Source organism: Capra hircus, chromosome 16 (genome assembly GCF_001704415.2).
Source record: "Capra hircus breed San Clemente chromosome 16, ASM170441v1, whole genome shotgun sequence".
Lineage (NCBI taxonomy): Eukaryota > Metazoa > Chordata > Mammalia > Artiodactyla > Bovidae > Capra > Capra hircus.
The window spans coordinates 52,461,801-52,533,889 of NC_030823.1; the positions used below are offsets into that span (position 1 = coordinate 52,461,801).

Below are 72,089 nucleotides of genomic sequence, written 5' to 3' on the forward strand. Positions count from 1 at the left end.
AACCCACTACAGGTGAGGTTGGAGCGTTACCTTCTTTTTTTTTAAGATTTTTTTAAAATGTGGACCATTTGAAAAGTTTTTATTGAATTTGTTACAATATTGCTTCTGTTCATGTTTTGATTTTCTGGCCCTGAGGCATATGGGACCTTATGTCCCCAGTCAGTTACTAAACCTGCATTGGAAGGCAAAGTCTTAACCACTGGACAGCCAAGAAAGCCTCAACTTTCTGAAAATGGTACTGATAAAATGATATGTGGAGAAATTCTCAATCAACATCAAGAACTCCTTCAGTTCAGTTCAGTTCAGTTCAGTCTCTCAGTCGTGTCCGACTCTTTGTGACCCCATGAATCACAGCACGTCAGGCCTCCCTGTCAATCACCAACTCCCAGAGTTCACTCAGACTCATGTCCATTGAGTCAGTGATGCCATCCAGCCATCTCATCCTTGGTCGTCCCCTTCTCCTCCTGCCCCCAATCCCTCCCAGCATCAGAGTCTTTTCCAATGAGTCAACTCTTCGCATGAGGTGGCCAAAGTATTGGAGTTTCAGCTTCAGCACCATTCCTTCCAAAGAAATCCCAGGGCTGATCTCCTTCAGAATGGACTGGTTGGATCTCCTTGCAGTCCAAGGGACTCTCAAGAGTCTTCTCCAACACCACAGTTCAAAAGCATCAATTCTTCGGCACTCTGCCTTCTTCACAGTCCAACTCTCACATCCATACATGACCACAGGAAAAACCATAGCCTTGACTAAATGGACCTTAGTCGGCAAAGTAATGTCTCTGCTTTTGAATATGCTATCTAGGTTGGTCATAACTTTTCTTCCAAGGAGTAAGCGTCTTTTAATTTCATGGCTGCAGTCACCATCTGCAGTGATTTTGGAGCCCCCAAAAATAAAATCTGACACTGTTTCCACTGTTTCCCCATCTATTTCCCATGAAGTGATGGGACTGGATGCCATGATCTTTGTTTTGTGAAAACTAAGCTTTAAGCCAACTTTTTCACTCTCCTCTTTCACTTTCATCAAGAGGCTTTTTAGTTCCTCTTCACTTTCTGCCATAAGGGTGGTGTCATCTGCATATCTCCTTGTTGTTTAAAAGAGAGAAATGTTGAATTTAATTTTTGTGTGCATAGCAGTTCTTTTTCATTTCAGAGAAAATGTCTATTATGGAATCTTTTCATTTTTAACATTTGCTTCATAAATATTTTGGACTGTGGATCACCAAAAGGATTTTTCTCAGGAGCCAACTTCATATTTTTAAATTCTTTTTCTTCTGCAAGTTAGAAAATCTCTTCCAACATCTGGTATATCACTTTGTACTTAGAAAAAATGCTGACTCTGAATCTCACGGTTGTATTTTTATTAGAAGTAATTAACTAGCTCCAAAAATGCTTTCATGAAATGTAGGTGAATATTTCTATCATTTTGAAAATAATAAATGTATTTCCTTCCAATATTTTCATATAGGAAAAAAATCAGACAGTCATTTGCAGGAAAATGGATGGGTAGAGACAAAGAATTATTGTAAATTTATTGGCCACTAAATCCAATTAATTTAGACCTTCTTTCTATGAGTATCACATTCATAAGAAAGATGCCAAGTAATTCTTAGTCAAGTCTGGATATTTAAATATCCCCCAAATTAATTCATTGAGAAAATGCTAGGGTTTGCTAAAAATACAGAGAGTAATAACAAAGTCCCATATACCTACCACTCAGCTTCAGCAAACCCTAGCATTTTCTCATATTATTATATAATTTTTTTTGAGAAATAAAAATTTGTCAAGTATCCTTATGACATCAGTTTCTTCCTTCTTCTCATCCCAGAAGGACCATTCTCCTGAATAGGGTGTATTTCAATGGGAAATGTGTATATCTCTGCATTTTTCTGTATGTTTAAAATATTTCCAAATTAAAACGAAATAAGTTCCGTATTTTCCACTGGCTGAAGAAACTATGTTTTCTAAATATACTACTGTTGAGCTGATAGAGACGCACTGATCTTAAAATGTGGTCCTTGATAGCTCAGTTGGTAAAGAATATGCCTGCAATGCAGGAGACCCTGGTTCAATTCCTGGATTGGGAAGATCCCCTGGAGAAGAGAAAGGCTACCCACTCCAGTATTTTGGCCTGGAGAATTCTATGGACTGTATAGTCCGTGGGGTTGCAAAGAATTAGACACGATGGATCGACTTTCACTTTTACTTTAAACAATGGAGGGCCAAAGACACCTGCTCACTGCTGATGATTCAGGCATTTTGTAACTCTATAATTTTAGGCAACTGTTTGAGCCTCAGTTTTGTTATCTGTAAAATGGGGATAATCTCTGTCATGCCTACTTCACAGGGATGTTGTGAGAGTAAATGAGGCTATGGTAATAGAAGTAAGAAGTGATCTTTGGAATAATTGCTGCTCATGATTGAGCAGTATCTGTGTTTTCGGACAGGCACTAAACATTTATTATTTCCTTTAAGGCTGATAACAACTGTAGGATATAAGTATTATTTTTACATAAAAAAAAGTAAAGCTCTGAAACATACAGTTTTCCCATGCTCTTTCTTCCAGAACCAACTTCTGCCAACAAGGAAGAGGCAATGACTAGGAGATGGAGGACCTACAGTGGTCTGTGACCCACCTGTGACCTGGCACAGGAAGTTCTGGCCAACCAAGATAATGGTGAATAACCAGGCTGTGCAGATTTCTTTGGACTTTATAGATCTTGGAAATAGAGAGTGAATCAGACCATTAGTGGCAGGAATCAAAACTGAGAGAACACACAGAGACAGGATGCCAAAGTGGGGGGAGGCAGGTGTGTTTAAGGGGACACCACCGGACCATATGTCACGTGAGTTCTGAGTCAGTGCAAGTTGTAAATAAGCAGAAGCCAGGAAGCATAGAATAGATGCCCAGAAGACAGAATTGGTTTGTTGGTTGGTAGTGACAGGGGAAATGAGGGGTTAAATCACCCTCATATTTGTACATTGACGAACACTCATGTGGTTGTACCAGTCAAGGTCCCAGCTGGAAGCATATGGTACCCTCAAAAGAAGGATGGAGAAGAGTTGGATAAAGGGACAATTTACCAATGGTGACACAGAGTTAAGGAAACCAACAAGGAATGATGAGGCTCCTAGGATGAGCAACCATGGGAGTCCCACAGTCCTAATTAGGCAAGAGGAGGAATTTGTTACTGGAACCTGGCCAGACATATAGCTTTATTCAATAGGAGCTGTAACTTTAAATTTTATTTATTTATTTATTTAATTTTTGGCCATGCCATGTGACATACGGGATCTTGATTCTCCAACCAGGGATTGAACCTGTGTCCCTTGCATTGAAGAGCATGGAGTCTTAACCAGTGGACCATCAGGCAAGTCCCAGGAGCTGTGGCTTTTGGTAAAGAAACACAACTACCAGTAACATGTTGACCTGACAAGGAAGGGGCTGGAGAAACAAATACCCCAACCTGTGTCCTTATTTTGGGTGATTTGCTTCCCAAATCACCTGTCAGTGCCTCCCACTAGCCAAATCCAACCAGAACCTGAAAAGCAAGAGAACTGGTCCATTCAGGTCTGCCTGCCTGGTCACAGAGCCAGGTGAGAAAAGAAGAAAAAGAGACTCAGAGTGACAAATGAAAACTGTCCAGTGCAGTGACGGAAGTGTCCTGATAATCCAGAACCCAGCACTGTTGAGAACACTTCCTTGTGGTTGTGCTTTGCTACTGCTTGGGGATTCCCATAGGGTCTTTCACCCTTGTTTTCACAGGTAGCCATAGAATATGAAGCAATGCATGAAGACACCTGGGTGAGTCTCTGGTCCTTGCAATCAAAAGAGCCTAGAAACGTAAAAGTGTTAATGCATTTCCTCCATGGTGGAAATGGGAGAGCCTGGAACCAAAGCCACTAGAATCTGGGTCTAAATTCAAACTCTTTCCTCTCCACAAAAATGGCTGTACAAATATGATAGCGGCCCCCTGAAAAAGTGTAGAAGCTCTGAATATCAGGTTATTTTGTGGGAAGCCACTGGGACAGATCTTAGAATGTGGTGGTTAAATGTGCAAAAAGATGGCTTGAGAAGGTCGCACTCATGGAATACAGATCAGGTAAGAGCAGGGAGAGATGGAAAGCAGATGTTTAACTTTGCGATAATGATAAGTAAGGTTCTGCTCAAGGATCTTGAGAAGAGTGGCGGTGTGTACATAAAGGGTGACAGAATTGTTCACTTGCTATGTGCGAGGCACTGCTTCAGGGGCCAAAGACGAAGCAGAGAACCTAACAGACTCCTGCCCTCCTGGAGCTTCTGGTCACTGAAGCTGTGAGTGTAGATAAGCTTTCCAAGGGAGACGTGAATAGTGAGGCTTAGATATGCCTGTGAGGAAGAGGATGAAAGAAAGACAAGGAAAGAACAAATGGAGCAGCAAGCAGAGGGCCAGAGGGGCAACTGGCTTGGGAACACGGTGGGAAACCAAAAGCAAGAGGGAGGTCCACAGGGCTGACTGCTGGGGCTTGTTCCCTAGGATAAGACCAAGTAGAGGCGGCTGGCATTGACAAATGGGGGAAGCTGGGTCAGAGCAAGTCAAGGGGGTGGGTTGTGGGAGGTCATGGAGGCACCATTACAGTTAAGACTTACTACAGAAGTGCCGTGCAAGGAGGAGAATTGGATGCCTGGGTGGAATGAATTGGGAGACTGGGATTGGGATGTATACGAGAATCTGCCTGCCCATGCAGGAGACATGAGTTTGATCCCTGGGTTGGGAATATCCCCTGGAGTAGGAAATGGCAACCCACTCCAGGATTCTTGCCTGGGAAATCCCACGGGCAGAGGAGGCTGGTGGGCTACAGTCCATGGAGTTGCAAAGAGTCCGACACGACTAAGCGCACACGCATGTTTAAAACAGATAACAGTGAGAACTTACTGAATTAGCTCAGGGAACTCTACCAATGCTCTGTGTGACCTAAATGGAAAGGAAATCCAAAATAGAGGAGATAGATGCATAGGTATAGCTGATTCACTTCTCTGTACAGCAGACACTGTCACAGCAGTGTAAAGCAACTCTACACCAATAAAAATTAATTAAAAAAAGAATTAGATGCCTTCATAGCACTGGTAACTTGATATGGATATCATTCTCAAAGGATCTGGTCCTCAGATTTACGATCCTGAAATCTTAATTGCATAAGAATGGAGCTGATCCTAGGGCTTAAGTCATGCCAATCAGATTCATTAAAACTGATTTATAACCCCACATAACAGATTGGTAATTTTCAATGAGTGAGATTCTTTTTCAGTGTTGGGTGTATTTGTGCCCATTATCAAGAGCACCCCATCCCAGCATTAAGCTGCTTGGAAAACTGAATTACTCATCAGAGGTTGTTCAATGGTACAAATGAGAACAAAGGGAAATAGCTAATCCTGAGGTGTATGTCGGGGCTTCCCAGGTGGCACTAGTGGTAAAGAACCCGCTTGCCAATGCAAGGAGACGTAAGAGATATGGGTTCAATCCCTGGGTCGGGAAGATCCCTTTGGAGGAGGGCATGACAACCCACTCCAGTATTCTTGCCTGGAGAATCCCACGGACAGAGGAGCCTGGCAGGCTACAGTCCACAGTGTCATAAAGAGTCAGACACAACTGAAGTGACTTAGCACACACATAGGCACTGTGTGAGGTGTATGTCATCCAGGCAATGATGGAATACTCCTCTGGTAACCCATCTGCCTACCCCGGACCTCTAAATCTTGGAGTCCACTAATGCTCTGATCTTCAACTTGTCTTTTTCCATTGATGCTCTTGGTGATCTCATCAGTATCAATGACATCATATATTTACAACTCCCAAATTATGTCCCCAGCCAGATCTCTGGCTTAAGCTCCAGACTCATACAGCTAGGTGGCTGCTTGAGATACCCTTACTTGGATCTCTAACAGACATCTCAAATTCTGCATGTTCAGCACAGAACTGCTCATCTCTCCCAAACCTTCTACATTCACAGCCTTCCCTGGTGAGTGACGGCAGCTCCATTTTCCAATTGCTCAGGTCAAAATCACTGGCGTTGTTTTGAGTTCTCTGTTTTTCTCATATCCCATGTCTGGTGCATCAGATAATCCTGCGGACTTTCTTCAAAATACAACCAGACCAGACCATCTCAAGACGCCTCCACTGCCATCATCTGGGTCTGAGCCACCATCATTAAAAAAAATTTTTTTTATTTGGTTTAATCGAGTCTTAGATGTGACATGAGGGAACTTCATTGGGTCACGTGGGATCTTTCCTGTGGTGGAGGGGCTCTCTAGTTAAGGCATGTGGGCTTAGTTTCTCTGCAGCATGTAGGATCTTAGTTCCCTGACCAAGGATAGAACCCACATCCCCCACACAGCAAGGCAGATTCTTAACCAGTGGACTACCAGGGAAACTGGTAAGACAGTATCAGCTCTTGCTTAGATGATCACACTGGCTTTTTCTCTGGCCAGTTCCCAACCAGAAATAAAGAGTGTCTTGAAATATAATTCAGATTATGCCACTTCTCTGCTCGGGACCTTCCAATGGCTTCTGTTTAGATGGGCCTCACCACCTCTCTGGGCTCATCACCTACCATTCTCCTCCCTGCTCATTCTGCTCTATCATTCTGAGTTTCTCTGCTCTCCCCTTTGATGTTTCCTTTTTGCCTGGAATGTTTTCCTTTGGATGCCCACTTGGCATCCCTCTCTTGCCTCTTCTAGGGCTTTGCTCAAACCCCAGTGGGGTCTTCCTTGCCTAACCAAAGCAACGCTGCGGTCCCTCTGCCCTGTTCTTCCTCTTCCCTTCCCCTGCTGCTTTTCTCCATTGCCTCGTCCACCCCCTAATTTCCTACACACACTGGTTTATCTGTTTATTTTGAGCACTGTCTGTCCCCCATGGTAGCTGGGAAGGGAAGGAAAAGGAAGGCTCAAGCTTTCCCTTCACTCAGAACATCTTTTGCCTTCCTGAGTTTACCCACAGGGCGCTGTTGTGGTTTAGGTTGTATTCAAGTACTTATTTGAGACAACCTCTCAGGTAGCATCCAGAGGGTCACCATCCCTTCAGGAACATTCCCCTTGTGACTGGCAGGAGATTGTTTTCTCAATCCCCTGCCATCTGTGGAAAATTAAAGGCGGTAGGAGGGAAAGGGGTAGGAAAGAACATGGGAGGAACAAGGTTTCAGGAAGATGCATGGGACTCTGTGTGGTGGCCTACGGCACTTGGGTGCAGAAAAAACATTGGGTGCTTTGCGCCTGTGTCTGTTAATATGACCCCCAGGGTGAAAAGTGCTGAGGATTAATGGTTGGTGAATCCAGGCTGGCATTTTGCCTGAATCATGTGTGCTGGGCCAGTGGGCCAAAATCTCACATTCTTTACACCAGCCTTATTCTTCTCCCCCAAGAGACTTTACATTTATCCTGCATGTTGCCCATGAACTGTGGTTACATCCTGTGCGTTTATTAAATTAAAAGCCCATGGATCTGCTATACATCCTAACCTGGCTTTTCCCCTCAATGTTATTGAAGTATAATTGAGAAGTAAAAATTGTATAAATTTAAGGTATACAACATGTTTTGATATAAGATGCTGGTCAAAGGATACAAAGTTTCAGTTATGCAAGATGAATAAATTCTTAAGATCAAATGTGCACTATGGTGACTATAGTTAACGGCATGGACGGTAGCTTGCCAGGCTCCTGTCTATGACATTCTCCAGGCAATCCTGGAGTGGGTTGCCATTTCCTACTTCAGAGGGTCTTCCTAACCCAGGGATGGAATCCATGTCTCTTGGGTCTCCTGCATCGGCAAGTGGATTCTTTACCACTGTGCCACCTGGGAAGCCCATAGTTAATACTGCATTGTATTCTTGAATTTACTAAGACAGTGAGTGTTCTTGCCATGCACACGAAAAAGTAACATGTGAGGTGACAGACATGTTAATTGTCTATCACTTGATAGACATGTGGTAATCATGTCACGAGGTATATTTACATCCACCAAGCTTTTGGGGAGAGCAAAGAGAAATGCTTGCTTTCAGGGAACGCCAAGTTCTCTGATGCTTACAGGTACATAACCATGTGTTCCAACTGTATGTGCTAAGATCCAGCTCTATTTCAGAGAAATTCTACTTCCACTGGACTTCAGATCAGCAGAGTTTTTATGTCAGAACATGCATTATGCCCCATCAAAGCATTTGTCAGGAGCAAACCTGGATACTAAATCAATATAAATTGAAATAAAGATGGAAAGAGTTAGAGGTTAAGTTACTCATTCTTTGTTCATTGAAGCAGAACCAAGTCTTGTGTTTTGGTTGAAAGCTGGATCTCCCAGGTTGAAAGAGAAAAGGGTTAAGGCGATGCTCTGTGTGTATGTTAGTTGCTAAGTCGTGTCCGACTCTTTGCAACCCCATAGACTACAGCCCGCCAGGCTCTTCTGTCCGTGGAATTCTCCAGGCAAGAACACTGGAGTGGGTAGCCATTCCCTTCTCCAGGGGATTTTCCTGACCCAGGGATCGAACCCAGGTATCCTGCATTGCAGGCAGATTCTTTACCGTCTGAGCCACCAGGGAAGCCCAAACGATGCTTTGCTACCTCACAAACAGTTAACTTCAGCACTGCTTGGTCCCCAGGCATCTCTAAGAGAAGAGAGGGTGGAGTTGCTTCCTTAAAGTCCCAGTGCTCTTGGCAGTCTGTTTGGTCCCAATAGTTTCCTGCAGGTGGCGTGTGTAAATTGACACTTGACATAGCAGATGGCCTGGGAGCCTGTAGGACTTAGGTGGATGTGGTTAGTTTTCTCCTAGAAAATGGCTAGTTTCAAGTCCTCTCCTGTTAGTTTTGCCTAGAAACAGGCACTCAGGATTCCAGACATCTGGCAAATTCAACAACCCTGCCTTAACAAAAACTGAGTATTATGAGGAAGGTACGATGCTAAATCCAACCTTTACGAATAGAGATAGGGTTGGAGGGGAGAGACGCAGGTGTGGCATTAGAGTCCCATATGGGGCGGTGCGGGAGTAGGCAGACTGACGGAGGGCCTGGCCGCTCCAGTCTCTAGACGCTGCAGAGTGCTTGCGCTGAGGGTTGAGAAGCAGTGAGATGTCCCAGGAACAGGAATTCTGCAGCGATGTGCATCCCAGGCCATAGGCAGTTAGAAAACCTTCACAACGGTTATTACCACCTTTTCTTAGGTGGTCAAGCCCTACCCACCTGAGGTCAGGTTCCCAGGTAGGCTGGCAGGAGCAAGGTATAACTGTTCCCCTTTCCTGGCTCCAGTCTCCAGGGCAGAGAAATCAGGAGCCAGGCAAAACCTGATTAACATTTTGTGACCAGAGTGAGCAAAACTAATCCCAAAGTTCCACTTTTCCTCCCATTCCTCCACTTGACCTTAACTTCCCTACTTTGGCAGAGCCCTGGGTAAAAGGTCCAGTTATATTTCTTCCCCATGGATGTACCTCCTATGACCATTTATAATTCACTCTCAATCAAGTCAAGAGGCAGATGTTTATATAATGTGTAATCTTTTCTGGAGATGTACTCAGGGGTGATCCAACCTTGATGGAGATTCCCAATCACAAATCTGACTCACTGTTATACTCAATCATCTGTTTTATTTTAAAACATGTCTACACTGCATTGAGCACAACACAGATGTGACCAGGAAATCCATAGCCCTGTCCCAGCAGGTGATGGGTCCAGTGTATGACTTGGGGTTGACTATTATTTTTCACAGTAAGAAAAAAAAAGAGAATAAGAAAGAGGAAATTAACATTATTCCCAACTCCTGTTCAGAAATCTGAGTGATGAAATGGAAGGGTATTTAAGAGATTCATAAAGCATTTCCAAAGCCCGTTTTCTCTATCAGTTGATGTTCAAATATTGAACCTGGGATATTGGACTAGCTGGACTTGAGTGACACAAGGGCATACCGTTTAAAATTACATCCACCCATTACTGCAAAAGGTAGGGGAACAGGCCAGGCTTTCTGACTGATGGTCTACTTTTTCCTGTTTTATGAACCTGATGAATTCAGAGGCTATCAGAAATGTATAGCCACAGCTGTGACACAGCTCAGCGTAAAACCTTTTTGTGTAGGGGAGTGGCCTATGGGAAGTGTCCTGAGCTGCATGGTGCCAATACAGAATTGTCAATCATGACCCCACTGAAATATGTGGGATCTCGTGAAAATCAGAAACAGCTTCCATTTTAAGATAAAGTCTCTAAATCCAGTTGCTTTTTAAAAATTAGCATTCCCATTTCTTTCCTCGGAAGCAGAAAGTAAATGCTAGGAAGCTGACAGGTTTTTGTTTGTCACAAGCACACGCAGGGTTTGGGGACCACTGCGGCTCTCAGTTCCTGGAACACCGGAGCCTCTGGCATCACTGGGCCTCCACAGCCTTTCTTGCGCCCAGGGCTGAGGTCCTCATATTACAGAACAAAGACGCCAATATGGAGGACTTGGGTGATGGGGAAGTGAGAAGGCCACCCCGTCAGGTCTGGATCTCTATCATCTGAGGAAAATGGAAGCAAAAAATTTATACTTGTATACAAACAAACCTTTGGCTCATCAAGTCATCGATGGAGAAGACAGCAGAGTACACCGAGACCCTTGGTGTGAGAAACAAAATGCCTTCCCCAAAGTAAGACTTCTATTTACGATCTAAAATAGATGTCTTTGAAATGCTTTATCTGGACCAGTGAAAGCCAGTTGCTAATTACATATTATACAAGTATAAATTTTCTACTTCACTATCCATACCAAATCAGGCTCTAAAAACGGACCCCACTGGACTGGAATGTGTATGTTTAACAGATCAGAAACTGCAAAGGACTTATGCCACTAACCGACATAGCTCTACTCCCAAGGATGCCATTGGTATAAATATTTTCAGATTCTTTTGCATTTTAACAATAACAGAGGAGAGTCAAAACAAAGGCTAATTACAAAGACAAAAACAAAGACAATTACAGCTTCTGACATTCACTGAATGATTGTGTTGGCCATAAAGTTTGTTCAGATTTTTCTGTGAGATCTTATGGTAAAAACCTTAACGAACTTTTTGGCCAACCCAATCTATGGTCTATTTAGTTACAAATCAGGTTTAACACAGCTTTGCTCCATTTTCTATGCATTTTGCCTTTTAAATCACACACAAAATTTATATTATAACAATATTTTTTTTTCAAAAGACAAAGGCTTATAGGAGCACGTCTTATGAATACTCTTTCCTTAGGTTAGTTTTAGCGAGTGGAGGGATCACCGTGGATTTTGAGTGTGGTGGTGAAGCAATTCCACGGGTCATCTTCTCCATGTGCTCAGGGACGAGGCGGCGGGCGGGTTGGGGGGATGTCGGAAACTCTTTTTTAAAATGTATTGCAGGACAGCACAATTCTTTAGTACTTTAGGGCCTGTGAAGACAAAGAGAAAGGTGACTGTCACTTCATTTACTGGCATTGTGACTACTAACCTGGTGAGTCATTGTTCTGATGGTCCTTTTTCTACATCTTCCAGTGCTGGGTCCTGGGGCTCTTCTCTCCCTGCTCATCCCTCCTCCAGGCCTGATTCTCAGGATAAAATTCAGGCCTGACCTAGGGTCAGGTTCCCGGGCATTTCCAGACCCATAAATCTGCAACTGTATTTCAGCTTGTGTCCCGTGACCACCCCCTCCCCCAGTCATATAACATTCATCCTCTCCCCATTTAATCATATATTATCTCCCCAACAGAAATAAGAAAATGTTTTCCTCTGGCTATGAATGTGAAATGGTCTGAATTCCTAGGAAATTTTAATGGAGAAATAACTCCTTTCCTTGGGTGCATGAATGCCTGCGGGTCAGGAGTGGAGGGAGGGGCCCCAGCACCAGTGGAACTCCTCATCGGAATAGGGTCCTTGCTCTGCCACTAATGTTCTTCTGAGAACCACCTACCTCTGATGACTGGTAGTAGGGTGACTGGGTATCATTAAAACTTGGTTTGGGTTTTCCTTCAAGTTCACTGAGTCGGAAAATTAAGAGGTCAAATTGGGTCAGATTGAATGGAAATCAATCAATGGCTGAAGAGCCATCTGGGGTGCTCTCTTGGAAACCTACAAGGGGACGCTTCAGATGCAGTGCTTAGGGAGTTTGGTGGCTTCTGCACATGATTTTTATTTAGAGTGTGTATTAGTTCAAAGGTTGGAAACCACTCCCTTCATTTACCTATCACAAGAGCCTAAGGTTTATACTTACGAGTATCGTCCCGACATTTTCCGAACAATCACAGAGATGATTCCACCAATGACTGCGATGCCTAGTAAGACCCCAACAATGATTCCAACCAGGGTCCCCACTGAAAAGCCACCTGAATGAGACAGAAAAAAAAAAAAAAAAAAAAAGCATAGTCCCCAGATGAACAATACAGCAGCAATAAGCAATGTCATAGGCCCACTGTAGATAACAAATGATGCTCTATGTTTGTCCTCTATCTATCTAGTAGGAGGTGACTTAGAAGGGGAGAAAAGCTGGGGTTAATCTAATCACAGAAAGATTTCTGGATCTCAAGATATATCAAGCAGCATATCACTCTGACTAAGTGGCTTCACTGTTAATTACTGGGTAGCTTTTGTGTACACATGGCTATTAAATTAGCCCCTATTTCCATTCTTAGGAACCATAAATTGTGATATGACACCATTCTCCACAGCTGTTGTGAAGACTCACTTGTGATTTGCTTATTTTCAAATACAGGCAATTCCCTTTTCTCTCTTAAGAGATCTGAAACATTTTCAAAAGGTTTTCTGCTCCCAGTTGATTACAATCCAGGAAAGAATGTTAATTCATCACAAAGATTAAAGTTCAAAGAAACCTTCTTAAAAACTCCTATAAGAAAGTTTTGATAACAAAATCAACCCACCTTTCTGAGTGCTTTTTGGTTTTTCTCCATCTGTTTTCCCTATAAAGAGAGAGTTGCAATAATATAGAATTATTAGGAGTTAGTAACTATAATTTAACAATTGGCAGAAGATGGATTTACTCTAAGTGGAAGGCAGCAAAACACAAGCAAAGAGGATAATTTCTTAAGTAAATTGGATCAGGGGACTTTTAAGCAGGCTCTGACGTGATCCTGTCTTTAAAACTATTATTTACTGAATTTATGAATGCTTCTTCACACCTATGAGTCCATAGTTTTTTGGTAAACGTTACTTTTTTCACCACCCACTGTAGAGAGCAGAATCAAGGTAACTCGCCCAGAGAGATCTTAAATAAATGGCCAACGATTTCAGAAGTTAGGGTAACAAAAGAATCCAAGGCTGTTGATTTTTGGTCCAAAGTCAAGATCATGAAAAACTCACCCATTGGGAGGAGGTTTATTTTGAAGAAACATCATTTTGAGAGCAAATGAAAGTTGGAAGTTGTGGTCAAGACTGTGATATCACCCATCTTGTGATATCAATTTCCTTTTCTTTCATAGAAAATCCAGATCTTACAGGGCACTTAAGCTTAATGAAACTATACCCTTTGTATTTTCAGTTCATTCAGTTTAGTTGCTGTCATGTCTGACTCTTTGTGACCCCATGGACTGCAGCACACCAGACTTCCCTGTCCATCACCAACTCCCGGAGCTTGCGCAAACTTGGGTCCATTGAGTTGGTGATGACATCCAACCATCTCATCCTCTGTTGTCCCTTTCTCCTCCCAGCTTCAATCTTTCCCAGCATCAGGGGCTCTTCCAATGAGTCACTTCTTCCCATCAGGTGGTCAAAGTATTGGGGTTTCAGCTTCAGCATCAGTCCTTCCAATGAATATTCAGGACTGATTTCCTTTAGGATTGACAAGTTTGATCTCCTTTTAGTCCAAGGGACTCTCAAGAGTCTTCTCTGACACCACAGCTCAAAATCATCAATTCTTCGGTGCTCAGCTTTCTTTATACTCCAACTCTCACATCCAAACGTGACTACTGGAAAAACCATAGCTACGACTAGACAGACTTTTGCTGGCAAAGTAATATCTCTGCTTTTTAGTATGCTATTTAGGTTGGTCATAGCTTTTCTTCCAAGGAGAAAGTATCTTTTAATTTCATGGCTGCAGTCATCATTTGCAGTGATTTGGGAGCCCCCCAAAAATACAGTCAGAGAAGGTGATGGTACCCCACTCCAGGACTCTTGCCAGGAAAATCCCATGGATGGAGGAGCCTGGTGGGCTGCAGTCCATGGGGTCAAGAAGAGTCAGACACAACTAAGCGATTTCACTTTCACTTTTCACTTTCATGCATTGGAGAAGGAAATGGCAACCCACTCCAGTGTTCTTGCCTGGAAAATCCCAGGGACGGGGGAGCCTGGTGGGCTGCCGTCTCTGGGGTCGCACAGAGTCGGACACAACTGAAGCGACTTAGCAGCAGCAGCAGCAGCAGCAAAAATAAACTCTCTCACTATTTCCGTTTGTTTCCCCATCTATTTGCCATGAAATGATGGGACCAGATGCCATGATCTTTGTTTTCTGAATGTTGAGTTTTAAGCCAACTTTTTCACCCTCTTCTTCCACTTTCATCAAGAGGCTCTTTAGTTCTTTTCTGCTTTCTGCCATAAGGGTGGTGTCATCTGCATATGTGAGGTTATTGGTATTTCTCCCGGCAGTCTTGATTCCAGCTTGTGCTTCATCCAGCCTGGCATTTCTCATGATGTACTTTGCATATAACTTTAATAAGCAGGGTGACAATATACAGCCTTGATGTAGTCCTTTCCCTATTTGGAACCAGTCTGTTGTTTCATGTCCGGTTCTAACTGTTGCTTTTTGACCTGCATACAGATTTTCAGGTGGTAGGTAGGGTGGTCTGGTATTCCCATCTCTAAGAGTTTTCCGCAGTTTGTTGTAATCCACACAGTCAAAGGCTTTGGCGTTATCAATAAAGCAGAAGTAGATGTTTTTCTGGAATTCCCTTTGTATTAATGGCGCTATTATTATAGGATTTCTATCTGCAGCTAACTCTAATTTAGTGGTTCAAATGTGAATATTATTTACCTAGCATGTGGATATAAGCTGCTTAACTATGAATACCTCTCTGGAAGTAAGAAATAACAATTTTTTCTTTAGATAATTTTTACACAATTCTATTAAAAAATAAAAGGCCTTTTGTTTCTCCCATCAACTTCTTGGTATACTGAGCCCTTCACTCTTCTGGGTGGTAGTTGTTTATGAAGAAAAAGTCGAGAGGCCTTAATTTAATGAGACAACAGAGAGATGTGATTTAATCAGGCTCAGCCCTAGAATCTTAGCTCACGATTTGAAAAATATCAGATATCCAATACTCTCCTAATCAAAAGTGGAACCAGCCAACCATCAACTATAAGACGGTTACTTTTTCTAATGGTTGATTTGGAAAGAAAAGAAGTTATCCACTCTGTATCAGGTCCATCTTCCAAAAAAAAAAAAAAAAAAGACATCCTTTCAAGATGGCCCCAGAGTTGTCATTGTTCAATAGCTAAGTTGTGTCTGATTCTTTAAGACCCCATGGACTGCAGCCTGCCAGTCTCCTCTGTCCTCCACTATCTCCAGGAATTTGCTCAAACTAATGTCCACTGAGCCAAATGATGCCATCCAATCATCTCATCCTCTGTCGTCCCCTTCTCCTCCTGCCCTCAATCTTTCCTAGCATCATGGTCTGTACCAAAGAGTCAACTGTTTGCATGAGGTGGTCAAAATACTGAAGCTTCAGCAATAGTCCTTCCAATGAATATTCAGGGTTGATATCCTTTAGGATTGACTAGTTTGATCTCTGTGCAGTCCAAGGGACTCTCAAAGTCTTTTCTAACACCACAGTTTGAAAGCATCAGTTCTTCAGTTCTCAGCCCTCTTTGTGGTCCAACTCTCACATCCATACATGACTACTGGAAAGACCATAACTTTCACTACATGGATTTTTTTGGCAAAGTGATGTCTCTGCTCTTTAATGTAATGTCTAGGTTTGTTATAGCTTTCCTTCTAAGTAGCAAGTGTCTTTTAACTTCATGGCCCCAGAGTACAGGTCCTTGAACCCATCTGTTCCTGCATGAGCTGAACCCATGGCTCTAGAACATTTACATGGAACTCAAGCTAATCATGCCAACTCACATAAAAAAACAGCTGGGAGACTTCTGGGTTTGAGACCTGCCCAGAAGAAAGGTGTCATCCTATCAACTCCCTAAATGTTATACCTGGCTGACAACTACCAGTAAAGACAGGTCAAACATTTGCTTTTCATGTCTTAACATGGTGGCTCATGACACAACATACTGGGCTCATAACACAACATTACCACCATCATGACACCATTTTCCAGAAAATATATTACCAAAATAAAGTTTGTGGATGATTCATCACTAAATTAAAGTTTACTAGCCTTATACTCCCTAAGCCTCTTCCCAATTACACCGACTGTGATCACTCGAATGTATCATGCACATGAATATCATCAAACTTGGGCATTTGATGGTAAAGGCATTTGCAGTCCTAATAAAATTACCTCTTAAAAAGTCAAGTGTTTATAATTACATTTTAACTCACATGTGAAAATTTCTTGGAACATTGATGCATGAAGTAGGAATGTGCCATAAGTCACAGTATTTGTGACAGGGTGGGGAAGAGGACAGACAAGAAAGTAATCATGAGTATTTTCCAGGAAATTGAGACATTTTCTTTTTAAGGAATAGGAGAAATATTCTGGTACGATATTAAAAAAAACACTCAACTTGGAATGCTCCATTTTCGGCTTGCCATGAATAAGCTGTCAGCTCTTATTACAAATGATCAATGCTTCTCCAAAATTTTGAAATGTTTCCAATGATTAATTATATTGATTCTTTCCTTGTTTAACCCTATTTAGTTTGCTCTGGTGTTTAATGCCAACCATTTCTTTAGTATCTTAGAGTAACCCATAGGCATCATTTTCTAAGCATATGATGAAACTTTTCTATCTTTGTAGTAGAAAACGCATAATATAAACATTACTATCTTACCAGTTTAAAGTATATATACTCTGATGGTATCATGTACATTCACCTGGTGTGCAACCATCAGCCCTATCCATCTCCATAACTCTTCACCTTGCAAAACTGATACTCTCTACCCATCTCCATTCCCTCCCCTCCCCAACCCCTGGCAACCACCATTCTGCTTTCTATGATTTTGACTACTCTATGTACCTCATCTAAGTGGAATCACAGAGTATTTGTCTTTTGGTGACTGGTTTATTCCATTTAGTCCTCAAGGTTCATCCATGTTATAGCATGTGTGAGAATTTTCTTCCTATTAAAGGCTAAATAATATTCCATTGCATGTATATGACATATTTTGTTTACCCAATCATCTTTTCATGGACAGTTGGGTTGCTTCCATATTTCAACTATGGTGTATAATGCTGCTGTGACCATAGGTATACAAATACAAAGCATTTAAAAAATCTGCAAAAGTGCTTTAGAGTTTTAAAAACAGGTTGGTGATTGGGAATTGTATATCAAACAATAAGGACTAACTTTCTAGGTGTTCAGCTGTGCAGCTGGCTTTAGGAATCATGGGTTCAGGAGAGGTCCTTATGTTTACTTTCATTTAAAGATGAAAACACCTAACTAGGTACATATGATAGGAAATTGCTCAGGTTAGCAAGCATTCATTGCAGTTACTAGAAGATTAGTCCCTTTTCTCTTCCACCCTTATCTACTACAAAATAAGGCATATTTAAAAAATAGCCCAAACACCTGAATTTCTTTCAAGAAAGCTCTAGAAATAGGAAGCTCTTCCTCTTACTAGGTTGTAATGGCAATCGTCTTTCCTCACAATCATTAGTGATGGTCTAAACCTCATAATAGTGATGCAGACTCAAAGCTGTCCTTCAGGATTTCTCCCCAAGGTGCACCTCCATTCACACTGCTGCATATACCAGCTGTAAAGTATAACCCCAAAGCCTGGTAAGACAGGCTTAGAATAGATTCTTGCATCATGTGTACAGATATGAACTCAAGGTACAGTAAGATGGTAAATGTTAGCAATGTTATTGCTGTTCAGTCACTAAGTTGTGTCCAACTCTTTGTGACCCCATGGACTCCAGCACACCAGGCTCCTTGGTCTTCCACTATCTCCTGGAGTTTGCTCAAATTCATGTCCGTTGAGTTGGTGGTCCTATCGAACCATAACATCCTCTCGTGCTCCCTTCTTCTTTTGCCTTCAATCTTTCCCAGCATCAGGGTCTCTTCCAATGAGTTAGCTCCCTGCATCAGGTATTGGGAACTTCAGCTTCAGCATCAATCTTTCCAATGAATACTCAGGTTTTATTTAGTGTTGAGTGGCATGATCTCCTTGCAGTCCAAGGGAGTCTTCTCAAGGACCACAGTTCAAAAGCATCAATTCTTTGGCATTCAGCCTCCTTTATGGTCTAACTCTCATATCCATACATGACTACTGGAAAAACCATAGCTTTGACTATACAGGCTTTTGTTTAATATGCTATCTAGGTTTGGCATAACTTTCTTTCCAAGGAGCAAGTGTCTTTTAATTTCACTGCAGTCACCATTCATAGTGATTTTGGAGCCTAAGAAAATAAAATCTGTTATTGCTTCCACTTTTCCCCCTTCTATTTGCCAGGAACTGATGGGACTGGATACCATGATCGTAGTTTTTTGAATGTTGAGTTTCAATGTTAGGACAGAATCTACTAAGATATACATAGGTTGGCTAACTTACCCTCTTGGGTGTCAACACAAAGATTTTTTGTGTAGCATTATATCAGCTTAGGGTCAGCAATATGACACTAGTAGCTATCTCACTTACTTTTGTGGGGGCAATATCACTAGGTGTCATTTGAAGTAGAGAGCAGAATTCAACAACCCAATAAATATGAACTCTGAACCTACCACACAAAGCTTGGTTCAAAATTAGTGCTTACATTCCAACACGTGCCATATTGGTGATTATATTTGTTCCTGGATTTGGGGGAATGCATTGATGGTGCAAAAGAAGATCAACCCGTACTGGGGTGACTGTTTTTCTTACCCTGGGAGTGACTAGTCGCTGGTACATGGGTGTGGACTGTGCTCTTGGCAGGCGTGCTCTTGGCAGGCGTGCTCTCGGCAGGCGTGCTCTTGGCTGTTGTGCTTTCGGCAGTTGGTAGATCTTCTCTGTGACCGTGTGTTACATTCTCTGTTCCTGTTGGCATCTATTGGAGATGTAAAAGGCAAAACAGAAATAAGACTTAATACTGTAAAATATATACTCTATCTTATGTCAGAAATGGACTTAAAGTAGCTTAAATATATAAGCTATATGATGACATAAATCTAAAGTGGAAACAAGATAACAAGCACAAGAAACTAGAGTGGAGACAGGAATAAAATCATGTCTACTCCAGAAATAAATCCCAAATGTTGAGCATGCTGACTTCCTGAGGTGTAACTTTTTAGAAAATACTGGGTCACTAGGCATTAATCCTTTTCCTCCCTTGAACTTGAAGGGTACTTTTTTTCCTGTAACGTTTATTTAGCACATATTATGTTGTATTATTTTTAATGCCCTTTCTCCCCCAGAGCTTACCATTTGCTATGCCCTGTAAATACCTCTGCATTAACACCACAAAAAATCCCTAAGAAGTAAGTTCTATTCTTTTTTTTTTTAAGTTATTTTTGGCTGCTTTGGGTCTTTCTTGCTGGGTGTGGGCTTCTCTAGTTGTGACTCGAGGGCTCCAGAGTGTGCAAGCTCAGTAGTTGCAGCACATGGGCTTAGCTGCCCCACAGCATGTGGGATCTTAGTTCCACAACCAGGGATTGAACCCATATCCCTGCACTGGAAAGCAGACTCTTAACCATTGGACCACCAGGGAAGTTTCAAGAAGTAAATTCTATTATTAGCCCTATAATATGAACAAGGCTTAGAGAGATGAGATAATACGCCCAAGCTCACATAGTCAACAAGCAATAAGAATTGGAAATGGTTCTGTTCGACTCCAAAGTTCATGTCAATATAGCATTCAACAAGCTAATGAGTACAGGCAAAAAAACAAACAAACATAGATCAGTGGGATTATATCAAGCTTAAAAACTTTGTGCATCAAAGGACACAATCAACAGAATGAAAAGGTGACCTATGGAATGGGAGAAAATACTCACAAATCATATTATCTGATAAAAGTATACAGAACTCCTATAAATCAATAACAAAAAAAATCTAATAACTTGATTTTTAAAATAGGAAAAAAGACTTGAGTAAATCAATCTCCAAATATGGTACACAACTGCCAACAAACATGCAAAAGATACTCAATCGCACTAATTATCAGAGAAAAACAAATCAAAAGCACAATGAGATTATCACCTCATACCAGTTAGGATGGCTACTATCAAAAGAACAGAAAATAAATTGGAACCATTGTGCCCTGTTGATGGGGTCGTAGAATGGTTGCAACGCTAGGGAAAACAGAATGGATGTCCTCAGAAAAATTGAAAATAGAACTAGCATATGATCCAGCAATGCTACTTCTGAGTATAAACCCAAAAGAATTAAAAGCAGGGTTTGGAAGCTATTTGCACGTCCATGTTCATAGCAGCATTATTCACAATAGCCAAGAGCTGGAAGCAATCCAAATGCATGAAGAAAATGTAATATTTACTTACATACAGTGGAATATTATTCAACCTCCAAAGGGAAAATATTCTTACACATGCTACAACATGGATTAACACTGGGGGCATTATGCTCAAGTATACTGAAATAAGCCAGTCTCAAAATATCCTTGCATGTGATCACATGCCTATGAAGCAACTTCCTCTCTTCCTGCTACACTCACCGGAGTTGCCAAGGATTCTTTACTGGCAGCTGGGGTTGTCATGTAATCTTCCACACCCAGGGTCGTCTGCTCATTTTTCACACCTGTAGTCACATCATCTTCTGGCCGGACCGTGCTGGCTGAAAAGGGGAGATTGAGTCAGACCTCCAGGTGAAATCATATGGGCAGGCCTAACTGGTCAGCTACAATCAGATTTTATTTTTTTTCATTTCTTTTGGGTATTTTTTTCCTTTTTAGGGAGTTTTCATTCTGTCTTAACACAAACCATTCTACATATATGGAACAGCCTGGTCATCTCCATTGTAGGAGATGGGACTCCAAAAGGTGAAGCAGCCAGACCCTCCCTGGTTCCCACTGAGGCGTGCTGGACAGTGTGTGTGTGTATGTGTGTGTGTGTGTGTGCAAGCGCACGCTGGACAGTGTGTGTGTGTGTGTGTGTGTTTATACCTTGACTTTTCTTTCAATAATGAACCTGATTCTTTCTGGTGCCATTTCATATAAAGAATTAATGCATTTAGGTTAATAGAATTTCATATAGACCCAGAAAAATTATCAATTAGAGTCTGGAAAGATTTCTGAACATATTGATTAGTAGGCTCTCTGTTAAAAAGAGTGAAGTAAGTTGGAAAGAGGAAAATAAATATCATATATTAATGCATATACATGGAATCCAGAAAAACGGTACTAATGAACCTATTTGTAGGGCAACAGTAAAGACACAGACATAGAAAACAAACTTGTGGACGCGGTGAGGGAAGGAGGGATGGGGTGAATTGAAGAGAGCAGCATTAACATATATACATCACCATGCAAGTGTCAAACTGTTGGTCACTCAGTGTCCAGCTCTGACACGCCATCGACTAGCCTGTCAGGCTCCTCTGTCCGTGGAATTCTCCAAGCAGTACTGGAGTGGGTTGCCATTCCCTTCCCCAGGGGATCTTCCCGACCCGGGGCTCAAACCCAGGTCTCCTGCATTGCAGGCATGGTCTTTACCGTCTGAATCACCCGGGAAGCCCCATCCATTACCATATGTATTAATAAAATAGATACCCAGTGGAAATTTGCCGTATGCCTCAGGGAGCTCAACCCAGTGCTCTGTGATAACCCAGAGAGGTAGGATGGGGTGGTAGTTGAAGGTTCAAGTGCAAAGGGACATATGTATACCTATGGCTGATTGATTTTGATGTGTGGCAGAAACCAGCACAACATTGTAAAGCAATTATCCTCCAATTAAAAATAAATACATTTAAAAAAAAGAAGTAAAATAAAGCTAGATAGTAAACTTAAAAAAAAAAAAAGTTGATTAGCAGGCTCTGTCCCAAACCTACTAAATCAGAATGTCCAAAGGCAGGTGTTCCTTCTTGTTAAAACCGACCTCGTGCTCCATTTGATTTTGAGACTGCTGTCTGCTTGAACGATTAAGCCCACTGGCTCTAACTACAGACCTCATACAGATAGACATAGAGGTTGACATAGAGCTCAACCTCTTCTTTTACAGTTGGGATCATCATCTACAAGGGAGGATCAGTAACATACTTAAAAGAGTGCTGAGATAACTAACAGAACTTTTAGTGCACCCAGAGCTAAACTAAAGAGAGCCCTCACAGCCCCTGGCCATGGCTCTTCTGCATCACCACGGGACGAATGGCCCTGTTGTGCCAATGAGAAAGGCTTCCGGAGGGGCAGGGAGTCAGTGGGGTGGGACCGCAAGTTGATTTCCAGGACGCAGGGGGGACAGGGACGCAGGGAGGACAACTTGAAGTGGCCTTTTCTTCACACTCTCCTGCAATGATTGGCGTTTATCCTGACCGAGTAGGAATGCCATCTCAATTCATCAGTAGCCCTTTTCACAAGTTGAAACAAATCTGACTCACTGGTCACGGGTTCCCTCCCCAGACTCAGAGTGGCTCTGGAAGAAATTTCGTGACTAAGTACAGTTGCAAAATAAGCAAGCACATACAGCTCAGGAGCAAGAGGGAGGGGGTGGTTGGAGACTTTTGTGCTTAATTAAAGAGCAGGTGTCCGGCCCTTGCCTTAAAATTCCTTCTTTCTCTTGTGCTTAGATAGCTCAGCCAAAGGCACAGCTGATAAATATTTGATCACAGCTTCTTTTGCTGATGCACAGAAGAAGGAAGCCTCTAGAGTAAATTCTCTTGTTTCATGAGCCTTCTCTTTGCATTGAGTACTACTGATCTGGTGCTGCCAATCACTGGTTCCCAAGCGTATGCATTTTTTTCTCATCTTGGGTGGGGAAAGGCTTTCATTAGTTAGCAACTAACTGATACCTCAGTGCCAGCAAATAGATTGCTCCCTTTCTGGCTGGTTGCGGGGGTGGGAGTAGGGGTAGTGATCAGCTCTCAAAAAGGATTTAAGATTATGATCGCAGCAAATGTTAAATGTATTTATCAACTTCAAGGGGAAATATCCCTTTGCCAAGCAAGCAGTCTTTATTAAAAAACTTAGCATTCTATCTTCTTTTCTTCTACTCCAGGTTCAAATACACTTAACAAACCATCCATTTAAAAACATTTTCTGGTGTGTTCAGCAACATCACTTACCATACGGCATCCTCTAGCTTTAAAAAGCAAAAAACCACCCTTGCTTAAAAAAAAATAAATAAGTACAGGATGAAGTTAGTTAAAGTTGAATTCTTTCGTAGAAAGTTCAGTTCATTGAAAGCCTAACGATAAAAATTCCTTCTTGCTCTTTTCTACCCTTGGCCCACAGAGCCAAGGACTGAAATTGCTCTGAATAGACAAAAGGGCATTTTATGAATGACACTCATGATGAAGAGGCATGTCTTTTGTCTTGCTGCCCTGGCATTCTTTTTGCTCCCTGGGAAAGTTGATCTTTAACAAGAGATGTTCACTTGTCCCTCTCATTATTCCGGCTGAAGGCTTTGCGGATGAACTGCTGAGTGTCCAGCCAGCATTTGACATCCTTTTCTCGTGAATGGTGAAATTCAAATCACGTGTTGCTGTCTTTCCTCTCCAGTCATTTTCTTCTTCCTAAGACACGTGTGCGCACAGTCAACACACACATCTGTTTATGTAAATGCAGTGACAAACCCGCAATAACAGTCTGTTCTAGAGTGATGTCCCCTTGTGCTCACATGAACACCTTCCTGCCACTCCCAGCCTCCCCTAGCCTGTGGGTCAGAACCAATGGAAATTTTCAACTCTGTCTGTAAGCCATCCACATGCTTTGGAATTGGTGTGTACATGTTATTCTTTTAAAAACTACTATTTCTAAGAAGATGATGTGATAAATTGATTTGACCCTAACGTGTTTAAGTTTGAGAGCCAATAAGCACTGAAGAGATGTTTATCGGGGATGAAAGTGCTAGTTATGAACCATTTTTGTTTTTGTTTTTGTTTAATTATGAAAGTATGACAACACATTTACAGGAGATATGGAAAATACAGAACAAAGTTACATTGTTCTGCATTTTCATATGTATTAAAATTACATATTACAATTATTTTTCAAGTAGATAAATTAAGATTTTTAGTTGGAGCTTCAATATCAAACTCTCAAAACTTAATAGAATGAATAGGCAGAAAAGCAGAAAGATATAGTAGACCTGAAAACCACTATGAACCAATTCAACATAATTAAGATTTATACAATTTTCACACAATAGCAGGATACAAATTCTTTTCAAGTTCCCACAGACTGTAAACCAGGAGACACTGGAAAATATCCAGGTGCATAAAACAAGATGCAAAAATTTCATGGCCTAAAGGTATTGGAATCATTCAGAGTCTGTTCTCTTATCACTGTGGAATTATGTTAGAAATCAGTATCAAAAGATATTTGAAAATAGCCCATATATTTTCAAATGCAATGTGTCATTTACCAAGAGAGATCTTTGATTTAGCCATTGAAAGCCTCAATAAAGTTAAAACACTGAAAATACACAGGGTGATTACAGAGAAGGAACCATTAAATGCTAACTATCAAACTGAGAAATTAATATCAAAGATTCTTTAAAAACTTCATGGATTTGGAAATGAAATGTCCACTTTTGAATGACAGGTATATCTAAGAAGCCATAACAAGGAAAATTAGAGAATATTTGTAACAGAATAAAAATGAAAAGAGAATTTATCAGAATTTGCTGCATGCAGCTGAAGCTGCTGGATATAACTAAATATTAACACAAGGGAATCATTTTAATCTTTGCATCAAAATTTAATAGCCCAAAGAAATCATTCTAGTTTTCATATATTTATGGGATGGCATTTCATTTACAATATTTAGAATTTGATGGAACATTAATTACACTGTCACTGTGATTGTCTTACAACAGTCCCAAATTCTTGATTAAGCCTTTGAGTAAGTGTTTTCAACCTTTTGATTTTATTTACATTTCTCTGATTTGTGGTGCTGAGTTGTTCCTTATGTTTGCTGGTTGATGGCAGCGTCTTCTCTTGTGACCATTTTTCTTTTACGGTATTCATCTTTAAATAATTTTAAAATCTTCTTATGCCGTAAGAGTATATTCTTGGATTTCCTCCCCATTTAGGTCACCACAGAGCACTGACTAGGGTTCCCTGTGCTATGTTTTAGGTTCTCCTTAGTTATCTATTTTATACATAGTAGTGTATATACATCAGTCCCCATCTTCCAATTCATTCCCCTTTCCACCTGGTGTCCATACATTTGTTCTACATCTGTGTCTCTATTTCTGCTTTGCAAATAGGTTCAGCTGTACCATTTTCTAGATTTCACATTTACGTGTTAATCATATTTGTCTTCTCTTTCTGACTTACTTCACTCTGCATGACAGGGAACTAATATATAACCTTTTCTGGCATCTAATCAATATATTACATGGCTAATTGGTTCATAGCACTCATCTGGCACCATTAAATGAATCCAGAGGGGACTTTCCTGGTGGTCTAGTGGTTAAGAATCTACCTGCCAATGCAGAGGACTTTTGATCCCTGGTCTGGGAAGATTCCACACACCACAGAGCAACTAAGCCTGTGTGCCACAACTACTGAGCCTGTGCTGCAAAACAAGAGAAGCCACCACAATAAGAAGCACACACACGGCAAAGTCAGAGTAGAGTAGCCCCTACTTGCTGCAGCTAGAGAAAACCTCCACACACCAATGAAGACTCAGTCCAGTCCAAAGTAAATAAAAATAAATTAATCCAGAGAACTGAAATAGCAATAGGAAAAAGGAAATGAAGCAAATGCAACCTAAGCTCAAGTCGCATTTAACAAAATCAGGAAATAAAGCATATTTCTTTAAGTTTTCTGGGATAGAATAAAGTGATAAAACAGAAAAATATATATTCTTTGGAATAGATGCTGCAATAATTTTTTTAATTAATTGGCATTTGCATATATCTTGTAAGTGGCAAGGTCTGCCATTAGTCAAACTTATTAAGCTTGTTTTATCTGAACATCATACTTACAAACTCTTTCTCAAGATTATCTAAATATTCATCTACATTTTTCTATAAGTTTTTGTTTTTACACTGAATCTTTCTATTTGTCCTGTGTTTATCTTGAAGCACAATATAAAATGGGAATATAAATTTGATTTTCATCCAAAAATTAAGCTGGTGTGTTTGTCCCCACTTACCAGATGAGCAAAGTGAGGCTGACAAAGACCTTCCTTGACCAACCTTTGTTGAAACTCCTCTGAGCCCTTCTCTCAGTGAGGCCATGTCCTCAGGCTTCAGTGTTTATCATTAGAGTCTAGTTTCAGCAAGAACCCTGCTAAGTCAGTTTATAGAGAATCACTTGATTCTCTCTAATCAAGTTCTCCATCTCCCACCTTTGATTTCTAAATCCCTGGCCTGCCTTTAGCAAGAATCCTGTTAGGCTAGTTTAGCAAGAATCCCCCTACCTTTGAGGTCTCTTCTTCACAATTTTCCATCCACTGCCCCTCTCTCTGCTTCTTGGCTATGAATCCTCAGCTGTCCCAGTTGTACTCAGAATTGAACCCCATCTCTCTTCCCTGAGGCAATAGTCTTGAATAAAATCTTCCAACTCTTTGAACAAGTGCCAGAATAACTTTCTTTAACAAGGTCAGAAGTAGTCGGCCTGGTCAGTGAGCAGATCCAAAGCCAAGTGTTTTGGACTGCTCGTTGGCCCCTCAAACCCTTATTTTGTGCCTCTGGGGTAGCTGTTGCCTGGAAAATGCCCTTCCTTGGGTTCTGACATCCTTCCTTTTCACTCCCATCCTCACTCTCCCTTAAATTATAATCCTGGTTACAGAAAGCAGTTGCTTCCTTGAGCATCTCACCTCCTCTTATGAGACACCATCTGTTAGAATCCCTCAGTCTAATTATGTAGTGACCACAATCTCTATTTTCCTCAAATGAGTTCCCTTTCTAGGACTGAGGTTCCAGAAGTGGCAGGTTAGAAGACAGGCGTGGTCTGCCTTACAAAGGCTGTACTTCTCAGAGCCGAGGTACTCTTGGCTCTACAAAAAAAGGCAGCAGCAATGATGGGATGGATTGGAGCCTTTCTGAGTTCACCTCTATTTTCCAGAATATTTATTTCACACCTACTACATGCTGGGAGTTGGTGATGGACAGGGAGGCTTGGCGTGCTGCGATTCATGGGGTTGCAAAGAGTCGGACACGACTGAGTGACTGAACTGAACTGAACTGACATGCTGGGGGCTTCCCTGATGCTCAAGTGTAAAGAATCTGCCTGCTAGTGTAGGTGAGGCGAGTTCAATCACTGGGTCAGAAAGATCCCCTGGAATCTGGAGGAGGAAATGACAACCCACTCCAGTAATCTTTTCTGGGAAATCCCATGGATGAAGGAGCCTGGTGGGCTAGAGTCCACAGCGTTGCAAAGAGTCGGACTTGACTGAGTGACTAAACAATGATACCTGCATGCTAGGCCCCATTCTCGGCACTGGAAACAGAAAAGTGAACCAGGTGAGGTCTCCATTCTCATGGATTTGGATGCTGATGGGGTGGGAGAGGAGGGGCTCTCAACAGGCAGACAAGGAGAATCTCAAGCTGGTGTTCCTGCACCCGCTTCAGATCTCTGCTTAAAGGGCATTTTCTCAGGAGGCTTCTTGACCACCCACTGAAATCATAACATACCAATTAGTGAATTAGTATATTCACTGACTATCCCTCTAGAACATAAGCTCAGTAAAGGCTGTTTCATCTTGATGTCCCCATCGTCTATGATACTGGCACAGAGTAGACACTCAATATTTGTCGAATGACTGAGTGATCTCCAGGTAAGTGAAAAGCTGGTCTCACTAACCCTGAGGCCCAGACTGCAGCACCACACACTTAAGAAACAGGCTGATCAATGTGGCTGGACAGTGAGAGACAAGACCGGGGAGGGGTAGAGGGCCAGACTGGTGGAATTCTGTACACAGGGGTTTTGATTTGAACTTAATTTTACAGCCAGAAGATGCTCTGACTGTGGGAGGGACCTAACTCCAGCCCCAGGAGCCACTCTAGTGCCACAGAATAGATGTAGGTGTTGGAAGATGTCAGCGTCAGACTGAAGCTGAGCATCACTTAGACTGTTGTCCAGGCAGAAGTGGGCAGTGCTTACACCAGGGCAGAGCAGCAGGAAGGGAAAGAACTGGACAGGTAATAACTGGAAAGCATCTAAAGTCACTATCCCAACAATCGGAAATAAGCATGAAACCTCAGAGGCAAGACTTTTACCGTCTGTTGCCATTCTGTGGATAACAACATTTAGAATATGAATGGATGAACTGAGTAAAGCAGGATGTTCCCATATGGTGCTGAGTCCTTTACTAGATTTTACCTCCTGCTTTTTTGGGGGAGTTATAAGCACTCAATTCTAAAGGAAATCAACCCTAAGTATTCATCAGGACTAATGCTGAAGCTGAAACTCCAATACTCTGGCAACGATGCAAGGAGCTGACTCATTGAAAAAGACCCTGATGCTGGGAAAAGATTGAAGGCAGGGTGAGAAGGGGATGACAGAGGATAAGATGGTTGGATAGTATCACTGACTCAATGGATGTGAATTTGAGCAAACTCTGGGAGATGGGGAAGGACAAGGAAATGTAGCATGCTGCAGTCCATGGGGTCGCAAAGAGTCGGGCATGACTTAGCAACTGAACAACAATAACCAGTTAACAATGTTGTGATAGTTTTGGGTGAACACCAAAGCAATTCAGCTATATATAAATGTGTCTTCACTCTCCTCCAAACTTCCTTCCTATCCAGGCTGCCACATAACTTTGAGCAAATTTCCTTATGCTACACAGTAGGTCCTTGTAATTATCCATTTTAAATAGAGCAGTGTGTACCTGTCCATCCCAAATTCCCTAATTATCCCTTCCTGCCATCTTTCCCTCCAGCAACCACAAGTTCATTCTCTAAGTCTGGGATTCCACTGTGTCTTATGAGGACAGCCTCCTAAGTCTCCTTTGTAAGTTTTGGCAAAGAGCCTCTGTCCACTTTCCATCTCCACGTGAGGGAGAAGTTCTCTGTGGTCCTTTTTCTATTGACCTGAAGCTTCAGAATTGAACGGCTGGAGATTAAAGTGGGAAAGTTGATTTTAAAAGAAGTCAAGCTGAGTTACCCTCAGGCTTTCAAAGAAAACTGGTAGATTAAGACATCTTTCATGCTGTCTGGATTTTCTAGCATCTTGAGCTGCTCCAGCATCTAAATGCAATCCTTTGAAGATGGATGACTGCATGGCCTTGGAATGACTTTTGTGGCCATCGAGAAGTAGAATGCTCCTTTTCTTTTCTTGCAATATCCTAGGAAGTTCTGGATTTTCCCTGTAGGAAAAACTGTAAGATAACTTACAAACAAATAATTCCAGTGAAATTTGGGAGATGTAATGTTTTTAGAGGGAGGTCAAAACATCTATGTAGAAAACAAAACCAAAAAGGTCTGCTTCTGATCCTTTGCCCAGGCTTTTACATATTATTTTTCTATCATGTTTCAAAACTGTGCTCAGAAGCCTGAAAATAAACACACCCCAAACTGCAGGGAGGTGCCAATCTCCAATGTTTTCCAACTTTCTGTAGACCACCCACAGTGATCTCCAAGATAACTCAGATCTTTATACTATCTTTCATCTTCATTCAGAACGTCCCAAATAGCTGTTTGATAGCACTCCCTTAAGTTACCATGAATTGGGTTTCTGCAACCGGAATAAAAGGTGTTTGGACTTTGCTTTTATTTATCACATCTTTTGAGTGACCCCTCTGGTCTCACAGGCTGGCCCACATCCACAGCCTTTCTTGGGAATATTGAAAGCCATTTGCCAATCCAGAGCCCTACATCTGACTGTCAACTCCTGGCAGACCCAGGGTTGTGGTCACTACAATCACTGATGTGGTCGATGGGTTTCCCACCCACCTCCACCCCTTCCAAGGATCCTGGTAAATTGCTTAGCAGATCAAAGTTTGGACCACGGAAAATCTAGGCAACTCCGAGAGGGCTTAGCCCCACCACTCAGCATCCCACAGGGATGAACGCACTCTTAATTTTCCTCCAGGCAGCACAGTACTACTCATAGCGCATACCATCCCATATTCCCCATGTCTGGCACCATAGGTAAGAATTTAGTAGGCGTTTGTTGAGTGACTGACTGAACGAGTACAATTCTAACCAAACAGGAGATTTCTTTTGAGTTATCCCTTATAACATTCCTGCCACTCTCCACTGTGCTTCACCCGTGAGTTGTCAAACACCTTCTCCTGATGAAAGGACAGCAGGGCTGAAAATAGGATACTTCTCCTATAAGGATGAACTCTGCTGCTCTGCTCTTTGATTTTTAATGAGCAGCAGCCTGCCTACTAACTGTGTCCGGTCCTGTCAGTCCCTCCAACACAGGGGTGAGACTGCTCAGTTGGCATCGGCAACGTGTTCCTCTCCCATAAAAATCAAGAGAAACACGTTAAGGCTGCAGAGATCAGACAAGTGTCACTAGTTCCTCTAGAGAAATCAGAAGAAATGCTACACATTAATATTTGGAGCAGTGACCATCCCCTGACTTCAGAGAAGGGGCTGTTATGCTCAGTGGCCCAAGGACGCCTTTTGGTGGGGAGCAGTTTTCTTTGGGTTCTGGATGGGGTGGCCCCTGTGGGTCACCTCCCAAAGTTGAAGGCAGTGTTCTGAAAGTCTCTGCAGCTGAGCACAGCAATCGAGAAAGGGGAGGGGCTGGCGATGGCTGGGGACTCCTGTTTCATTTCAGAAGGAAGGACTCATGCCAAGTCATTGGCAGGTGGAAGGTGCAGACTCATAGGCCATAATATACATCTCCAACCACATCCACTCTTTCCCCTTTGATGGAGGGAAAGGAATTGAGACATACTGCGTCAACTTTACCAATCTTCCCAGTTAATTCCCATGGTCACCTATGAGGAAATTAGTTTAATTTTTGTTCAGTCACTCAGTTGTGTCTGACTCTTTGTAAACCACCAGGCTCCTCTGTCCATGGGGTTTCCCAGGCAAGAATACTGGAGTGGGTTGCCATTCCATTCACCTGCCTTGGCAGGCGGATCCTTTACCACTGAGCCACCAGGGAAGCCCCAGATATTTTAATAATGGTGACCAAACATTTGTGCCAAGCACTCTCTCTTGATCTTCCCAAAAGCCTTGAAAACTAACATCATCCCTGTTTTGTAAATGAGGATGGTAGGGCTGAAAGTAAGCCACCCACCCCACGTAGTCAGCAAGGGGTGATGCAGGGGTTACACATCAGGATCTGTCAGACTCCAGAGAAATCCCCGGCTCTAACCACTGTGTAACACAACCCTCATGTGTATTGGTCACTTTCTCACAGCTCCCACTCATTTTCCTCCCCAACTCAATTCCATCACTGCCCATCCAGACCCTACGTATGGTCCAGGTGAAACATCTCTTTCCTCAGAGACCACTCCCCCCACCCACAACACCCCCCACCCACAACACCCCCACCCACAACACCCCCCACCCACAACACCCCCCACTCACAACACCCCCCACCAAGGTGTCAGGAGGAAGTACCCTCCTCTAAACTGGGGTTGCTGTTGTTCAGTCACTAAAAGTCATGTCTAACTCTTTGCAAGCTTAATTCATGTAAACTCAACTCATGAGTTCCCTGTGTTATACAGCAACTTCCCACTAGCTATTTTTATTTTCTCCACAGACTGCAGCACGCCAGGCTCCTTTGTCCTTCACCGTCTCCTGGAGTTTGCTCAAACACGTCCATTGAGTTGGTGATGCTATTCAACCATCTCATCCTCTGCTGCCCTCTTCTCCTTTTGTCTTCAGTCTTTCTTAGCACCAGGGTCTTGATAACTCTGCATTCAAGACTTTCTCCCTGCTAGCAGTCTGTGATAGCTGAATGAATGAATATTTACACTTTTTTAGGACTGAGGAGAATGAATCCACTTACCCACTCACTCTAACTGCAAACAGGGCTCAGGACCCCTCTTCAAATGTTAAAACTTGAGGTTGTTGGTTACAACATCAATCAAGATTACTCAACCTGAGGGAAGGTCTCTCTCTTGGCCAAAAGCAGAATGTTCTCAGTAAAGGAGGAAATGAGTCCATAGTGCTGTAGACTGGAATCAACACCGTTGTATAACTTTTCTGGAACCTGGCCAGGAGGCCACCTCTTAGGGAGAATCGCTTAGTTATTAATACTTGAATAATCAAATGACTAAGGCCGGCTTTAGAAGTGCTGGCCTGGAACACAGCATCTCAACTGTGTTGGGAAACCCTCACCATCTGCTCGGAAACCGAGCTTCTGATTCATGCAGGGCTGTCAGCTGAGCGGGCCCTGATTTCGCAAGAGTGAAAAGAGAAGCCCCTTTGGCTCTGACCTCACCATCCACCCATACAGCTTGCAGACAGCTCAGCTGTGAGCCTAGGAGGATGAGGCCCTCCAGGAATGTACAGGATGTGGCTGTGTTTCCACTGACTGCCCTTGGCCTTGATCTGAAGCCTGGTTTGGGAGTTTGAAGTGTGCTTTGGTAAAATTTTTTAAAAATAATACTCTTAGTTAGAGGGGATCTCATCTGACCCTCTTTGCCATCTTCTTCCCCTTGTTCAGATGAATGGGGAATTCAGGCAGCAAAGTGAGGCTTATTATTTCTGTGCCATTTTAGCTGAGTTTCTCTCCAGGAACCCATCAGACTAGATGTCTTACCAGTACCTCAACCTCACTGTGTCTATAAGACTTTGCATAACTTAATGTTCTTTCTCATCAAATTGGTTCCTTATCTCTCATCCCTCCAATCTGATTTCTATCACCTGCCTTCTTGTCATTCCTGCCAAAAGGCTGGGTTTCTTCCCTTTTCCTCCTGCCAAACGTTTTTACCAACCATATGTTCTTTTAAGTGCAGAATAAGACGGGTCCGCCTCTCTTCTCTAAGGAGTGAGAGAGATATATCAGACAATTCAAGTACAGTGGTAAGAACAGCCAGAGTGATTTGAAAAAGAATTAAGAGGAGGACTAACACTTCTCAATTTCAAAACTTACTACAAAGAGTAAGTACTATTACTGTAGTATATAGTACTCCTGTACTACTACAGAGTCAGCACCATGTGGTACTGGCATAGAGATAGATGTATAAGCCAATAGAATCAAATTGAGAGTCCAGAAATAAACCCACATATTTCTGGGAAAGTGATTTTTTAAATTTATTTTTAACTGAAGGATAATTGATTTACAATGTTGTGTTGGCTTCAGCCATAGGACAATGTGAATCAGTCGTAAGCATAGATATGTCCCGACCTTCTTGATCTTCCCTCCCACCAATCCCCCATCCCAACCCTCTGGGTTGTCAAAGAGCATTGGGTTAAGCCCCCCATGTTATACAGCTACTTCCCACTAGCTATCTATTTTACATACGGCAATTACGTGTTTCACTGCTACTCTCTCAATTTGTCCCATCCTCTCTTTCTCCCATTGTGTTTACAAGTCTATTTCCTATCTCCATGCCTGCCCTGCAAATAGGTTCATCAGTACCATTTTTCTAGATTTCATACATATGCATTAATACATGATATTTTAGATTTCATACATATGCATTAATACATGATATTTGTTTTTCTCTGACTTATTTCACTCTGAATAATATGATCTAGGTTTATCCACCTCACTAGAACTGACTCAAATTCATTCATTTTTTGGCTGAGTAATATTGCATCATATGTATATGTGTATATATATACACTGCTGCTGCTGCTAAGTCGCTTCAGTCGTGTCCGACTCTGTGCGACCCCATAGATGGCAGCCCATCAGGCTCCCCCGTCCCTGGGATTCTCCAGGCAAGAACACTGGAGTGGGTTGCCATTTCCTTCTCCAATGCATGCAAGTGAAAAGTGAAAGTGAAGTCGCTCACTACAACTTCTTTATCCATTCATCTGTCGATGGACATCTAGGTTGCTTCCACGTCCTGGCTATTGTAGATAGTTCTGCAATGAACATCGGGGTACATGTGTTATGGGCAAACATTCTGACAAAGGTATCAAGTTAATTCAGTGAAAAGAATCATCTTTTCAACCGAATGGTATTGGGACAACTGGCCTTCTTCATGCAAAAGAATGGAGTTGGACCTCTATTTCACACCATGATTAATTCATTAAAATTAATTTCAAATGAATCATACACCTCAATGTAAGAGCTACAACTATACAATTGTTGGAAGGATATATAAGATTAAATCTTTGTGACCTTGGATTAGGAAATGGCTTCCTAGATAAAATACCAAAAGTAGAGGCAACAAAATAAAAAATAGATAAATTGGACTTCATCAGTTTTTAAAATTTGTGCTTTAGTGAATGCTATCAAGAGATTGAAAAGCCAACTCACAAAGTGGGAGAAATGCTCACAATTCTTATGTCCAATAAAGGTTTAGTACCCAAAATATTAATACATACAGAATTAAACAATAAAAAATGACTTCATTTTAAAACTAGAAAACAAGATTAGACACTTCTTCAAAGATATATAAATGGTCTTTAAGCACATGAAAAGCTGTACAATGTCACTGGACATTAGGGCCATGCAAATCAAAATTATAATTAGATACCACTTCATACCCATTAGGATATCTACAATTTTAAAAAAACAAACAAACCACTCAACCAAATGGGAAATAACAAGATTTGGCAAGGATATAGAGAAATTGGAACTTTCTGTACTGTTGGTAGGAGTGTAAAATGGAACCACTTTGGAAAACAGTTTGGCAGTTCCTCAAAAAGATAATTGGTAACTGAAGAATTGATGCCTTAGAACTGTGGTGCTGAAGAAGACTCTTGGGAGTCCCTTGGCCAGCAAGGAGAGCAAACCAGTCAATCCTAAAGGAAATCAGGCCTGAATATTCATTGGAAGGACTGAAACTGAAGCTGAAGCTCCTATATTTTGGCCACCTGATGTGAAGAGCCGACTCATTAGAAAATGATGCTGGGAAAGATTGAAGGCAGAAGAGGACAACAGAGGATGAGATGGCTGGATGGCATCACTGACTCAATGGACACGAGTTTGAGCAAGCTCCGGGAGACGGTGAAGGACAGAGGAGCCTGGGGTGCTGCAGTCCATGGGGTTGCAAAGAGTCAGACGTGACTGAGTGACTGAACAACAACAAAATGTTAAACAAAGAGCTACAGTGTGTGTGTGTGTGTGTGTGTGTGTGTGTGTGTGTGTACATAGTCACTCAGTCATGTCTGGTTCTTTGCAACCATTTGCACTATAGCCTGTCAGGCTCCTCTGTCCATGGGATTTTCCAGGCAAGAATACTGGAGTGGGTTGCCATTTCCTCCTCCAGGGGATCTTCCAGATCCAGGGATCGAACCCATGTTTACCAAACTGCAGGACTCTTTTACCACTGAGCCACCTGGAAAGCCCAGAGCTACCTTGTAAAAGTGAAAGTTGCTCAGTCATGTCCTACTCTTTGTGTCCCCATGGACTGTAGCCAGTCAGGCTCATCTGTCCATGGAATTCTCCAGCCAAGAATATTGGAGTGGGTAGCCTCTCTGTTCTCCAGGGAATCTTTCTGACCCAGGAATCAAACTGGGGTCTCTGGCATTGCAGGTGGATTCTTTACTAGTTGAGCTATCAGCCATCTGAACTACCAGGGAAGTCCCTGACCTACCATATGACCCAGCAATTCTATTCCTAGGTGTATCCTTGAGAGAAATGAAAACATATGTCCATACAAAGACTTGTACATGAATGTTTATAGCAGCATTATTCATAATAACCCCAAAGTGGAAACAACCCAAATGTCCATCCATGGATGAATGGATAAGCAAAATGCAGTATTAGCCACACCATGGAGTATTATTCAGCTATAAAAAGGAATGAAATTCAGACTCATGCTACAAATGCATAATCCTTGAAACACCATGCTAAGTAAAAGAAACCAGACACAAAGTACCACATACTATATGATGACATTTATATGAAATATCTAAAATAAGCAAACTCATAAAGACAGAGAGGAGATTAGTGGTTGCTGGGGGAAATGGAGGGACATGGGGTCAACTGCTAATGGTTTGCGGTTTTGGAGGAAGGGGTGAAAAAATATTTTAAAACTGACAGTGGTGATGGCTGTACAACTCTGAATGTACTAAAACCCATTGGACTGTCTATTCTAAAGGGGTTAATTTTATAACATGAGAATTACATATCAATAAAAATTTTAATATAGTGATGAATGTTATAAGATGTGAATAAGAAATCAGGAAATGAGGAAAGAATAATAAGAAACCTGGAGGATGCTTGGTGGCAGAGAATAAGAATCCGCCTACCAGTGCGGGAGACATGGGTTTGATCCCTGGTCCAGGAAGATCCCACATGTTGCCTGCAACGAGAAGCCCGTGCACTGCGACAGAGTCGCCCCCGCTAGACACAATTAGAGGAAGCCTGCATGCAGCAAGGCCAAAAAAAAAAGAAACCTGGGGAAATACTGTGCTCTAAGTCTTGCTGGCTCTTATTCCCCCAAATCTGCTCTCACTCTCCCGTGTGTTGTCATTACACTTAGTCTCTTTACCTCCTGATTCTCCCTTTCCCCCCAGACTAGTCCCCCCCATAAACTAGATTCAATCCCATGTGGTGCCCTTATCATCACATGTCCCCCGACAGCCACTATTCATGGCCCACTCTGCTCCCATTTGACTATTACCTACAGAAAAAGGGTTAGCTTACACTCACCTTGGATTCAGCCTTCTCTCAACAGATTTCCTGCAATCCCCCAACTCGACAGCCTTGACTCCAGCCAGCCTCCATGGCTCTTCCCAGCCCTAGATGCCCATACGTTTTCCCACACAAACTCCAGATCGTTCTAATTTCTGTGCATTTGCTTGAGCATTCCTTCCTGCCTACAATGCCCTTCCCTACCACCCTGTCCAACTAACCCCACCATTTTTTACAGCCAAGATCAAGTCCCATCCTCCTCCGAAGGGTTTTTCCAGTTCCCAAGGCCCACAAGAATCTCATCTCCAAACCTGCATCTGGTAATGCTGTGCGTCACACAGGACATGCCATTTCACACCACCTTTTCTGGTCTTATTCATATGCGTCACACGCATCTGCCTTGCCTCTCTGTGTGAACTGCAGTCCCATGTATGACTCCTTTCTAACTCTTATTAAGATATGTGCTCTATAAACGCTTATGGGGACAGGGATTATGTCCTTTAACTAGGTACCCCAATATCAGTCTAGTTATCCAATCTGAATCACGTATCTAACAAATAACTGATGTTATTGCTGTAAAAGTTGCTTGAAGAAATCAACTGGCTGGCAACTCTGAGAGTCCTTGGCAGCTTAAATCTAAGAATAGCTGGCTGTTGTGCTGAATGTTTAGCAACGTGGGTTCTGGGGTTGGACCGCCTGGAATCAAATCTCACCACTGTTATTTACTAGCTCTGTGTCTGTGTGTAAGTTACTGACCCTCTCTGATCCTCTTTACCTATCTATAAAATACAAATAATTCCTATCTTCAAGTTATGTTGGATGGATTAAATGAAGTAGGGCTTGCAAAGTGCTTGACACTAAGCATTCACTTCCTAGGTGAGGCAGGGATAAAGAATCTGCCTGCCAAGCATGAGACTCAAGAGAAGCGGGTTTGATCCCTGGGTCAGGAAGAACCCCTGGAGGAGGAAATGGCAACCCACACCAATATTCTTGCCTGGAAAATTCCATGAACAGAGAAGCCTGGCAGACTATAGTCCATGGAGTCCCAAAGAGTGGGACACAACTGAGCACAGGACACACACACACACACACAAAATGTTATTATATAGTTATATAATATATATATTATATATAACTATCCATATAGTTAGAACCCTGTATGGAACAACTGATTGGTTCAAGATTGAGAAAGAAGTGTGACAGGGCTATCTGCTGTCACCCTGTTTGTTTAACCTATACGCTGAACACATCATGAGAAATGCTGGGCTGGATGAGTTACAAGCTGGAACTAAGAGACGAGAAACATCAACAACCTCAGATATGCAGATAATACCACTCTAATGGCACAAAGTGAGGAGGAACTAAAGAGCTTCTTGAAGAGGGTGAAGGAGGAGAATGAAAGAGCAGGCTTAAGACTAAATATATTAAAAAACAAAACAAAACTAAGATCATGGCATCTGGCCCCATTATTGCATACGAAATAGAAGCGGGGAAAAGGTGGAAGTAGTGACAGATTTCCTCTTCTTGGGCTCCAAAATCACTGCAGACGGTGACTGTAGCCATGAAATCAGAAAACGGTTACTTTGGGGCAGGAAAGTGATGATCAACCTAGATGGTGTGTTGAAAAGCAGAGACGCTACTCTGCCAACAAAGATCTGTATAGTCAGGCTATAGTCTTCCCAGTGGTCACATAGGGTTGTGAGAACTGGTCGGTAAAGAAGGCAGAACACCAAAGAACTGAGGTCTTCGAACTGTGTGCTGGAGAAGATTCCTGATAGTCTCTTGGACAGCAAGGACATCAAACCAGTCAATCTTACGGGATATCAACCCTGAATACTCACTGGAAGGACTGATGCTGAAGCTGAAGCTCCAGTATTTTGGTCATCTGATACAAACAGCTGACTCATTGGAAAAGTCCCTGATGCTGGGAAAGATCGAGGGCAGAAGGAGAAAAGGGTATCAGAGGATGAGATGGCTGGACAGTGTCACCAATGCAATGAATACGAACTTGGGCAAACTCCTGAGATGTTGAGGGACAGGGAGACCCCATGCTACAGTCCATGGGGTCGCAAAGAGTCAGACACAACTGGGCAACTGAACAAAAATAACATCCAGTTACTGGGTTTCCCTGATGGCTCTGATGGTAAAGAATCTGCCTGCAATGCAGGGTTAGATCTCTGAGTTTGATCTCTGGGTTGGAAAGATTCCCCTGGAGAAGGGAATGGCTACCCATTCCAGTATTTTTGCCTGGGAAATCCCATGGACAGAGGAGCCTACTGGGCTCCAGTCCATGGGGTCACAAAGAGCCAGACATTACTGAGCAACTAACACTTTCACATTTCAGTGCTAATATATAGTTAATGCTGTGAACATCACACATCCAGAATCTAGTTCCTTTAGTTATACAGATTCAGAAATTTAATTTTATTATAGGGTGATCTAGAGCAGATGAAATCCTTTCTCCCTCAGTTCAGTTCAGTCGCTCAGTCATGTCCGACTCTGCGACCCCATGAATCACAGCACGCCAGGCCTCCCTGTCCATCACCAACTCCCGGAGTTCACTCAAACTCATGTCCATCAAGTCAGTGATGCCATCCAGCCATCTCATCCTCTGTCGTCCCCTTCTCCTCCTGCCCCCAATCCCTCCCAGCATCAGAGTCTTTTCCAATGAGTCAGTTCTTCGCATCAGGTGGCCAAAGTACTGGAGTTTCAGCTTCAGCGTCAATGCTTCCAGTGAACACCCAGGACTGATCTCCCTAGTCATGCTCTTATGAGTCCAGGAATTCAAATAGCTTACCTAGATAGGGAAATAGTTCTTCAATGGTCTCTACCCACATTTGTTACCCGAGGCATGCCCTTCTCAAGAGTGAAATACCTGAAATGCTGTCTGGGGCACACAGAACAAAGACTAAGGCCATGTGGGGGGAATACATTTCCAGGCTGTGACAGAACAGCCCGAGGGGCACTTGGACTGAGACCAGAAGCCCTTCAGCCACCAGACAGGATACCTTACAGTAGCCATTAGCAAGGATACCGTTTACCTTGCCCGACTCACAGCGAAGTTACTCAGTGAATATTTAACTAAACGCATTCCTCAGGGGGGACAAGTTTCACATCATCTAGTCCTTACTCCTTTCCCCTCCCCATCTAGATTCTAGGCAGACAAACTCCTCCAGGCAGGATACCATTCATTGGATCACAATTTTGCTTAAGTAAGTCATGTTTCAACACTCAGATGAAGACAGTGTGATGAATTACGGAAATACTCTCATTAGTAATGTTGACGCATCTTCTAGAGGCCCTTCCCTATCTGCTACAAATGTAACAGTGACAATTATTTCCATTCCCCCAGGGCTCAGTGACATTCTCTCTTTACTGTCTGGAACCCTGACCCTCTGGACAGAGGTCACCTTCCAGAAAGGTGATTATGCTATTGCTAAATTTGTTGTTTTTGTGTTTATGGGGTTCCCCGCCCCCATATAAAATTTAGTGTTGCCCTAACAATTTCAGCGTGCAGCTCCTCAGACAAGTAGGTATATGAGGTGGCCAGATCTACAAATTTCCCTCAGAGGATTAAACCCATCTCCTCCGAGCAGTTCCTGAGGCAAAGGCACTGGGCCAGGTGAAAAATCGGGAAAACCCATCCGTCCCCACCCATTGGAGCTCCAGGGAACGCTTGCCCTGGACTGGCTGCCAGGAGTAGGCGGGCTGGTGGGCACTGGGGTGAGTCTCGAGGGAAGGAAAACTGTCACCTTGGTTTCCTGCCTTGGATGAAGGTGGCAGAATTCCAGTTGCTCCCTAACCTGGCTCCATCTCATAACCCTCAGATAAAATGCCCTATCACTTCCCTTTCCCCCAAGGCTTTAAGAAATCAGTAGGGAAAGGATTCAGAACTCCAATCAAAAGGTGCTTTTAGGGCTTTCCTGGCGGCACGGTGGTAATGAATCAGCTTGCTAATGCAGTTCGATCCCTGATCTGGGAAGGTCCCACAAGCCGCAGAGCAACTAGGCCCGTGCGCCACAACTACAGAGCACGGGGGCTGCAACTACTGAGCCCACGTGTTGCAACTGCTGAAGCCTGCTCACCGCACAGCCCGTGCTCCGCAACAAGAGAAGCCACTGCACAGAGAAGCCTGTGCACCGTAACTAGGGAGTGGCCCTCAGCTCACCTCAACTAGAGAAAAGCCTAGTCCAGAAATTAGGGACCAGCAACGGACCCAGCGCAGCCAAAAAATAAATATTTAATTTTTTGAAAAGGTGTTTTATCTCTTTTGCTCACCCCTGTGGGAATCCCAAAATTTATCTCTGTAGCCCACCCGATGACCCCACTCATTTGATTCTCTCCCAACAAAACACTCTCACTGAGTATTTGGAATGCCCAAGGAGTGGGAGGGTCCTTGGAGAGCCTTACAGGAGTTGATTTAACTTCTTTAAGTCTCACAAGGGTATATGAGCCTCTCCTCTCTCAACATCCTCCCCCGTAATATTTCCACAAGCTGTAACCTGGCACGCCTGTTCTTGGAAGCCAGAAATATGACAAATATTCAGATAAGCCAGTGGAATTTAAAGCACACGTTCATCATTTTGCTGGTAAGGACTGAAGTGCTATGCTTTATGTTAGGTGTGCCTTCCTCAAAAGTGCTTAGAGTTTCGTATCCAGCATATCAGGAGGCGCTGAGTTTCTATTTGGGGAAAGAATGAACAAATCCTATTGTAATGCACTGCGACATTTTCATTCTAAAAGGAATATTACGGTAGGTATTAAATGTAAAGAACATTATATACCTTGAAATTTTTTTGTTTTCATGTTTAAGGAGTTTAAAGCAAGGTTAACCTTTAATTTCAAGTTCAACCTTTTTTTTCCCCCCCAATATGTAATGCAGGTTTGAAAACAAAAAGCATGAGGTTTGGAGTTAGGCCTGTTTTTGGAATCTGGCATATTTTGAAGATAATAATGTATAATTCAAGGATGCATGATGATTTAATGAGGGAACCGTGACATTCCTGGCATGTGGTGGGAGATGGGCATGGGAGAGAGGTGGTGTCCCTCTCGCTCGGTCACACCATCCACCTTCATGCCAAGGCTGGGGGTCCTTGTAATTCTCGGTATAGACTTACTCCCCACCGCCTACCTCTGATCAGCCTGGGTTCCTCCCTCTTGCCATGTCCCAGTTTAGCCTTCTCACGCGAGGATACTTTTTAGAAACGTGCTTTTCTATATTAAATGCTATCTTGGATCTCACATGCCAGTGTCATCAGAGCCTCCCTCGAGAAGGTTCTAACAGACCTGAGATACCTTAAGCGCAACAAAACTCTTAGCAACTGCAAGCCTCCGAAACTGCCAAGAGTTTTGGGGAAAGCACAGGGAAATTTGTTCACAGCATGATTAATCCTGGGTGGACTGGTCCGGGAAAAAGCACATGTGGGTTTTCAGGAAGCAGCAGCCTGCAGAATTTCACGAAATAAACGATCTCATGGAGCGGCCTGTGTACATGTCTTAGATGAAAGTTCAGAGTGAAGGTGGGGCCTGACAGTGGAGGAATATGCCAGATGTGTGGACCACTGAGCTCCTTTAAATCCACTAACATCTCAAGAGACCCAGAGGACATCTCAACCCAGAGGACGAGATTGTACAACTGAACCAGATTATAACTTTAGAAGAGGGAAGCCCAGTAGGGAGTAGACTCCTAAGAGAAGGATAATAAAATTCATCACCATAATTACCCCTAGTTTAGCTCCCCGACAAGAGCCCACAATGGCTCAGCTCAAAGAAGTTATTCATCCATATTCAAGTTGCCTCGCTCATTATCCTCAGACAAAACCCCTCCTGGGCCTCAACTCTTCACCAGCAGCCTAGTAACTCCGCATTGACACACAGCCCCGGGGGACAGGGCCAGGGTGCTTCAGTCTTTCCCAAACGAGTTGCTATTACTAGAAGTGGCTGGTTTTTCAGCCACAACTATTATTTTTAATTATTATTACTTCTTTTTAGGAGTACCTTTGATATTCAGAATTGGCTTAAAGATAATTACAGCTAAACTCTCCCTGGGGCAAGAGGGTTGCAGGGGAGAGGGGGAGGCTGGGGGAGGGGAGAGGATGCCACCCAGTGGCCCTCTTTCCTGAGCAGAGCTGGGACAAGGCTCAGTTTGGGGGGCCTCCCACATCTTGCCCTGCTGAGCACAAAATGGTGTCATTTGCAGTCTGGCCAAAAAGGAAATGTAACTGAAATGCAGAGCCATGTATGTCGCTCTGGAGAGAGAAGTTCCAAAGATAGGACTGCCATGAATAGCTCACCACCTAGCAAAAAGAGGGCTTCTCACCCAGATGGCACAGGGGTAAAGAACCCGCCTGCTAGTGCAAGAGATACAGGAGACTCGGGTTCAATCCCTGAGTCCGGAAGATCCCCTGAGGAGGAAATGGCAACCTGCTCCAGTATTCTTGCCTCGGAAATCCCACGGACAGAGGAGCCTGCTGGCTTACAGTCCATAGGCTGACAAAACAGTTGGACACAACTGCACACACACGCACAGCACAGACAGCACCTCAATCTCCACGAAGCAGACAGCGCCGCACAGGGAAACACACCCTGAACCACTCACTGGCCTGGAGCTGGGTATTATTGTCTTCGTGCGGAGGCCTCCTTCAAGCCCCTCCTTTCAAGCAGGATTCCTCTGGCTCCAGGCCTACCTCCATCCTCAATTTGGAAAATGTAAAAGAGTTTCATTTCCTCAATCTTCAACTCCAAAAATCCCTAGTTAGCTTACAATGACTTCAACTAATATTCAATGAGCAACTACTAAGGGCCGGATATTGTTTGGCCCTGGAGATCAAGGTGAAGACATAGCTGTGTCCACTGGAGCTTATGTTCTACAGTGGAAACAGATCAAAATAAAGACCCAAGAAAAAGAAAACACTGACCAATGTGACTGGAGGTTACCAACACAGCAGCAAGGGGCAAGAGGAAGACAGGGAAGAAGGAGAAGATAATGAGAGTGATGGGCAAGCAGTGTCCTCATTCTCAGATCTAGAGAAGTGAAGGTCTAAGGAGTCACCCACATGCGGTCATTGACACAGTTGGCCAAGTTCCACACGTGGCCCCAAAGGAAATTAAACTGGTGCACTCAGGACCCTCCAGTTCAGTCCTTACCCCCACACACTATCCTCTCCACAGAGGATAACGAATCCCCACTGATCCGGCCCTGAGTGTGTCCAACGTGCTGTCTTACAGACTGGCAGCCCCCAGAGGGAGGCCGTCGCTGCACAGGGATATCCCACTCTCATCCCCGACCCTCACAATTCTATGGAGCCAGTACTTGAGGCCATGAGCATGTCTCCAATACACAGCCCTGGAGAAAATCCCAGCGCCGCCGGTGGACGGCGCCTGGCTGCTAGCCTTCTATCTGTCTCTCGGGAGCCAGCAAGGGTTGGCAGGAGGTGGGTCGCTCTCAAGGGACCCTCTGCTCCCCACCTGCTACCTGTGGATTCGGGGTCTTTCCCTGGCACCCCGCTCAGCTCTTTGCCTGGGACCTGTCCCCGGCTAAGCCGCCGTCTCTCCTCCCGGGGCCTCCAGACTCCGGCACGCACACTGCTCCCCCGGGCAACCTCACATTCCAGGGCCCGGCAACCCACAAGTCCCGGCTCGCTTGTCCCCACCAGCTAGCTGCTCGGGGAGCTCCGCCCGCTGGCCTTACCTCCTTCTGCCAGGACCCAGAACGATGCGCTTCCCAAAATGAAGAACAGAACTGGCACCTTCCACATTTTTCTTAGCTGACTTGTTCTTTGGGGTGGGGGGCCGAGCAGCTAGTTTCTGGGCTGGGGAAAGATGAAAAAGCTCCGTAGCCAGGGGCCTTCCCTTGATGAAGCGCGAGAGTGGGGCCTGGAAAGCGGGGAGCAAAAGTCCCAGGACGGGAGGGGTCCCCAAGTTCCTTCGCTCGCAACAGCCGCAGAAGCAGCAAACTTTGCAGTTGGTAACTTTCGGGTCGGAGTCAGCATTTATCTCTCCCGAGGAGGGCGGGGAGAGTCCGCGCGCTAAGGTGGTCCCAGTCTCGGGTTCGCTAGGACCGCCCCCTGCCTGTGTTTGGCCAGCGCGAAAACGATGACCTCAGGCCAGGTTTAAAGTTACAAGGCCACAGCTGCGGGTGCTGCTAGGACCCGCAGATGGGTCCCGGCAAAGTTGGCTTCTATTTGTTCCCCGACAAGAGGGAAAGGGGGCGCATGCAATAATTGATTTTGGGGGGTAATTTTAAAACTGTATTTGTTATTCTCTCTCTCTCTTTTTAAAAGTAAGGCACAAGCTTGGGTTTTTCTTTTTATAAGAAGTAAACTCTTTCTTTTGTGGCCAGTCATTTTAGCACCAAGCATGGGATTGATCTTGTAAATATTGAATTTGATGGCGTTAAAAAAAAAAAAATGCTGCCGTCCTCCTGTCGGTGGGCCAGAGGCGGTTCCCTCTGGTAAACTGCGCCCTTGTCTAGGGGCTGGGAGCGGGCGGGCTCTGGCTGGCGTAGGGGGTCGGGGGTGCATCCCTAGAGAGCTGGGAGCTTGGCAGCCTCCTGAGATTCCGCAGTTGTGGGGAAAACGCTGAGCGCGCGATCCAACCTCTCCCTACTTTGGTTTCAGCGCTGCGCGGCGCGGGCCCACCCGCGCAGTCAGTCGGTGGGGTGCCACAGCCCAAGGGTGTCAAAGGGACCCCCCCAGGTCACCAACCTGTGGGCACTTCCCGCTGGGGCTCGTCCCTTCTAATCCCGGACCTTGGCCCCCTAATCCCCATTTTACTGGTTCTGATCTCAGGTACTGGATGTTAGCAACAAGAAGAGAATTTGTTTTATTTCCTTTCCAACTCTTGGAATTAAATATTTTTCTCTTAAGGGGAGGCATTGGAAAGGTGGTCCACTCCCAAATGCCATAAGTTCCATTCAACAAAAAGAGCCAGAAGATAAATGCCCCAAAGCTCCATCCTGGAGTGAAAATTGATTTTTTTCCGATCCTTAGGAGAAGGCCAACCCCTAGATTCCAAATTTACTTTGTCATAAGAATTAGACGGGGAGATTGTAATCACATCCTTAGGGAATTCCTAAGGCAGAACCCCCAAGAATGTTTAGTAAACAGAGCCCCAGGCAGCCCTTCTCAAACACCCGTGACCCAGTCAATCACTGTTAGAATGCTGTAAAGCTTCCTGGGGAAATTCTGAATTTCTAACAATCTCCCAGGTGAAGTCTTGTCCTGGGGCTCTCAGGTAGGTGCTGACACCTGAAATGAGGAGAGGAAGAGACCTAGGAGAGTGCAGGGGTTGGAAACATAAAGAGAAAACTGTAGATAGGGTAATCCGAACTAACTTCCCCATCATGTTCATTCATTTATTTGTGTCATTGCATTCAGTTCAGTTCAGTCACTCAGTTGTGTCCGACCCCGTGACCCCATAGACTGCAGCACTCCAGGCTTCCCTGTCCATCACCACCTCTCGGAGCTTGCTCAAACTTGTGGCCATCATGTCTGTGATGCCATCCAACCATCTCATCCTCTGTCCTCCCCTCTGCCTTCACTCTTTCCCAGCATCAGGGTCTTTTCCAGTGAGTTGGCTCTTTGAATCAGGTGGCCAGAGTATTGGAGTTTCAGCTTCAGCATCAGTCCTTCCAATGAATATTCATATTCAGGACTGATTTCCTTTAGGATTGACTGATTTGATCTCCTTACAGCCAAGGGACTCAAGCGTCTTCTCCCACATCACGGTTCAAAAGCATCGATTCTTCAGCGCTCAGCTTTCTTTATAGCCCAACTCTCACATCCATACATGACTACTGGAAAAAACATAGCTTTGACTGGATAGACTTTTGTCAGCAAAGTAATATCTCTGCTTTTTAATATGCTGTCTAGGTTGGTCATAGCTTTTCTTCCAAGGAGCAAGCATCTTTTAATTTCATGGCTGCAATCACCATCTGCAGTGATTTTGGAGCCCCCCAAAATAAAATCTGTCACTGTTTCCATTGTTTCCCCATCTATTTGCCATGAAGTGATGGGACAATATGCCATGATCTTAGTTTTTTGAATGCTGAGTTTTAAGCCAGCTTTTCCACTCTCTTCTTTCACTTTCATCAAGAGGCTCTTTAGTTCTTTGCCTTCTGCCATAGTGTGGTGTCATCTGCATATCTGAGCTTATTAATAGTTCTCCCAGCAATCTTGATTCCAGCTTGTGCTTCATCCAGCCTGGCATTTCACATGATGTGCTCTGCATAGAACCTAAATAAGCAGAGTGACAATATACAGCCTTGATGTTCTTTTTGAACAAATTTTGAACCAGCCTGCCTGGATCTTCCTGGATTAGGGATCAAATCCATGTCTCCTGCATTGCCAGGCAGATTCTTTACCACTGAGCCACCAGGAAAACCCCAGATTCCTACATTCTTGTGAAAGAGCTTGAGCTCTTAGAGTAACTGGCGAGATAACAGTGACATTTAACCAGGAACTCTGGGACCTTAGGAATTATTTCTTTTAACCTCAAGATATCCTTTGCACTAAAAACACTGATAATACCCATTTTACATCCAAGGAAACAGATTTTCAAGTAGTATGGTTTCCCAAGGGGCTTCCAAAGCCAGTATGCATCAGATTTGCCTGGTTAAGATTAAGATGCTGGGAAAAAAATTAAGACCCTGAGAGCTGGACCCCACTTTAAGAGTTTCTGACACACAGATTGGGGTTGTACCTGAGAATTTGCCTTTCTAACAAGTTCTCAGGCCCCACTTGGAGATTCATTGATTTAGAGACCACACAGATTGTCCTGCTCTCCTGGAAGGATGGGTGGAGCCACAATCCCTCTGTTGCAGGACTTGAACCTGTTGGCTAGTGTGCTCTCTTGCTTAAGGATCTGGAAAGAGAGGTCTGTAAGTCACTTCTGAAAGTGGGATCCTCCCCTGCACCCTCAGGTGGGGGCCAAGATGTAGAAGGAGCAGAGCCAGAGCCCCCAGCCTGGGACCCTCCTCCCTGAAGGATGCTGGAGAATGAGTGTTAGGGTCACTGCTGTCCCCTGTGTTCCCTGAGGCCTCTGCACAATCTCAGGGCAGCAGGCAGAGCTTCCCCGGGAAGACTTCTCAGCATCTTCTCTGGCTTCTCAACACATACGGCTCCAGAGCTGAGATACAAATGATATTAAAGGCACCTCTGTGACTCAGGGATAAATGCTGGGCTTAGGTGAGTGAGTTGGGTTCAAAATGTATCTAGCAGGAATGTGGGATGAAGCTGATAGTAGGGATGGTGGGGGTGGGGGTGGGGTGGGGGGTGGGGAATAGTTCTGGGGCTGAAGGAACCCACTTTACTAGAAAGAGCCTCAGTGTTTAGGAATCACAATTCAGCTCCACGGTGGCCTCAGTCAACCTGAGCCTCAGTTTCTGCTTCTTTGAAATGGTGTGCTATTCCCACTTTGGAGGGTTCTATGCACAGTTCAGAGTAGAACTGCTACGGCTGCAGTCGATTGCTGTGGTTGCAGTTTGCTGCTTTGTTGGTCTTTTTGCCAGGCCTAACCTGGTTCTCAGCCTCTCATGTCTTCCAGTGACCATCTGTGCCCTTGAACCCTCAGCCAGGCCTAGCCTCCAGGGGAGAGGTTCTTTTTTCTATGTGGACCATTCTCAAAGTCTTTACTGAATGTGCCACAACATTGCTTCTCTTCTATGTTTTGGCTTTTTGGCTGTGAGGCACGTGTGATCCTAGCTCCCCAACCAGGAATAGACCTTGTACCTTCTGCATTGGAAGGTGAAGTTCCAACCGCTGGACTACTGGGGAGGTCCCCAGGGATGTCCATTGACATGGACTCTATGGAACTGGTTCCTTTTGGCCTAAGGAAACCCAGATGAACAGGAACTCAGCATGAACTCATCCCCTGCTAGTCCAACCCTCACTTTGAGTCTGCTTCCTGAGTCTCTTGGATCCCTGTCTGGCTCCCTGAGCCCAGGGTCCCTTCTGGAAACCTGATTATCTCCCAGTTCTACTCAGGAACCAGTGTTCCACATTGAGACCCCACCAGGTGGCTGGTTCCTACCATCCCACTATTGGGGAACTGGCATGGCTTTCTGAGCCACTGGGTTACCTCTTTTTGCCAGAGTACCCCATTTCTCTCCAGGAGTTGTCTCAATGCTGAGTACCCCTCCTACCATCAGAGTCAAATTGTCACATGCCCTGTTTCAATGGGCAGCACACAATTCTTCTTGACTCCCTAAAACTTTTTTGAAAAACCAGGTACCAACTCTTTTTTCATGATAGAGTTAAATAAGTATATTTTTAATGGGAAGTAGGGCTACCCAGGTGGCTCAGTGGTAAAGAATCCTCCTACCAGTTCAGTAGATTCAGGGGACACAAATTCAATCCTTGGGTCAGGAAGATGCCCTGGAGGAGGAAATGGCAACCCACTCCAGTATTCTTGCTTGGGAAATCCCATGGACAGAGGAGCCAGGCAGGCTACAGTCCATGGGGTCACAAAGAGTTGGACATGACTGAGATAGTTAGCTTAGAAACCCCAGGAGGGAATTGCAGATAGAGAGGGAACTTTAGCGGATTTGGGGAGACTGCAATAAGATTAATGATCACTCAAGAAAGCAATGGGAAAATTCTGAAACAATGTGGGCCTGCTTGACTTGTGCGTGTGTACTGCTCAGTCACATCAGTCTGACTGTTTACGACCCCGGGGACTATAGCCCGCCTGGCTCCTCTTCCACGGGATTCTCCAGTCAAGAATACTGGAAGTGAGTTGCTAAGCCTTCCTCCAGGGAACCTTCCAGACCCAGGGATCCAATCCATGTCTCTTACATCTCCTGCACTGGCAAGCAAGTTCACCTGGGAAGCCCTTGCTTGACTCATAAAGCAGAACAAATCATTTGCATCAAAGCCAGATTGGCTTAACAGTAGAATCAAGCTACCTTGCTTAGCAACTAAATTACCATGCAACAGAAGCACAGGACATGCCCCCAAACAATAAAACAATGGTAGCTTGAGACCCACATCCTGCCCAGTGAGCTCAGTGAGTTAGTGAGCCCCAAGCATGCTGTTTGGCTCGTAAGACATGTTCTTTGCACAATACTCACCACCCCCCCTCACCAAACAATAAAACAATAGTAGAGAATAAGGCTTACAATCTGCCCATTGGTGTCATCAAGTTAATTATCCCTAGGACATGCTCTCTGCACACATAAAAAGCAATAATTTGTGGACCTAATTTGACCACGTGGGGACAAGAAGATGCCCCTGCTCAACCTGGAGGAGGAGCTGACCCAGAAGCATGATATCTACTCAAGAAAGACAAAGAAGTTCTTCCCCTGCTCCCAACTTTTCCATTGACTATAGAACTGTAGTTGAATAAGTTCTTGGGGTGTGGCAAGCCCTCACCCACCCACAGGTAAACCTAACAAGTGTCCTATTCTAATGTCTCTCGCTGAGTTCTGCTCTGTACTGAGACATGAAGGACTATTTATCAGAACTCCTTGGAGCCCCCCTAATGATACCCAAACTGTTTCAGTAGAACATAACAAACACATCATAAAGAGAAATAAGATGAAGTTTGACTGTAATTGGAAAAAAAATCATGTTGCAATTTGATGGCATAATGAATAAGTGCACTGATCATAAAAAATTAAATAAAAATTTTACCTATGAAATTTTAACAATACATCTTGATGTTTTTTTGATACAAGACCTGGAAAATTGTCCAGTAGAAGGCAATGGCACCCCACTCCCGTACTCTTGCCTGGAAAATCCCATGGGCCAAGGAGCCTGGTAGGCTGCAGTCCATGGGGTTGCTAAGAGTCAGACACGACTGAGCGACTTCACTTTCACTTTTCACTTTCATGCTTTGGTGAAGGAAATGGCAACCCACTCCAGTATTCTTGCCTGGAGAATCCCAGGGATGGGGGAGCCTGGTGGGCTGTTGTCTATGGGGTCACACAGAGTTGGACACGACTGAAGCGACTTAGCAGTAGCACACTTCAAAATGTCAGCATCACTCACATTTTTTAAATGGTGTGCATGTATTAATTTTTATTATGAAAATATACATTCATAAAAGAAATATACAAAACAGGAATATAGAAAAATCATCATATGCTCAGATTTCCTTGTATGTTTGTTTGCAACTTTTTCTTTTGACATAATTTCAAATTTACAGTAAAGCTGGAACAGTTCGAGAACTCCCATATACCCTTGACCTAGATTCATGAATTTGTCTTTTACTCCATTTGCACCTTCAGTTATCTCTGTATTTACAAATATTTGCATATTGGCTTCATTATCAAGTCCTCTAGCCCTAAATGTTTGGGAGTGGATGTCCTAAGGACAAAAATCTCTTTTGTAAACACAGTAGGATTAGCACACTCATAAAATTTAATAGTGAAACAGCACTAAGGTCTAATCCACAGTCCATATTCAAATGCTGACAATTGTACCAATAATGTCCTTTATGGATTTTTTTTTCAGGATCTAATACAGGACCTCATATTGCACTCGTCTTCGGATCTCAGAACTCGGCTTCAGCCTCTGTTTATCTTTCCTGACACTTCTTGAAGATGACAGGCTGCTTACCTCGTAGACTGTCCTTCAGTCGGGGTTTGTCTGATCTGTCCTCATGCTTGGATTCAGGTGTGCATTTTTGGCTGGATGAACAGAGACCATTGCATTTTCTCAGTGTATCTCCAGAGGAGCCCCTGATGTCATCTCACAATGTCAACACATGAGTGTTAACTCATTCCTTGTTAAGGACCCCGATCCTAAATTCAGAACACCCCAACCTGAGCCAAACCCTGCTCTTAACAGCAGGTACACAAACAAGGCAAGACATTGGTTGTTGTTGTTTACTCACTCAGTCTTGTCTGACTCTTTGGTGACCCCATGGACTGTAGCCCGCCAGGTTCCTCTATCCATAGGATTTCCCAGGCAAGAATACTGGAGTAGGTTGTCACTTCCTCCTCCAGGGGACCTTCCTAACCCAGGGACTGAACCTGCATCTCTTGCATTGGCAGGCAGATACCTTACCACTGAGCCACCTGGAAAGTCCAGTTCAGTCAATTATTAGTACTAATTATATAACTTTATCAAAATTTCTTTTCAAAAATTCCTCATAAAAGATGTTTCTTTAAAGTGAAGGTTTATTTGCCATTAAAATACTACACAGGTTTTTGACAATTTTTGAGTATTTAATAAAGAGCATATGTTTTCACTAAGGATGCAGAGCAGAAAGAATATTAATCCAAGAGTGCACCTGTGCTCATTTGTGTCTGACTCTTTGCAATCCCATGGACTGTAGCCCACCAGGGTCCTTTGTCCATGGAATTTTCCAGGCAAGAATACTAGAGTGGGTTGCCATTTCCTACTCCAGGGGATCTTCCTGATCCAAATATCAAACCCATGTCTCCTGTGTCTTCTACAATGGGAGGCAGAATTCTTTACCACTGAATCACCTGGGAAGCTCCTAATGTAAGAGTAATGCCTGCCTAATGAAGTTTCATTGTAATTTTTAAAGTCCATTAATACCACACCCAAAGGGCATTATAATGATGGCCAAAAACTTCCTTTTGTTAAGCATAGGATCAAGACTATGTTCAAACATGTGCTAAATTTTAACGTTTTATTTAAGAATTATTTCCCTCATAAGAGGTTTATTCCTTTATAAATAGTATCTGTCAGACTAGAAACTAGTGATTAACATTGTTGCATAAGTTAAAAGAAAGAAAACAGGTCACCATAAAAATTGATCTTTTTCATAGTTTATAGTTAAAATTATGTAAGAGTGAAAGAAAAATGCCCCGTAAGGATTCATTAAGTATAGAACCAGTTGAATTCACTTCTAAGTGAGAAAATACAAAAAAAAAAAAAAAAAACCAACAACAACAAGAAAAGACAGTTTATCACATTGGTGATAGAGATTTTTTTCATCCCAGAAAAATGCTCCATAAATAAAATTCAGGATGGGTAGGGAGCTGCCTTTCTTTTGCACGTGGCGAAAGGGTTATCACAATGGCATCCCTTTTCCCCAGGAGTTTTAGAGGAAAACTTACGAACCTTGAGAATTTGAGGACTCCATCCGTTGCTGGCATGCCCCCGAGGAAAGCTGTGTGCATCCACAATTTGAAGACCCTATCTTGTCCCCCTGCCTGGCTGGATCTCCTCCCAGCATTAGGGTCACCTCATCCCACTCAGGGCTTCCCTTGTGGCGCGGCAATAAAGAATCCACCTGCCAATGCAGGAGACATGGGTTCCATCCCTGGATTGGGGCGATACCCTTGAGAAGGAAATGGCAATGCACTCCAGGATGCTTGCCTAGGAAATCCCATGGACAGAGGAGCCTGGCAGGCTATGGTCCATGGGGTCGCTGCCAAGAGTTGGGCATGCCTTAGTGACTAAACTGCAGCAGAGGATATCCTGAGCTCCCTGCAGTCAGGAGCTTGCTGATATATTCATCTTCCTCTGGCATGTTCTCCATCAGTATTTGTGAAAGGAGATTTGGGGTTTTGTTGGGCCTGCTAGAAGATCCTCACCATTGAGGAATCCCAGCCCAACGCAGCCAGGAGGGTGAGTCAACAGCACATGATAGACCTCCAGTCAGCCTGATGATATAAAGACAAAATGATCAGGTGATTTGTAAGGTTTCTGGGATGCTGGAAAAGCCCTGGGGGCACCTCTCCAAATCTCAGTGCATACCTCTGTCTCCTTGCAGACTGCCTGAGAGCTGAAAGTTCCATAAACAGTATTCACTTCTTAGCTTACATTCCGTTTAGAAACCTGATTCCTTTGAGAACGCAGGTATACATACGAAGATGGCACATAGCACTATCAGTTTGGCAGAGTTTGCTGTGAATGGCTTTCTCTCCTTTTCCCAAGAGCAGGTTTTGATAAGATGTCAAGGAGACTACAGGGCTTCCTGCGCTGGCTCAGCGGTAAACTACCTGCTTGCCTGTGCAGGAGATACAGGTCTGATTCCTGGGCTGGGACGATCCCCTGAAGGAGGAGATGGCAACCCACTCCAGTATGCTTGCCTGGCCTGGAGAAGGAAATGGCAACCCACTCCAATATGCTTGCCTGGAGAATCCCATGGACAGACGAGCCTAGCAGGCTTCAGTCCATGGGTCACAAAAAGTCGGACATGACTGTGTGACTACCACTTTCCCTTTTTCACCAGTGCTAAAACGCCTCATAGCCCCAGTGGTTCTGTGAACAGGGCTTTCATCTCAGTGTTTCACTGGGTGAGAAAACAGAGCATTTTGCTTATCTTTCAGATACTCTGTTTTATACTTAGCACAGTTCAATGACTACCCAGTATCCATCTTCACACACCCTTTTTGCATTCTCTTTACATCATAATCCCTGTTTCTGTTCTGGCTTTTTAGACTAATTCATTGGTACTCTTTAAATAGCCACCAAATCTCATTGTATAGTCACGCACATATTTTGATCTCTGTTGCTTCCAAGGTTGGGTGTCTCTAGTGGCTCAGCAGTAAAGAATCCACCTGCAATGCGGGAAATGCAAGTTTGATCCCTGGGTAGGGAAGATCCCCTAGAGAAGGGAATGGCAACCCACTTCAGTATTCTTACCTGGAGAATCCCATGCACAGAGGAGCCTGGTGGGCTACAGGGACAAAGAGTTGGATACAACTTATCAACGAAACCACCACTGTCTTCAAGGTATTAGTCATTTTTACATTCACCTGTTCATTGACTTCACTTTCACTTTTCACTTTCATGCATTGGAGAAGGAAATGGCAACCCACTCCAGTGTTCTTGGCCTGGAGAATCCCAGGGACGGGGGAGCCTGGTGGACTGCCATCTATTGGGTCGCACAGAGTCGGACACAACTGAAGTGACTTAGCAGCAGCATGCTTGCCTGGGAAATCCCATGGACAGAGGAGCCTGGAGGGCTACAGTCCACGGGGTTGCAAGAGTCAGATACAACTGAGCGACTAACAATGAGACTAGTTTCTTGGATATTGCCAAGAAGAAGAAGGCGCACAAAAATAAAAAGCTCTGGGATTCCAAAGACACGTTATAGCCATTTCATAATTTCATTTGGTCTTGCAGTGGCTCAGGATTTATGCTGTCATTCATTCACTGTTGTAACTCATTAATTGGCTCATTCAGGACATACTGCTTGCCCAACAGCGAAGATGTGAGGTTTGCCTGGACCTGGCTGTCCCCTAGCTGTCCTAACCATTAATCTCACCTTGCATGCCATCAGCCTCTCCACTCTTATCCCTCATCTTGGTAGAGAAAAGTTGAGTCTTCGTCATTCATTCAGGGCCCTGCAGCTGTCTTGGGCCGAGGAACGATGTTCAGTTTTTCCCTAGTCTGAGGCTTCCTTAGTGGCTCAGATGGTAAAGAATCTGCCTGTAGTGTAGGAGACCAGGGTTTGATCCCTGAGTTGGGAAGATCTCCTGGAGGAGGAATTGGGGAAAAAAAACCACTCCAGCTTTCTTGCCTGGAAAATCCCATGGACAGAAGAACCTAGAGGGCTACAGGTCCTGGGGTCACAATGAGTTGGACACAACTAAATGACTTTCACTTCACTTCCCTTCCCTTCACTTCACAGTTTCCCCCTAGTTTATTAAAAGCATGGTGCTTTTGCTTGAAGCAGTAAGGAAAACATTCAGCTCTGTGGATCAATAGGCTCCTGTGAATTTTGTTGTCCTATAGGGGAGGTGGAGTGGGGGCAGCCTTGGGCTTCTCTGCTAGACACGGAGAGGGATCCACACACTCCAGGAGAACAGAGAGCTCTGACCAGGCCTGGCCTGGGTATGAACATCCCTTTCCCCCGGGAGATGAAATGCCCCATTTGACATACTCAGAATCTGATGTTGGCTCCACACTGCACCAAAGAAATGCAAAAACAACTTACACAGGCCCCTGGAAACTTTTTCTTTTCACAACAACAAATTGCTTATTTATGTACAACCCTTCCTCTATCCTCCACCCCAAAGAAAAAGCTGACTGACTCCACCAATGGATTTGAATTCAGGTATGTTGGATGGTTGGGAGACAAGGGTTGCTGATTCCTTTAATGGGTTGAGAGCAGAGAGTCCATTTTTTGTTCATTTTGTTTTTTGTTTTGTTTTGTTGGCTTGTTCTTTTTTTTTTTTTCCCTGATCAATATTGAGTTTTTAATGGACAGACAAGCATTGGGGCAGAAGGACGTTTTTACAATTCAGACCAGTATACACAGAAAGCTCCTTTCATTGGTGTGTTCAGAGGGCTCTTCATTATGGAGACTCAGCACTGCTTGGCAAACAATCTGAATGAATGCATCTCAGTGTGGGAGGCTGGGAAGTCGAATTGGGACAGGACTGGAGGCTGGTGTTTATCTTACTGCTCTCTTGAAGGGTGGTGGCCTTGAAGACATCAATCCTGGTCTTTCTCTCTCTCAGCTTCCCTGAATGGAAAGTGGGTTTGTGAAAATGCTGGTGGGCAAGGCTGCTGTGAGTCAGTGAAAAAAACAGCAACTTCACCCATTTTTCTGCCAGCTCCTGCACACATGCCTGGTAATGACAGCAGCTCCACCGCAGACCTCTTGCTATGCCAGCCTGAAATCCCCTGCCCAGAGGAGAGGTGCGGTCGCTGGAGATGAGGCCAATAGATGCACAGGACAAGACCCCCACCCCACCTCCTCCATGGGGCACAGTTTCTTTGGAATAGTCTGGATACTGTTGATAGTTTGAAATTTCTTTTGCTGAGGTCCCAAATCTGTTTTAATCACTGTTCAGGAATCTAATTCAAAAATTTGGATTTTAGTGTCTGCCAAGAGTTGGGTTTTGCCATGATGGGAAAACAGGAAAAGGCTTAGAAGTTAATAAAGCTGGAAGCAAACAGCTTTTATGTTAGCAGTGCAATAGTCAGAGCCTCTGAGCCCCCAGTCATGTCCCCAGCTGCCTTCAGACAGGGCAAGGACTAGCCTTACATTGGAGCAGCATGTTCACAGCGTTTGGGAGTCGGGTAAGTGGCACAGGGGAGTTTCTAGGAGGTGAGGGATTTAACTTTTCTTTGGAGGAGCTAGGGAGTCTGGTCACCTTTTTATTACTAGCGCTGACAGCAGGGAGCTATAAGATACATGATTTATTCTTTCATTCGGTAAGATCTGTTGAACATCCAAGTGTGTACCAGGCAGTGTTCCAGGCTCCAGGGACATGGCAGGGAGCAAGGCATCCAGATGGATGTTTCTGAACCTCTTCCATGCTTTAGTGTTATTCGCTCAGTCATGTCTGACTCTTTGCCACTCCATGGACTGTAGCCCACCAGGCTCCTCTCTCCATGGAATTTCCCAGGCAAGAATTCTGCAGTGGGTTGCCATTCCCCTCTCCAGGGGATCTTCCCAACTCAGGGATTGAACCTGGGTCTCCTATATTGCAGGTGGATTCTTTATAGTCTGAGCCACCAGAGGAGCTGAGGAGAAACAGATAATAGACAAGGAAATAAATAAGGTATGCAAAGGTTGTCCTGAGGGTTATGAAAGAAAAAAAAATCCACGGAGCGGAGTAGCAGCCTTCCAAGTGGGGAAGGACAACGCCGGGGCAACAGTGACCAACAGGACACACGCAGACAAGAAAGTTTAGAGGGTGTCAGCTTCCAGCTTCCCAATTAACGTGTGTTCCGTTTGCTAACATGCATCTACTCCTCTTCCACAACTGTTTTTCTTCTCTTTTGCTGTGGGAAGACAAGCCTCTTAATGCTCCTTCATCCTTCAATGATGCATTGCCTAAGCGATGTAAAACCCCCTAAGGGCTTCCCAGGTGGCTCAGTGGTAAAGAATTCACCTGCCAATGCAGGAGACATGGGTTAGATCCCTGAGTTGGGAAGATCCCCTGGAGAAGGAAATGACAACCCACTCCAGTATTCATGCTGGGAAATTTCACAGACAGAGGAGACAGGGGTGGGGGTGGGGGTGCTGCAGTCCATGGGGTCACGAAGAGACTGAGCGACTAAACAACAGCAAACAAGGACAAGTGAGGGACAGCTTGAGATGGTGTCTGGATAACCTCCTATGAGCTAAACACCATAAACCCAGGTACTCGCTTTGGCAGCACGTATACTAAAACACAATAAACCCATCGAAGAGTTTATGGTTTTTCTTGTTGTGGGGATATTTCTATGAAGGGTGAAATCTAGCTTTAGAATTGGGGTATTTTGACCCCAGTTAGGTTATTCTGAATTTGTATTTGGGCAGTGTTAAGTGTTAGTGTCGGATGGTTGGATGGCATCACCAACTTGATAGATGTGAGCCTGAGCAAGCTCTGGGAATTGGTGATGGACAGGGAAGCCTGGCATGCTGCAGTCCATGGAGTGGCAAAGAGTCGGACACAGCTGGTCAGCTGAACTGAACTGAAGCATTAGTGTTAGTCAGTCAGTCATGGCTGACTCTTCGCAACCCCATGGACTGTGGCCTGCCAGCTCCTCTGTCCATGAAGTTGTCCAGGCAAGAATACTGGAGTGGGCTGCCATACCCTTTTCCAGGGAACCTTCCCGACTCAGGGACTGAACCCGGGTCTCCTGGCTAGAGTGATGACTGAGTCAATTCTATGACCTGGTCTCTTCTATGCTCTGGCTCTTGGCCCGGATTCACGGCTCTGAAGGAGAGCCCTGAGAGACATAAGAGAAGGGAGGATGAAGAGAAGCAGGGGCTCCTTGTTTCAAACATGGGCAAGACTCCCGCCAGATCCATAAACCCATGTCAGAATTAGAATTCAGAAGCATCAGAATTCTCACGAAGATGTGTAATAATTCATCATTTTGAACTGAAAGAAAGTTAGACTCCTGACAGAAGAAAAGTCTGCTTTGATAAAGAGCTGGTATTAACAATTAAGTTTCTTGGCAGAGATTTCCCATTAATTCAATGAACATAATTCACAGCACTGTGGGGTTTTGTGAAAATATATGAAAAGTGTGTGATCAGATAAAATCAATTTATTTACCTACATTGGCAAAGGTGTCTTGAAATAAGAAATATTTTTATTTTCCAAATTGTTTTTTGAGTACATCCAACCTGGTAGCTCAGATGGTAAAGAATCTGCCTGTAATGCAGGAGACTCGGCTCTGATCCCAGGGTTGGGAAGATCCCCTGAAGAAGAGAATGGCTACCCACTCCAGTATTCTTGCCTGGAGAATTCCATGGACAGAGGAGCCTGGCATGTTATAGTCCATGGGTCACAAAGAATTGGACATGACTGAGCGACTAACACTTTCACTAGCAACTAAACAAACTGAAAGAATAACGGGCGAATTAGTAGTTGTTTAATAAGAATGTTCAAACTACAGTACAGTTGCACTCATTTCCCATGCTAGTAAGGTTATACTCAAAATCCTTCAAGCTAGGCTTTAGCAGTGTGTGAGTGTACAAGCTGGGTTTTTAAGAGGCAGAGGAATCAGAGATCAAAGTGCTAACATTTGTTGGATCATGGAGAAAGCCAGGGAATTCCAGAAAAACATCTACTTCTGATTCATTGACTACACAAAAGACTTTTACTGTGTGGATCACAACAAACTGTGGAAAATTCTCAAAGAGACTGGACTAGCAGACCATCTTACTTGTCTCCTGAGAAACCTGTGTTGACTTAAAAAAAAAAGATGTACAACTTAAGAGTTGTGAATTAAGTTAAAATTTTGCCCCAAATAAAAACTTAACTCACAACTATCAACCGAGGAAGCGACCCAGAGTGGACTTCCTTCCCTCCACAGGACTCCACGAGGAACTGGAGCTTTGGTACCAGCAGCAGCCCCTTGCACCCATCAGTCTCCTCAGGGAGTGCAGACGAATTTGGGTAAGTCTTTCCTGGTTCTTGAATCTCCTGTATTGGTTGAGATTCTGAGTTTTATCTGGCAGCGGAGCAGGTTACCTTCCTTCTACTGGTAGGAAAGATACTGGCAGCGGGGGTGGTGTGGGGGCGGGGAGGGGCGGGGGGCGGGCGGGTGAAACATCCGGGGCATACCCACTCATGGTCTAGACACTGAGTGGGACTTGGTTGAAAGATACTGAGAAATTCCCTCCTGGTCAAAAGATACTGGGTGGGGGGCTGGTTAAAAGATGCCAGGAGAATTGCCCCCCCAGTGGAAAGTTACTGGGTTGGGGGGAGCTCAACTGGAAAAAAATCGAGGAATACCCAGGACTCAGCTGAAAGATGCTGAGATAGCTCCATTGTAGGGGACTGAATGGTCTTGGCTGAGTGGGTAAGTAAAAGGCTGATCTGACACTTTTCCTCAATTTGACTGCCATTATAGAATTTGTCAGGATAAAAGTGAGGAAAATAAATGAGAGCTTTGCTCTAAAGAAAAGGGACAAGACTCCTCCTGGCCGGTTTCGGTTTTCTCAGGTGACTGAGAAATTTACCAGAGTGTTGGAGGCCTAGGCCTCACACCATGCAGTGGTCCCATAGGAAAACCCACTCATTAATTAAAATACTTGCTCATCCTGGGTTGCACGTAAGAATCGGCCATTCAGCGACCTGAGCAGCCATGGTGGTCTTACATTGCCGGAGGCAGAGTCTGAGACACGTAAGACGAGCTGAAATGACTCTGGAGTGACTCCTGGAGGAGTTAAGCACACAAGGAGCACATGGGCCCACTACCTAAGTTCATTAGTGACTTTTATTCCTGACAAATTCAGCTTAAAATGGGAAACAGAATCTCTCAAAAAGAGAGTCAAAGCGGTGTCAGAAAGCCAGCCTCTGACTAACACTAGCCAGATTCATGTACAATAGGTACGGAGCTCATAGTTGCAAGTACCTGGTTAATTGGAGAAATTATGCTAAAAGAGATCTCAACCCAAAATGGCCAAATTGGGGTTCTTTTGATATTCCAAACTTGATGGGTTTTTTTGTGCGCACAATTAGAAAAGGTCGGCCATGGTTACTTTGCCTGGTATCTAGAAGCTTCTAAAACAGGAAATGATAGAGTAACTTCTTCACAGAAAATCAACAAGAAATTGCTTAAAACTGTATCAAAATTTTAAAAAGGCTGCTAGCATTGACTTTGCCAGGTCACAGGTCTAGTTGAACTGGGAAGTCACGTTTGACATTTATGCCATTTGGTTTTTGAGTTCTGGGCATCACTTTCCCATTTTGGGGGGCACTCTTGCCACTTGGTTTTTGATTTCTGGTCATCTCTTTGCCTTTGGTTTCATTTGGAGTGTGACTTCTGGCTGGGGAAGTTCTGGTTCAGTTTGGTTTGTTGGTTTGGTTTGAGTGCACAGATATCTGGTACAAACTGTTTAAGCTAATGTGAAAATTACTCACTGTAAGGTTCCACACTCCACCTGGGAAACCGTTGGGGGAAAAAAAATTTTTTTTTGGATTGGTCAATCTATAGCTATGATCCAGAGACAAGAAAAATGGCCTAAAAATGTTAGATCTTTATTGACATAGGATAGGAAAATGAACTGAAGTTCCCTTATGTCCAGGACTTCTTCCTGTAATCAACAGCCTGGGGCTGATCAAACTAAGATCCCTACTTCCCCAGAGGGGCAATCCTTGCTGGGACCAATCTGCCCTTGTTATCAGGGCCAAGTAGAGCACTATCAGGTCTAAATTTTGGCTGTAAAACTATGGTCACACACACACCAAAAAATACATTTTTTGACAATGTGGTCACAATATCCTTTAGAATCCAGAGGAAGCTTGAAGAAAAAATTATCTCCTTAAGAATTCTTGGGGCATAGACTTGGATAACTGCGATATTGAATGGTTTGCCTTGGAGATGAACAGAGATCATTCTGTCGTTTTTGAGATTGCATCCAAGTACTGCATTTCAGACTCTTTTGTTGACCGTGATGGCTACTCCATTTCTTCTGAGGGATTCCTGCCCACAGTAGTAGATATAATGGTCATCTGAGTTAAATTCACCCATTCCAGTCCATTTTAGTTCGCTGATTCCTAGAATGTTGACGTTCACCCATGCCATTTCTTGTTTGACCACTTCCAATTTGCCTTGATTCATGGACCTGACATTCCAGGTTCCTATGCAATATTGCTCTTTATAGCATTGGATCTTGCTTCTATCACCAGTCACATCCACAACTGGGTATTGTTTTTGCTTTGGCTCCATCCCTTCATTCTTTCTGGAGTTATTTCTCCACTGATCTCCAGTAGCATATTGGGCACCTAATGACCTGGGGAGTTCCTCTTTTGGTATCCTATCATTTTGCCTTTTCCTACTGTTCATGGGGTTCTCAAGGCAAGAATACTGAAGTGGCTTGCCATTCCCTTCTCCAGTGGACCACGCTCTGTCAGACCTCCCCACCATGACCCACCCGTCTTGGGTGGCCCCACAGGCATGGCTTGGTTTCATTGAGTTAGACAAGGCTGTGGTCCTAGTGTGATTAGATTGACTAGTTTTCTGTGAGTATGGTTTCAGTGTGTCTGCCCTCTGATGCCCTCTTGCAGCACCTACCATCTTACTTGGGTTTCTCTACCTTGGGCATGAGGTATCTCTTCACAGCTGCTCCAGCAAAGCACAGCCACTGCTCCTTACCTTGGACGAGAGGTATCTCCTTACCACCGCCGTTCCTGACCTTCAACGTTGGACAGCTCCTCTAGGCCCTCCTGCGCCTGCGCAGCCACCACTTCTCGGGATGCTCCTCCCGGTCGCCGGCCCTGGCCTCGGCCCCAACCAGTAACGCTGAAGAAGCTGAAGTTGAATGGTTCTATGAAGACCTACAAGACCTTTTAGAACTAACACCCCAAAAAGATGTCCTTTTCATTATAGGGGACTGGAATGCAAAAGTAGGAAGTCAGGAAACACCTGGAGTAACAGGCAAATTTGGCCTTGGAATGCAGAATGAAGCAGGGCAAACACTAATAGAGTTTTGCCAAGAAAGTGCACTGGTCATAGCAAACACCTTCTTCCAACAACACAAGAGAAGACTACACATGGACATCACCAGACGGTCAACACCGAAATCAGATTGATTATATTCTATGCAGCCAAAGATGGAGAAGCTCTATACAGTCAACAAAAACAAGACCAGGAGCTGACTGTGGCTCAGATTATGAACTCCTTATTATGAAATTCAGACTTAAATTGAAGAAAGTAGGGAAAACCGCTAGATCATTCAGGTATGACCTAAATGAAATCCCTTATGATTATACAGTGGAAGGGAGAAATAGATTTAAGGGCCTAGATCTGATAGGTAAAATGCCTGATGAACTATGGAATGAGGTTCGTGACATTGTACAGGAGACAAGGATCAAGACCATCCCCATGGAAAAGAAATGCAAAAAAGCAAAATGGCTGTCTGGGGAGGCCTTACAAATAGCTGTGAAAAGAAGAGAGGTGAAAAGCAAAGGAGAAAAGGAAAGATATAAGCATCCGAATGCAAAGTTCCAAAGAATAGCAAGAAGAGATAAGAAAGCCTTCTTCAGCGATCAATGCAAAGAAATAGAGGAAAACAGCAGATTGGGAAAGACTAGAGATCTCTTCAAGAAAATTAGAGATACCAAGGGAACATTTCATGCAAAGATGGGCTCGATAAAGGACAGAAGTGGTATGGACCTAACAGAAGCAGAAGATATTAAGAAGAGGTGGCAAGAATACATGGAAGAACTGTACAAAAAAGATCTTCAAGACCCAGATAATCATGATGATGTGATCACTAATCTAGAGCCAGACATCTTAGAAAGTGAAGTCAAGTGGGCCTTAGAAAACATCGCTACGAACAAAGCTAGTGGAGGTGATGGAATTCCAGTTGAGCTGTTTCAAATCCTGAAAGATGATGCTGTGAAAATGCTGCATTCAATATGCCAGCAAATTTGGAAAACTCATCAGTGGCCACAGGACTGGAAAAGGTCAGTTTTCATTCCAGTCCCAAAGAAAGGCAATGCCAAAGAATGCTCAAACTACCGCACAATTGCACTCATCTCACATGCTAGTAAAGTAATGCTCAAAATTCTCCAAGCCAGGCTTCAGCAATACGTGAACTATGAACTCCCTGATGTTCAAGCTGGTTTTAGAAAAGGCAGAGGAACCAGAGAGCAAATTGGCAACATCTGCTGGATCATGGAAAAAGCAAGAGAGTTCCAGAAAAACATCTATTTCTGCTTTATTAACTATGCCAAAGCCTTTGACTGTGTGGATCACAATAAACTGTGGGAAATTCTGAAAGAGATGGGAATACCAGACCACCTGACCTGCCTCTTGAGAAATCTGTATGCAGGTCAAGAAGTAACAGTTAGAACTGGACATGGAACAGCAGACTGGTTCCAAATAAGAAAAGGAGTACGTCAAGGCTGTATATTGTCACCCTGCTTATTTAACTTCTATGCAGAGTACATCATGAGAAACACTGGACTGGAAGAAACACAAGCTGGAATCAAGATTGCTGGGAGAAATATCAATAACCTCAGATATGCAGATGATACCACCCTTATGGCAGAGAGTGAAGAGGAGCTAAAAAGCCTCTTGATGAAAGTGAAAGAGGAGAGCGAAAAAGTTGGCTTAAAGCTCAACATTTAGGAAACGAAGATCATGGCATCCGGTCCCATCACTTCATGGGAAATAGATGGGGAAACAGTGGAAACAGTGTCAGACTTCATTTTTTGGGCTCCAAAATCACTGCAGATGGTGATTGCAGCCATGAAATTAAAAGATGCTTACTCCTTGGAAGAAAAGTTATGACCAACCTAGATAGCATATTCAAAAGCAGAGACATTACTTTGCCGACTAAGGTCCGTCTAGTCAAGGCTATGGTTTTTCCTGTGGTCATGTATGGATGTGAGAGTTGGACTGTGAAGAAGGCTGAGCGCCGAAGAATTGATGCTTTTGAACTGTGGTGTTGGAGAAGAGTCTTGAGAGTCCCTTGGACTGCAAGGAGATCCAACCAGCATTTTGAAAGAGATCAACCCTGGGATTTCTTTGGAAGATGAAACTCCAGTACTTTGGCCACCTCATGAGAAGAGTTGACTCATTGGAAAAGACTCTGATGCTGGGAACGATTGGGGGCAGGAGGAGAAGGGGACGACAGAGGATGAGATGGCTGGATGGCATCACGGACTCGATGGACATGAGTCTGAGTGAACTCCGGGAGATGGTGATGGACAGGGAGGCCTGGTGTGCTGCGATCCATGGGGTCGCAAAGAGTCGGACACGACTGAGCGACTGAACTGAACTGAACTGAAGAATTGTTGCCCTGAGGCAATAACTCCTCCTATAGGTGATGGACAGGGAGGCCTGGTGTGCTGTTGTCCATGGGGTAACAAAGAGTCAGACACTGAGCGACTGAACTAAACTGATACCTTTAGACCAGAGCTCTCTGGATCACTTATCTAGACCATATCTAATTCCTGAAACCAAAAGCAAAAAAAAAGAAAGGGGAACAAAGCCTTTTAAAATCTTATTCCAACCATTTTTATTCATAACTAAGTTTGGAAAACGAAGGTACAGGATCTCCTGTGTCTATTTGGATGTATGTATGTCGCAGTGTGTGTGTTTTTTTTAATAATATTGCTGATTGCTGAGATCAGTTTGTAAATGAGCTCTAATCTGATTGGCCTTAAAAAAAAAAGTAAGCATTTACAAATCAAATAATTCTAAATATAAGAGAACTTAACCTAAATGAATTTCAGGTTCATGTGAACTGAGAAATATTCAGTGTTATTTACCTGATATTAATGTTTATTTGTTGATTTAAATAAGGTAGACATGTCTAAGAGTAATTAACATTAAGCAGAATATTTTCATTGTACCTAGTTTTAATATAAGTTAAATATTATTATATCTGCTACAATTTTGTCAGCAAGGAAATTTCTTCACCTCGAGTGAAGAAACTTCTCAAAAATGTAAATGAGATATGAGCATTTAGATAAACTCAACCCACTCCAGTATTCTTGCCTGGAGAATCCCATGGACGGAGGAGCTTTGTGGGCTACAGTCCACGGGTCGCAAAGAGTCAGACACGACTGAGTGACTTCACTTTCACTATTAAGAATAACTATGCATTAAGACTGTCTTTCTAAAATAGTCTGTCCAGATTGGGGTAACTTGAACTTCTAAGGATTGTGCTAAACTAAGTGTTGAAAGTGTACTGAATAGCTAACTCATTTCCAAATAAAATAAGATTTTGAAACATTTGCTACTAAATAGTAGTTACCTCTTACAGAGAAATTAAAGAGATTTGGGATTAAAAATAAATAATGTTTGGTGCCATCCTAAAATGTTCTCTCTAAGAAAACAAAGGTTTTTAGAAATTATTCACTGGTATTTAAGCTCACCAATCTGTAAAATGTTAATATAAAAGTCAGTTCTTTGTTGCTTAAGGGAAGTAGAAAATGCGTTTTCCGTGAAGAAGGTATGAGGAATGGAATTGCATTTTGTTAAGAGAAAAGGAAGTAAGCCTGACTTACAGGTGGCTTTTTAGAATGGAAGAACACAGTAATGGGTACAGAAAATGATAAGGTTTGTGAAAAGTGAACCATGAGGAAAGAGTTTTATATATGGTTAGGTCTAAGTTTCAGTTCAGTTCAGTTGCTCAGTCGTGTCCGACTCTTTGCAACCCCATGAATCGCAGCACGCCAGGCCTCCCTGTCCATCACCAACTCTGGAGTTCACTCAAACTCACATCCATTGAGTCAGTGACGCCATCCAGCCATCTCATCCTCTGTCGTCCCCTTCTTCTCCTGTCCCAATCCCTCCCAGCATCAGAGTCTTTTCCAATGAGTCAACTCTTCGCATGAGGTAGACAAAATATTGGAGGGTCATTTAAACTCAATTGGAGTGATGAGTTAAGTCTCTAAAAAATTAGCTTCTCATCTATTAAAAGGAAAACTCCCACAATTATGGGGAGGATCTACATGGTTAACACCAGGCTATGCTCATTTGTTAAATCATACTAAAAATGACCAACCTGGTAATTATGAGACAAGGTTGGGTGCTTTTATGAACTTAGCCTATTATTACCCTTAGAGAGAGTGATTGGTTATGGAACTCAGTGGATTTGTGGCACTCATTTATGGTCTCGACATCTACAGGGATGGATATGAAGCTTTAGCCTGGGATTCCCATGAATTTAAGGTCATACATGTTAACAAATTAGAGGTAACCCCAGCCAATGTACCATTGGTATGATCCCAGTGGGTCAAAGATCTATATTCTACTGGTATGACCATTTAGCAGCTTGTGTGTGTGTGTGTGTGCCTCAGTGGGGTTGGAGGATGAAATTGACCATATCTAAGCCTTAACAACTTTCATAAACTTTAAATGATAAGGGTCTCACAGAGTCAGACATGACGGAAGCGACTGAGCAGCAGCAGCAACCAGGGTATTAGCTTATTGAATTTTGAGATCTCTATGATGAGAATGGCAGTGCTACACAACTGCAAGGCCCTTGACACCTTACAGCATCTCAGGGAGATATCTGTGCTTTAATTCAAACTGAATGCTTTATTTTCATATCTGATAAATCCTTTAATGTAATACATTTGAACCACATGAAGAATCAGATTTCTGCTTTAAGTGACTCATTCTCTAGTCTTGACAATCTTTAAAAAAAAACAACAAACTGGTGTGGGAGGCTCCCGGGTGAAATATTTTCTTTTAATTCCACTAATGTTGCAATACGTGAACCGTGAACTTGTAGATGTTCAAGCTGGTTTTAGAAAAGGCAGAGGAACCAGAGATCAAATTGCCAACATCTGCTGGATCATGGAAAAAGCAAGAGAGTTCCAGAAAAACATCTATTTCTGCTTTATTGACTATGCCAAAGCCTTTGACTGTGTGGATCACAATAAACTGTGGAAAATTCTGAAAGAGATGGGAATACCAGGGCACCTGACCTGCCTCTTGAGAAATCTGTATGCAGGTCAGGAAGCAACAGTTAGAACTGGACATGGAACAACAGGCTGGTCCCAAATAGGAAAAGGAGTACATCAAGGCTGTATATCGTCAGCTTATTTAACTTCTATGCAGAGTACATCATGATAAACGCTGGGCTGGATGAAGCACAAGCTGGAATCAAGATTGCTGGGAGAAATATCAATAACCTCAGATACACAGATGACAACACCGTTATGGCAGAAACTGAAGAAGAACTAAAGAGCCTCTTGATGAAAGTGAAAGAGGAGAGTGCAAAAGTTGGCTTAAAGCTCAACATTCAGAAAACAAAGATCATGGCATCCGGTCCCATCACTTCAAGCAAATAGATGGGGAAACGGTGGAAACAGTGGCAGACTTTATTTTGGGGGGCTCCAAAATCACTGCACATGGTGACTGCAGCCACGAAATAAAAAGACACTACTCCTTGGAAGAATAGTTATGACCACCCTAGACAGTATGTTAAAAAGCAGAGACATTACTTTGTCAACAAAGGTCTGTCTAGTCAAGGCTATGGTTTTTCCAGTAGTCATGTATGGATGTGAGAGTTGGACTATAAAGAAAGCTGAGTGCCAAATAATTGATGCTTTTGAACTGTGGTGTTGGAGAAGACTCTTGAGAGTCCCTTGGACTGCAAGGAGATCCAACCAGTCCATCCTAAAGGAACCCAGTCCCGAATGTTGTTTGGAAGGACTGATGTTGAGGCTGAAACTCCAATACTTTGGCCACCTGATGCGAAGAACTGACTCATTGGAAAAGACCCTGATGCTTTGGCAAGATTGAAGGCAGGAGAAGAAGGGGACAACAGAGGATGTGATGGTTGGATGGCATCACGGACTAAATGGACATGAATTTCAGTAAACTCTGGGAGTTGGTGATGGACAGGGAGGCCTAGCGTGCTGCAGTCCATGGGGTTGCAAAGAGCTGGACTCGACTGAGCAACTGAACTGAACTGAACTGAACTCTGCAGAGGTTGAACAGCATGCTGCTATACCTGTTGACCTTCAACAACCCCTGAGGGAGTTTAGGATGGAATGAGGATCTCTGTGCCCCAGGGAATCTGGTGGGACAGGTCTTTAGATAGTTGGATGTTTTTAGGAACATATTTTATGATCTCAATCCTTGCATCTCCTCATATCTAGAGAAGCACTAAATCCCTTCATGGTGACATCAGATCCTCATGACTGACAAAAAACCTTTTGTAAAATGAGTGCCTCATGGTATTGAACTCTCCCTTCACCAAAACCTTTATATTAACTTTCCCTCACTGCTGCTTTGGAGCAGTTTCTCGGAGCTATCTGAGATGCTGCCTGCCAGGCTGCAGTCCTCATTTTGCCCCAAATAAAACAACTCTGAAGTTGTACATCTCTTTTTCTTTAGTCGACACCTATATGCTGGTCATGAAACAATGGATTGATTCAAAACCGGAAAAGGAGTACGACAAGGCTGTGTATTGTCACCCTGTTTATTTAAATTATATACAGAGTGTATCATAAGAAAAGGTCAGTTTTCATACCAATTGCAAAGAAAGGCAATGTGAAAGAATGCTCAAAGTACCACACAATTGCACTCATCTCATACGAAATCCCATGGATGGAGGAGCCTGGTAGGCTGCAGTCCATGGGGTCACTAAGGGTTGGACACTACTGAGCGACTTCACTTTCACTTTTCACTTTCATGCGTTGGAGAAGGAAATGGTAACCCACTCCAGTATTCTTGCCTGGAGAATCCCAGGGACGGGAAAGCCTGGTGGGCTGCTGTCTATGGGGTCGCACAGAGTTGGACACGACTGAAGCTACTTAGCAGCATACGTGAGTAAAGTAATGCTCAAAATTCTCCAAGCCAGGCTTTAACAATACATGAACTGTGAACTTGCAGATGTTCAAGCTGGTTTTAGAAAAGGCAGAGGAACCAGTGATCAAATTGCCAACATCCGCTGGACCATAGAAAAAGCAAGAGAGTTCTAGAAAAACATCTACTTCTACTTTATTGACTATGTCGAAGCCTTTGACTGTGTGGATCACCACTAACTGGTGGAAAATTCTGAAAGAGGTGGGAATACCAGGGCACCTGACCTGCCTCTTGAGAAATCTGTATGCAGGTCAGGAAGCAACAGTTAGAACTGGACATGGAACAACAGACTAGATTCAAATAGGAAAAGGAGTACGTCAAGGCTGTATGTTGTCACTCTGCTTATTTACCTGATATGCAGAGTGCATCATGATAAATGCTGGGCTGGATGAAGCACAAGCTGGAATCAAGATTGCTGGGAGAAATATCAATAACCTCAGATACACAGATGACACCACCCTTATGGCAGAAAGTGAAGAGGAACTAAAGGGCCTCTTGATGAAAGTGAAAGAGGAGAGTGCAAAAGTTGGCTTAAAGCTCAATATTCAGAAAACTAAGATGGTGGCATCTGGTCCGATCACTTCATGGGAAATAGATGGAGAAACAGTGGAAACAATGGCAGACTTTGTTTTTTGGGCTCCAAAATCACTGCAGATGGTGATTGCAGCCATGAAACTAAAAGATGCTTACTCCTTGGCAGGAAAGTTATGACCAATCTAGACAGTATATTAAAAAGCAGAGACATTATTTTGCTAACAAAGGTCTGTCTTGTCAAGGCTATGGTTTTTCCAGTAGTCATGTATGGATGTGAGAGTTGGACTATAAAGAAAGCTTATCACTGAAAAATTGATGCTTTTGAACTGTGATGTTGGAGAAGACTCTTGAGAGTCCATTGGACTGCAAGGAGATCTAACCAGTCCATCCTAAAGAAGAGCAGTCCTGGGTGTTCATTGGAAGGACTGATGTTGAGGCTGAAACTCCAATACTTTGGCCACCTGATGCAAAGAGCTGACTCATTGGAAAATACCCTGATGCTGGGAAAGATTGAGGGCAGGAGGAGAAGGGGAAGACAGAGGACGAGATGGCTGGATGGCATCATCAACTCAATGGACATGAATTCAAGCAAACTCTGGGAGACAGTGGAGGACAGAGGAGCCTGCCATGCTCCTCCCATGTCCATCCATGGGGTAGCAAAGAATCAGACACGACTTGTCGACTGGACTACAACATCAATAAGCATTGGTAATATGTTTTTGATGTATTTTCCAGATACTAAAAAATGCCTCAAATGATCCAGTGGTATATATTTTTGCAAACTCTTCTTATCAAAATTATTATGATTTTTCAGTGCTGATGGTTCTCAAATGCATGTTTCCCGGCAGATCTTTACTAGAGATCCAGGCTCATATGCCCAGCTGCTGTTGAACTGCTCTCAACTAGGAAGTGAGAAAAAGAGTAAAGAATACACCCCAAAGGGAGGAGATAGAGAGAGCTGATGCTACCTGGGTCTCTTGGGGCTCTGCCCAAGGTCGCGGGTGATGGGAAGAAAACAGAAACTCCAGACCGTTTGAGGGCACATCCTGAGAATACATGGGCTGACGGAAACATCCAACATGGCGAGGAAGAAGAAATACGGTGGAGGGAGCTGTCTGGAGAGGTTCTAGGTAAGTGGTCCTGATATGGCACAGCTGGCTCCCCACAGAGAGAAGACCCTCATGTCTGCTCCAAGGAAAGAGATGCTAAGAGGACCAGTGGTCTTGATAGAAACCCGAGTCAGGCTCGGAAGACCTCAGACAGCAGTGACCCTTTGACCAGAGCAAATGGCAGAGCTGAGAATCAATAGCAATAGCAGATGCCAGCTTGTGGTTTAAGAGCAGGAAGGACCAATGACATCACCAGTCTATGCAGCAAGAATTGAGGCAACTGCCCAGAGGCAAGGAGGGTGCCTCAAAAGACAAAGCCAAAGCATTCACATCGTATTTCATAGCCACAGACATTGTCCTCATGAGATGTGAAAACGTCCCCTGCATCCAGATATCATCCAGCAATAGAAATCCTGAGAAAATGAGCATTTCCCTAAAAGAGCATGGATAGATGTTAGGGGCCTGTTCCAAACAAGAAGAGACTGAGTTAGTGATAACTAGAGTGTTTCAGTCCCTCTGATCCCAGTATCTGGTGCTTCCCTGGTGGCTCGGTAGTAAAGAACCTGCCTGCTATTGGGTTTGATCCTTGGGTCGGGAAGATCTCCTTGAGAAGGAAAAAGTAACCCACTCCAGGATTCTTGCCTGGATAATTCCATGGACCAAAGAGTGTGGTGAGTTATAGTCCATGGGGTTGCAAAGAGTTGGACAGAGCTTAGTGACTGAGCACAATCCCAAAGTCTAGATAAAAGTGAGGCTTCTGTGGTTCTGTCATTAAGTCATGTCCAACTCTTTTGACCCCATGGACTCTAGCCCACCAGTCTCCTCTGTCCTTCTCCATCTCCTGGAGTTTGCTCAAATTCATGTCCATTGAGTCAGTGATGCTCTCTAACCATCTCATCCTC

General features: G+C 43.6%; 1 protein-coding gene across 1 annotated transcript; it reads right to left on the minus strand.

Annotated features, from left to right (window-relative positions):
• PDPN (podoplanin) lies at positions 9,580–44,915 on the minus strand. The gene is made up of 6 exons (XM_005690821.3): positions 44,578–44,915; positions 20,773–20,891; positions 18,987–19,149; positions 12,880–12,918; positions 12,216–12,327; positions 9,580–11,397 (listed from the first exon to the last, which is right to left on the minus strand). The coding sequence occupies exons 1-6, from the start codon at positions 44,642–44,644 to the stop codon at positions 11,391–11,393; spliced, it is 507 nt and encodes a 168-aa protein (XP_005690878.1). The 5' UTR covers positions 44,645–44,915; the 3' UTR covers positions 9,580–11,390.

Coding starts and splice junctions, on each gene's coding strand:
- PDPN (XM_005690821.3), bottom strand. CDS start 44,644: ATGTGGAAGGTGCCAGTTCTGTTCTTCATTTTGGGAAGCGCATCGTTC. Junction 19,150..20,772: donor AAGAATCCTTGGCAACTCCG/GTGAGTGTAGCA, acceptor CATCTCCAATAG/ATGCCAACAGGAACAGAGAA. Junction 12,919..18,986: donor AGCGACTAGTCACTCCCAGG/GTAAGAAAAACA, acceptor CTCTCTTTATAG/GGAAAACAGATGGAGAAAAA.